Raw genomic sequence first — 72089 nt, forward strand, 5'->3', positions numbered from 1 at the left:
CAGGTGCAAAATCATCTATAGTTGGAATTTGAGCATTTTCCTCTGGATCCATGATCATAGGAGGTTCATACAACTTCAATTTTTCAACATTTACAATTGAATATATGTGCATGTATGAAGGAAAATTCAATCGGAATGTATTGTGCCCAATATTTTCAACAATTTTAAAAGGACCATACCTTATAGGTTTCAAATTTTTACCTTCACCTTTCATCCTTTCTTTGCTGATGTATAACCATACTTGATCACCAACCTGGAAGTGATGATCCACCTGATGCTTATCATTGCACATTTTGTACTTGGCCTTACTTTTCTCCAATTAGTCCTGCATTGCTTCATGAATATTTTTTATTCTTTGAATGAACTTGATTGCTTTGTTGGCATCTCCATGTCCATCCTCCTTAGCTTCCTCACCAAACATGAAGTCCATTGGTGATTTTGGTAGGTACCCAAAACATGTCTCAAAAGGATATCTACCTGTAGAAGAATGCAAGGCCTAGTTGTAAGCATGCTAGAAATAATGTAAAGATTCATCCCACAACTTAGGATGTTTGCTACAATAACCTCTAAGAAGATGTACCACTATTCTGTTCACCACATCTATTTTCCCATCGGTTTTTGGATGAAAACCTATGGTATTTTTCAACTTAGTGTCCATGAGTCCCCACAAAGTGGACCAAAACTCCCCCATGAAACGAGAGTCCTAATCTGAAATGATAGAAGTAGGCAACCCAAAATGAACCCATACATTTTGAAAGAACAACTGTGCAGTCAGTTCAATAGTCACTTTCTTTCTACATGGAACAAGAATACACATCTTGCTAAACCTATCAACCGCAACATACAAATAATCATGTCCTTTTCTAGACATTGGAAGTCCTCCTACAAAATCCATAGATATGCTATCCCATGGACAAAACAGAACTGGAAGTGGCATATACACACCTAACATTTTGTTGCTTGGTTTGCTTGTTGAACACATGACATAACCTTTTATGTACTTAGAAACCATTTAATTCATTTGGGGCCAGTAGTAATACCTTTATAATTCTGCCACTATCTTACCTACACCAAAATTCCTTGAAACATGAGAATAATGTGCTTCCCTGATCACATGCACTCTTTCTCTCAGTGTTATGCACAACTTGACAAGATGTTACAATAACCTGTCATGAACATGATAATTCACTTCTTCCACCTGAGCACCGTGAGTTAGTGATTCATAAGCATCTTTGAAATCAATATCTTTAGCATATTTTTCAATGTAACTTTCATGTGCTAAAGAACTATGTTTTAGAAGAAATGAAGCATTTAAAGAAGGTCTTGATAACAGATTAGCTACTTTATTGGTCGTACCTTTCTTATATTTGATTACTAAGTGGAATTGCTGCAAAGAAACCCATCCATCTATAATGTCGATACTACTGAAACTTAGTTTGAGATTGAAGGTACTGAAGTGGTTGACGATCAATATGAATCAATGTTTCTTTGCCCATTAAACAATGTTTTCATTTTTTAACACTTTCCACTAATGCATATAATTCTTTATCATAAGTTGGATAGTTAGCAACTGATATAGAAAATGTTTCTGAATGAAAACAAATAGGATTTCCTTTTTGCAATAACACCACACCCGTTGCATACCCACTAGCATCAATTTCTATTTCAAATAGCTGTTGAAGGTCTGGTAAAGCCAAGATTGGAGTTGTAACAATTTTCTACTTTAAAGTATTGATTTTTTTTTTGTTTTCCTCCCCACTGGAAGGAGACTTTAGAACTTGTTAAAGCATGAAGCGGTGATGCAATAAAGATAAATGAGAAATAAACTTCCTCCAATACTAAAATGTACCCAAGAAACTTCTAACTTACGTCACATTTTGAGGTCTTGGCCACTTAAGAATTACATCAATTTTAGCTAGATCTATTTTAAGTTGACCTCCTCCAACTATGTAACCAAGATATACAAAGGAAGCTTTCACAAATTCACACTTACAAAGTTTGAGATACAATTTCATTCTTTATAACACATCAAAAACCCGTTTAACATGCTTGACATGTTCTTCCAAACTTGAACTGAAAATAAGAATATCATCCAGATAGACTATGAAGAAAAGGATGAAAAACATCATTCATCACTCTCATAAAAGTTGTTGGAGCATTGCATAAACCAAACGACATAACCAACTATTCATAAATCCCATGTATAGTCTTAAATGCAGTTTTCCATATATCATTCTCTACAATACGAAACTGATGATAACCACTTCTTAAATCCAATTTTGTAAAATAAACAACATTCTTTAACTGATCAAGAAAATCATCTATTCTCAAAAGAGGATACATGTTCTTAATGATGATTTTATTTAAGGCTCTAAAATCAACACACATTCTCTAAGTTCTGCCTTTCCTAGGGACTAATATGATCGATGATCCACATGGAGAAGAACTAGGTCAAATGAAGCCTTTATCAACCAATTCCTGAATTTGTTTCTTAATTTCTTCGTTTTCTATGACCGACATTCGGTACATGCCAATATTTGGAAGAGGGGCATCAGATTGTAATTGAATCTCATGTTGTATTTCTCGTTTTGGAGGTAGAAATTTTGGTTCTTTAAACAATTCTTTATAACAATCTACTATTTCAACCAATTTGTCATTAAACTAAGAATCACACCCTTGAAAAGCATCATACTTATCTTTAGGTTGTTCTTTAACAAACATGAGAACATAATTTTTACTTGAATTTATGAGTCTTTTCATTTGACTAACATTGATTAAATCCAAGCTTGTCTTAATTTTGTGTGCCTTGACAATGTATCCAATTTCATCCTTAAATAGATGATACTTATTCTCCTTTATATGAAATATGGCATCTCGATCATAAAGATAAGCACTACTCAACACAACTCCACATATATCCAAAGGAATCACATCTAGATCAACCTCATCAACAAAATTAGCTGTAGTTGCAAACCTTAAATGACACTATTTTGTGACTTGCATCTGTTTGTTTTATTTCAACCATCCTAAAGGGTATGTTTTTGGATGATTTTTAGTTTCCAATCCCAATTTCCTTACTAGTTCCTCAGATATTATATTTTCTTGTGATCCAATATAGAATAATGTATATATCTTAGTGTGCTTGGATATGATCCTTATGTGAAACAATTCAACTCTCTTCTTTTCTTCAATCACATCATTAGATTTTGAAGAAGATGCAGAACAAGTAGAACTATAGCTAGATTAATAAGGATTACCTGTCAGACCCATAGCGGTTATCTTCTTTTCATCACCAGAGTCGAATCCCAAATCTTGTTGGACTACAACATTATCTTTCATCTCACCCTTCTTCTTAAGGAACTTCTTTGGCTTAAGTTCTGGATGAAGCTTCCAACACTTGGAGTCATCATGTCCAACCCTCTGACAATGAGTACAAGTAGGCCTTTCTCCTTCTTTCTTAGTTGTTGTCGATTTCTTCCCTTTGCCTTCTTTGGAATATTTGTTCTATGAATGATTGAGTGGTTTCTTTGAAAAGTTCGACTGAAAAGGTCTGCCACCTGATTCAATATGAATGGCTTGTACACACACCATCAAAGTTAGTTAGATTAAACATAATAAATGTATGTTGCAAATAATAATGAAATCTTCCAATATACTTCAACAAAGTATCCCGTGTGCCTAATGGGACATTAAGTGCTAATGCATTTTTCCTAAATTCCTGTGTAAACTCTTGCACACTTTTTCCTTTACCTTGCCTTAATTGTTGCCAATCCATTACAGCTTGTTGCAAATATCATAAATTATATAATTTCTTTCTAAGAGCTTTAATAAACTTAGACCATGAAGAGATAATTTTACCTTTATGCTTCAAATCTGATTGAGTTTTAATTTCCCACCAAATCAAAGTTGTTTCCCCCATTCTAAGTGTAGCTAACTGAATTTTTTCAGATTCATCTGAATTCTACAATACACCTTAAGTTTCTTTACCCAATTATCTAACTTTTCAGGATTCATTTCACCATCATATATTGGCAACTCAAACTTAACATCAATATTAAAAAATGAGATTTTTTTCTTATTTTGTGAGTCTGAATCTGAACTAGAATGATAAGAGAATAAGGAAGAAGAAGAAGATGAATATGGAGGAGAAGGAGATTCATTACCATCATCTTTTTCCTTTCCCTTTTTCACTTTCGTTCCTTTAGAAGAAGAAGCTGCATCTCTAGTGTTCTTGTCTTCATAAATTTTTGCAATCATCCTTTGCATATTAAGGAACATTAGCTGAAATTTCTCCTCGCTATTTGTCTTAGGAGCTTCTCCTTCATTTGAACTTGCCAACTTTTGTGAGACTTTCTGTTAGGGTCCAACCCTAACCCCCTTATTTATGTAGTACGATCGATTCATAGTTATAGTTAAGTAAAGAGTCAATAAAGCCCATATTAATAATTGTATGTGGTTGACCCACATTTAAAGAAGGGACCACAGTTAGTTGCAAATGGGCCATGGTATTAGATAGATGGTATTATTAAGAACCATGGTATTGCATGTATGAATCCTATATAAAGGATAGAGACTCCCCTCGAGGAGCATCGTGTCTTATTTTGTAATTGAGCCCAGCTCTATTGGAGGTTGCCCCCTCGAAGAGGAAAGTGAACATTGCTTTCCTTTCTGAATAATAAAATACTTGCTGTTACTTCTTATTGTTCTGTGTTCTAGGTATATTTCTTCACATATTTGGTATCCTGGTATCTTCTTGCAGGTCAAGAGCCTAACAAGTGGTATCAGAGCACTTTCTAGGGCTAGTGGGATCTCCATTTTTAGCCAAAAAAATTTGGCTAGAGACGTGTTCCAGTGTCTTTAAACCACGGGATCTGTCATTGGGCACATAAACTTGCGGATTTGGGGAGGCATGCACGTAGGAAATACAAAAAAAGGAGTTTTAATCCGAAAGGAGTTTTACTGTGATGCTTATAGGAGACTTAGCCCATAAGAATCAGGTCGACGAGCTGAGCAAGGTGGTACCATTCACTTGTTAGCATCAAAAAATTCGAGTGGTCCCAAATTTGAAGTGCACCGGATCGGTGCATGGTACAAACTAGAGCTCAAGCTATGGCCAATGAGAAGATCGAAACCCTTGAAACAAAGTTGGACTCAGTACTGACGTCGCTCAAGACCTTAGCTGACACACTCACAAAGGGAAAGTCGGAGGAACACTCGGAGGCATATGCTTTCAATGAAAACATTGAGGGCAAGTCTAGCCATTCTCTTCACCTCTTTGGCAACCACCAACAGTCCCAGATGCGACCACCCAAGCTAGACATGTAAAAATTTGATGGCTCTCATCCAACCACATGGCTAGCACAAATGGAGCAATATTTCACACTGAATCACATCAGAGATGATGCGACTCAGCTTAGTGTGGGTAGCATGTACTTGGAAAATGAAAGATGGAAATGGTGGCAGTGGCATCAACGTTCCTATGGAAGGCCCGTGACTTGGTAGACATTCGCAAAATTTCTTACGGATTGCTTTGACCTTGAATCTAGCTTTTTGGGTCGTCTCACTAAGCTTCGACAGATAAGAACAGTGAATGAATATATTACAACCTTTGAAGCCTTAGCCTTCCGCACAGGAGGTCTACACAATCAGTTCTACTTGGAATGTTTTATCAGTGGTCTCAAAGAAGCCATACAAGCCCACGTCCGACGACAACACCCAACCTCATGGATGGATGCTTGCAAGATAGCTCGTGAAGTAGAACGTGCATTAGCGTCCAGTCCAATCGCCTAAATTTCATAGCCAAGGGTTGCCCCACCTAGGCTCAAAGCACTACCCAAACACTCAAGGTTCAAAAGGTGTAACCAGTGGAAATGGCGGAAAGAAGAAAGTTAGGATTGTGTTACTACTGTGATGAGAAATACTCCCCTAGGCATAAATGCAAGGATCCCAAATTCTTTCAAATTGATGCCACTGATCACAATTCATCGGAGGAAGCCCCACCACTTGAGGAACCAGAGGAGGAAGATCAAGACAACCAGCCGGACAATGTACCTGAAGAACCAGTTATCTCGCTTCATGCTTTGGCAGGGATTTCTCCTCCCCAAACTCTCAAAGTCAGAGGTTTTATTAAGCATCGCCCTGTAGTAGTCTTGATTGATAGTGGCAGTACACATAACTTTATCCATCAAAGAGTCGCGGAAGCAGTGCATTGTTTTGTCAGAGGAGTCTCTAACTTCCAAGTCCAAATTGCTGATGGGGGGACAAGGAAATGTGAAGGCCGCTGTGAAAATGTCAAACTTCAAATGGGGGATTATCAGTTAAAGACCCACATGTTTGCCATACACATGGGAGGGTGTGACATTGTCTTGGGTGCTAAATGGCTCCACACACTCGGCCCAATCACAATGGATTTTCATGAGTTATATATGAGCTTTAAGCAGAACAAACACACACATACCCTCCACGGACTCTAAGCGGGTGATCCCTCTATCATCAGCTCACATAGGATGGAAAAATTGTTAAAAAAGGGCCACCATGGAGTTATAGCCCAATTTAATGCCATCCAGGCCTTCGAACCCACTTCTCTTCATATTCATCCTGAGATGCAACAGATCTTAAACAATCATCTGCCAGTCTTTGACAAGCCTCATGAGCTCCCACCCTCTTGAGGGGAACATGATCATAGCATTACTTTGGTCCCAGGAGCCTAACCACCAAATGTTCGTCCATATAGATATCCGTTCACCCAAAAGAATGAAATTGAAAAAATCATTAAGGAACTCTTGGAAGTAGGCATCATTCGTCCTAGCATTAGTCCTCATTCATCGCCTGTGGTCATGGTGCTCAAGAAAGATGGGGAGTGGCATATGTGTATGGAATTTAGGGCCCTCAACAAGTTGATGGTCAAAGATAAATTACCCATCCCGGTTGTCGATGATTTGCTGGATGAACTAAATGGGGCTCAATTCTTTACTAAGCTCAACAAAATAAATGGCTCACCAAAATGATGGGATATGATTATGAGATAATTTACAAGAAAGGGCACGAAAATGTCGTAGCAAATGCGTTATCATGCAAATTTGAGGAGGAAAGCACGCTGCTCACAATCTCCCTTCCCATTCTAGAATGGATTGAAGAGGCTCACAAGGAATGGTTTTCACATCCTTTGTTCTCCCAACTCATTAATAAATTGTAGGCGGATCCAAATTCCACAGCGGGCTACTCTTGGAAAGATGAGATTCTTTGCTACAAGGACAGAGTCGTGATATCACCAACATCCACCCTCAAAAGTCGCATTTTGGCAGGGTTGCACTCATCTCCCACTGTAGGCCATTTAGGCTTTCAGAAGACTTATGCTCACACTCGACGTTCATTCTTTTGGACATGCATGAAAAAGGAAATTCCTACTTTTGTAGCTGAGTGCAACGTATGTCAGCACCAAAAAGGAGAAATAGTCAAATCCCCAGGCACATTACAGCCATTGCCCATCCCGGCCTCAATCTGGACGAAGGTTTCTATGGACTTCATTAAGAGTCTTCCGAAGTCAGGCAACAAGTCAGTCATCATGGTGGTTGTGGATGGCCTTTCTAAGTATGCTCATTTTTGCGCCCTACCCCACCCTTTTACACCGACTTTGTTAGCTCAATCTTTCATGGACCAGATCTTCAAATTGCATGGCATGCCCACTCCCATTGTGTTTGATCGTGACATGATCTTCCCCAGTAACTTTTGGTAGGAACTCTTCAGGCTACAAGGTACCCAACTACAACTCAGTACTTCCTATCATCCCCAAACTGATGGTCAAACTGAAGCAGTTAAAAAATGTCTGGAGAACTACCTTAGGTGTTTCACTTCAAAAAAGGAACATCTATGGGTACAGTGGTTACCTCTACCCGAATGGTGCTATAACACCAACTATCATGCCACCACCAAAATGACTCCATATGAAGCAGTTTATGGTCAACTCCCTCCTTCACCTACTTCTTATATCAAGGGATGCTCGAAGGTACAAGCAGTGGATCAACTCCTACAGAACTGCACAACCATGCTGGCCCACCTCAGAGAGAATCTCCATCAAGCTCAAAATCGCATGAAGCAACAGGCAGATCAACATCGTTCAGAACGCTAATTTCAAGAAGGGGATCAGGTATTTTTGAGGTTGCAACCATATAAGAAAACATCACTCAAAGACAAGGGTTTTCAGAAATTATCTCCAAAATTCTACAAACAGTGTCAAGTACTTCAGCGCATTGGAGAAGTCACCTACAAGCTAGCTTTTCCACCCACTGCAAAAATCCATCCAGTCTTCCATGTCTCATGCCTCAAGAAAGTGATTGGGAACCATTGCCGAATTCAAACCAGTCTACCTGAATTGGATGAAGAAGGGTCAATCTAGCTCCAACTTGAGCAAGTTCTTGGCACATGAGAATGGCACCTACGCGGCCGCACGATCAAGGAAGTCCTCGTCAAGTGGAAAGACACCTCTCCGGAAGATGCGACCTAGGAACCATCCACTGTCCTCCGGCAGTTTCCACGGCTTCAACCTTGAGGACAAGGCTATTCTTATGGGGGAGGGCATGTTATGGTCCAAACCTAACCCCCTTATTTATGTAATAGGATCGAGTCATAGTTATAGTTAAGTAAAGAGTCAATAAAGCCCATATTAATAATTGTAAGTGGTTGACCTGCATTTAAAGAAGGGACCACAGTTAGTTGCAAATGGGCCATCGTATTAGATAGATGGTATTAATAAGAACCATGGTATTGACCCATGGTATTGCATGTATGAATCCTATATAAAGGATAGAGACTCCCCTCGAGTAGCATCGTGTCTTATTTCGTAATTGAGCCCAGCTCTATTGGAGGTTTCCCCCTCGAAGAGGCAAGTGAACATTGCTTTCCTTTCTGAATAATAAAATACTTGCTGTTACTTCTTATTGTTCTGTGTTCTGGGTATATTTCTTCGTGTATTTGGTATTCTGGTATCTTCTTGCAGGTCAAGAGTATAACACTTTCCTCTTTCCAATCTCTGGATTTATCTCTTCAAGTTTCCCTTTTCCACATCGCAACCTGGATCTAGTCAACATTCACATTGGAAAATATCCTGTTTATACATTGTAGAAATTTTTAATAATAAACACTTATTCACAGAGATTATCGCGTTTATACACTATTGCGGAATACATGCACAATACATAATCTCCTCTACGTTGATCATCAATTTATCAACATTAAAAACAATGAAACATCAATCACATGCGCACATTAACACAGTTTCTAACCCGGGGAAAGCATACAAATGAAAACCCCACACTATCTGTATATTATAATGATTGAGAACATGTAACAATACATAGTATAATACTCCTCACAAGTATCCAACACTATCTCCACCTGTTACACACAAAACTAGCTTAGATCCGAACAAGTCACAGGTTCAAATCTCCTCTGCTGCTTTGCCTGCCTCCACTGCACAATCTGCAAGAGAATGAATGATGAATGGCTGATCCAAACTCCTATTTACCTTGGCTGATCCAAAATCACGTGAGCACAAGCTATAATTTCCTTGGTATTGGCCCACACTGCACAGTCCTCATTGGCATAACTCAATCCATGCATGTGCAAAATCTCATGCACAACTGATAGTCACAACTCACCCTTTCACTTACCTCTAACACCTGTCTCTGTTGAACTGTCCATGCACTGAGTTAACTGATGTATTCTTTAGTTTCTTTATGAGTTAATAATTAGTGAATTAATTAATAATCAATTCACACAACTCATCACTAAATACAACTAGTTCAACTAAGTCAAACTAAGCACAACTCCATCAACTCCACATCCAACTCCACATAAATCACATGCATGAGTTCTAACTGAAGTCCTCCATGCAATAGCTCAAATAACACATAAGAAACCACATGATTCCTTGTCAGCTGCATGTGCCACATCCATAGCTCGAACTGAAGTGCTCCAAGAGAATAAGATAATGTTTAGAGTCCAAATATTACTAAGGGCTAATAATATTTGACTGTTTCTATTTTTAGCCTGGCAGTCTAAAAATAGACTCTGATCACTCCGCTGTGAACCAAAAATAGAAGTCCATCTATTTTTCCCAACATGACCAATCATCCATAAACAACATCCTGCAACTCATAGATCATGATCCATATGTCTAAAAATAGACTTTGCTCCAAAAATACCCTGCGGGCCCAGTTAGTGAAGGTGACTCCTTTCCACTAAGCTCCATCATCTTGTTGCATTTTCAACATACATGATCAGCCTCGCTCTGATACCAAAATATGATCTGAAAACAAAGAATTGACTATTTTCTCAATTTCACCAAATGTTAACTAAAGTTTCTTTTATGTGAATGAATGAGAGAAATTGATTTTTAAGTTCCTTTAAACTTTAAACTTGAAATCTAAACATAAGCATAAAAAACATAGAAAATGAGAAGAAAACTCAATATATTTGATGACGGAGTTCATCCCTCCTAGACTACATTTCCAGGTTCACTTCCAAGTGGGTGTCCGTTGCATTAAAATGCTCATAAAAGTCTATATACATCAAATTATCCATTATGGACTGTGCACGCATGCATCAATGGCTACTGTCAGAAGTTAGGCCTTGGCCTCATCTCTCTAACACAACTAACGGATCTCAAAATGGCCCAATATTGGCCAAGTTATGCCTCAAAAGGCATTTACAGGCACATAATAACATAAATTCGAAGGCTTCACCTCACAACTCAATAGGCACTGGCGCATTGGTAATACCTTTTATAAGGCCGTGGGCAGGTCTCGGGATCAAACCCGCGGACCTCCCGGGCTTTTGAATGGCAAGACTAACATATTTGTGCAACAACATTTCAAATATGGTAATGTGTTACAACCACATTACATATATGTCTTTACTGTTACAACCCCCATGCCATATTTAATATAGAATGTATAAACTATAGAATATCAATGCACCACATATCAATTATTGTTTTAACAAAATGTTAATATAGCATATGGTTAAAACCTTGGAATGACGAAACTTGTATCAACCTGTGGCAATATATATATATCATATAGTTTATAACCAATGTTTGACAGTCGACTGACGATGATACCCATGGCAGGTGGTTATAACAAATGTTTAACATTGGACTTAAAATCCCGTGCCATTTCCGTGACCTGGAATAGTTTTGGCATATGGTTTAATATCATATAGTTTGAACGCGCCAAGTTTAGAGTTAGTGCTGGAGCACTGATAACACAAGATAAGGGTTTGGCAGGGCTGCTAGGTTGGTGGGCTCTGCAAATCCTTACCCCAAAATACCATTTAAGAAAACTTTAAATATATCCATGTGCCATTGTAATATAAAACTAAGCCCGTGGGATAATGATAAAGTTTTTTAATGTTGTATGGGAGGTCGCGGGTTCGACCTTGACCCTACCAATTCAACCTATAACCTGTTGCGTTGACTTTGAATGGCACATGCATTGACTTCGACTTGCCACATGTCATGATGTGAGATTGTTGACATTATGATGCATGTGTTGTCCTTGATGGCAACTCACTTGTAACAAAATTCATAGGTCAGTTCAGAGGCGACAGAATGAACAGAACAAAATACCAGAATGAATACGAATGTGACAGAATGCATGACAGTTCAGAAGATTCAGTTCAAAAGAATGATAAATTTGTAAGTTCAAGAACTATACGTGGGTTCTGTTAAGCCAATTTATGTATGCACACAAGTTTAGTGAAGAAAAGTAGCGTATGGTTTTTGCACCATGGTATTCTAAATACCAAGGGTCCTTACCATGGTATTGGACCATAGTAATGAGCATAACAATGAATATTAATCCCTTCAAAGATTACCACTGACACTAATGTAGTTTTGACCCATGGTATTGGATAAGGGATACAATATATAAAGAGGTGAAGATTAAAGTTCTTAGTGTGCAAGTGAAAGGGTTTTTGATGAATACTTAAATCTGAAGTATGTTTGGATTGTAAGGGAAATAATTGTCACATTGATATGAAATAACTATGCACCGATGAATACAATGATGGATCAAGATCATGAGACCTGAAATGAATTTTTGTTGTATGATTTGTTCAAGGATTTACTGGATCTATGTACTGATGCATGTTTTTATCTCTAATTATTATGATCTAGGTATATCTGAATTTCTGAAGAGTTGCACAATTTTAGGTCAAAATTTGTAGATCTATATGTTGGTTGGTTTCAGGAAAAGTGCGTATACACGTTGGTTCACTTCTAAAAAGTTGTATATTTAAAGTAACGGGTTTCATTTATAAATTACTGATCAACCTAATCAGTGTTTCTACTTCTCTTCTGTCTGTCAATGATGTCCTCATGATTGTTCTGGGTTAAATGATAATGTTTGAAGTAGAAATCATTGAATTATGAAGTTGAATGTGGTTATGGATTGATTGAAGAATGTTAAGATTACTTGTTAATTGTGATTGAATATCAGAGATAGTTATGTTCAGAGTGTTGCAGTAGATCTGAGTATGAATCGATATTCTTTTCAGAATTGCAATAGTCAAGTTTTCAGTATTTTAAGATCACTACGCATATTTCTCTACAGAAAAGCACGTATGCACATGGGTTGCCTTAATTAAAGTAGGGTATACATTTTGAAAAATGAATGATCAAGGTTGCAATTGATTTTGTGTATTGATGCAGTACTCTGAGTCCAGTTCTGTATACCGGTTACAATGATCTAACTGTTCTTGTTGATTGGTTGAGTTTTGATTAAGTGTCAGTTGTTTGGGTTTTAGTGCCTGGTTGATTCGGTGTCTCAGAGATTGATGATTGTATTTCAGTGATGATTGAGCTTAAGTGTTGATATTGGATCCAGTTTGAAAATTTGATGAAATATGGTCCATGGATGTTGCTGAGGGTTGGAGCCTTTAGTGAGGAAGTCAAAGCTTCCTGCCAGTAGTAGCTGGTGATCAGATCATAGGGTTGGAGCTCCCTTCCAGTAGCAGCCGTATAATGATTGAAGGTTGTAGCCTTCAATAGGTGGGTGCATGTGTACTGATATGAGTCTGCACCAGTACAAGAATGTAAGAATTTTTTTATAATAATAAGTTTTGAAGATTGAGATGAAAAAAACGATGGTTTTCTCCCTCATTGGGTTTCTACCTTAAATCCTGATGTTCATGTTTGTTTACTTATGTGTGATACTTTATTTTGTTCTTACTGCACCTATTTACTGCTTATCAAATGTCTCATAAATCTCCTACATTCTAGTTCAAAGTTTAACAGATAAAGAATTAGTTGTTTTACAAGTTTACTGAGCATACGCTAGGTTCTTTTAGAACAGTCACGTATGTACACTAGTTGGGTTCAATCAAGTCACGTATACATGTAAGAAAAGAAAATTATTATTGTGAGTTTTTAAAATACTGATTCACCCCCCCTCTCAGTATTTTTCCCAACAATTGATATCATAGCAAGTCCTTCAAAAGAAGCTTGATCGCTTGAAGGAAGATCTCCAAAGATGAGCAATAAAGATGGATCAACATCTATCAGACCACCACTCTTTAAAGGAAATAATTTTATATATTGGAGGACAAGAAATAGATCCTATCTTCAGTCTCTTGGATCAGAGGTTTGAGCAATTTTGGAAGGAGGTTACCACTATCCACTTGTAGTTCCCACAAATGCAACAAAAAAGAAGACGTATCAAGCCAATGCCAAAGTTGTCAATGCTTTATTGGGAAGTCTGTCAGAATCATAATTTGTCAAAGTTATGCAACTAAAAACAAAAAAAAAAATATGGGATAGAATCATTAAATGTTATGCAGGTGATACCAAGGTAAAAAGTGTTAAACTCCAAACTCTTAGAATTCAATATGAAACTCTCAACTTAATGATGAAAGTATTGCCAATCTTTCCACGTATAGATGAGATTGTAAATTGGATGAAAAATCTGGGTGAAGAAATAAAGGAAACTACTTTAGTAGAAAATCTTAAGATCTCTAACTCCTAAATTTGAGTCAAAAGTGTCTGCCATTGTAGAGAAGTAGGATCTGCAGACTCTTCTTGTTTTTCAACTTCATGGGATCGTGACTGCTTTTCAAATGAGGAAAGGAGGTCCCTCAGAAGTTAGAGAAGCCACACTAAAGCATCTGCAAAAGGAAAATAAAAGGAGGAACACAAGGAATCATGATACATATCAGAAGAAGATGAGGTGAACTTTATAAAGAAACTTCAACTGGGCACTGGAAGGTTCAGAGGTAAGATTCCCTTCAAATGTTTTTTTTTTGTGTGGTAGAGTTGGTAATTTTGCTACTAAATGTCCTCATAAAGACAACCATGACAAAGGGAAGGATTCTGCAAAAGGTAATAGGAGATGGTTTGACAGTAGAAGAAGTTATTATACTCATGAAGATAGTGATGGCTTGTCAAATAGTGAAGAAGGTGAATCTGATCAAGATCTTAAATTACTCATGGCTTTTGAGAAAAATACTAATGAGTCTAATGATAAATTTTTGGATGCATTAGAAGAAAAAGATTTCTTTGAAGAAATTACTCAACTCAGAATTTTCTTGGAAGAAAAAAAAGTAACCATAGATACTTTGAAGCATCAACTCATAGAAAAAGAAAAGCATAATGAGAAGCTAGTATGTGAAGTAGTAAGTCTAAGAAAGGAACTTCATAAAATAAAAACTTTGAATATTAGATTTGATAAAGGATCTAAAACCTTAGATGAAATTATCAAGGTACAATGCTCTCCTCTTCTGAAGACAAGTCTTGGATACACTGGAGAAACATCTCAACCAAAAAATTCTTCAGCCACCACTTGGAGCTATCTAAATGCAACAAAAACTAGTCAACAAAGCTTTAATAATGCAACAAAAACCAATCAGAAAAGCTGCAGTAATGCAGCAAAAAATAGTTAGCAAAGTTTCAGTAATGCAGAAAAACCCAGTCAGCAAAGCTTCAGTCCTCAACAAAAGAATAAAGGCATTCCACATGTAAATCATGTTCACTCCAATCCAAGGATGAACAACAATAGAACCAGTCAAAAGGTAAATAACACCATAATATTCTATGGTTATTTATTCTTTAATGGACTATGTTTCTCATGTCATAATTTTGGTCATAAGGCTGCTCATTGTGTTGCATACAAGACTATCATGACTAGAGAAGCAATAAAACAAAGGAATGAGACAGGAGTCAAGAATAACTCTTATAATATCTTCTCACCTCTTATAGATGAAATTGAATATTCAGTTTGCAATTATTTTGGACATGGAGATTCTGAATGCAGGAGAAAATTACAACCAACATCTCAAAAGGAGCAACTATCAACAATTTCCAAGGTATGGAAAAGGAAGGAGTGACAGTCTGAAAGATGTGGCATAACATTGTTTGCAGAAGAATAAGAAAATCAATGGTACATTGATAGGGGATGCTCAAAACACATGACAGGTGATAAAGATAAAACTATTTCATACAATGCTTTAGAGAAAGAAAAGAATGTCACTTTTGGAAATGACTCACCTACTGTCATTAAGGGTAAAGGTTTCGTTTTTCTGAAAGAAAAAGTTAAAGATGGTAATGTTATGTATGTTGATGGATTAAATCATAAATTGTTGAGTGTTCTCCAAATGTGTGATCAAGGAAATGAGGTGGTATTCTGATCACAAGAATGTGTGGTTTGTGAAATTGAAACAAGAAAGACCATAATAAAAGGAACAAGAACCCCAAGTAATCTGTATATATTGAAAGGTGGCCAAGAACAATGTTACCTAGTCAAGGTATAAGAAAACTGGTTATGGCACAGAAGGTTGGGACATCTAAGCTTCTCTTAAATAAGTGAATCAAGCATGCTCAAAGATGTTCGTGATCTACCCTACATCACCATACCAGAAAGTACCATATGTAAGTCATGCCAATTTGGTAAGAAAACCAGAGTTCGATTGAATGCCAAAGAAGGATCAACAAGTAAGCCTCTTGAACTTATACATACTTATTTGTGTGGACCAGTAAGGAAAAAGTCACCTTGTGGAGAACAATACTATATCTTATTTATTGATGACTTTTCTAGAATGTGTTGGATCCGTCTTTTGAAACACAAAGCTGAAGCATTTGATAAATTTAAAGTATTCAAGGAATTAGTTGAAAATGAATTAGATATAAAAATCAAATGTCTTAGATCTGACCGAGGAGGAGAGTACATATCATATGAGTTCTTTGATTTATGTGAATAACATGGCATAAAAATACAATTTTCTGTAGCTAAAACTCCTCAACAAAATGGCGTGGAAGAAAGAATGAATAGAACTGTTCAAAAAATGGCTCGTGCTATGATTGATGAGTCTGGAACTCTTGACATATTCTGGGGTGAGGTTTCACATACTGTAGTAAATATGCTCAACAAGGCTTATGTTCGTGTGAATAGTGATAAATCTCCATATGAACTTTGGTATGGTAAGCCTCCCACTGTAAAGCATTTTAGAGTTTTGGAAGAAAACGTTTCATAAAAAAAAATGATGAAAAACTTGGTAAGTTTGAAGCTAGAGCAGATGAAGGAATATTTCTTGGTTACTCATCTAGAAGTAAAGGATACAAATGTTATAATAAGAGACTTCGGAAATTTGTTGAGTGCATTGATTTTCTGATTGATGAAGCATGCACAGGACTTAAAAATGTACTATAAAAAACAAAGGATGATGATGATGAATGCTTTCCCACATCAAATAGCAATGATATATAAGAAGAAACTAATGAAGTAGCAAAATAAGATACATCAGACAAGGAAAAGGCTTCATCTAGGTATCTTCAAAAGAATCATCCAGAAATTCAAATTCTAGGAGAAAAGGAATATGGGGTACAAACAAGAAGAACACTTGTAGGATCTTCTAGTTATCTAGCTTTATTATCCTCCATTGAACCATAAAATGTAAATCAAGCTAGTAAAGATGAATGTTGGTTTAAGGCCATGAATGAAGAAATTGATCAAATTGAAAAGAATGGTACTTATGAATTGGTTCAAGGCCTCATGATAAAAATGTTATTGGGACAAAGTGGATATTCAAAAATAAGTTGAATGAAAATGGAGAGGTCATTAGGAACAAAGCTAGACTTGTTTGTAAAGGTTATGCTCAACAAGAAGGTATAGAGTTCAAAGAAAAATTTGCACCAGTAACCAGACTTGAAGCTTAAGAATGTTTATTACATTTTCAAGTTTTCAAAATTTTAAAGTTTATCAAATGGATGTAAAATCTGCTTTCCTTAATGGAGATCTAGAAGAAGAAGTATATATTGAACAACCATAAGGATTCATTTTGAAGAATGATGAAAACCTTGTATGCAAACTCAAAAAGGCTTTATATGGGCTAAAACAAGCTCCACGAGCATGGTATTATCATCTTGACAAATATATTCAACAACAAGGTTTCACAAAAGGATCCGCAGACAACAAATTATACATAAAATTTGAGGGCGATAAACTGCTAATTGTTATTGTTTATGATGATGATATCATCTTTGGCAGTAATGAAGAATCTACGAGTCAAAACTTTGCTTCTATTATGCAAAAAGAATTTGAAATGTCTTTACTTGGGGAACTAACCTATTTTCTTGGTCTACAAGTGCAACAAGCAAAAGATGGCATCTTTCTCTCACAAACAAAATATCTCAAGCAGATTCTGAAGAAGTATGGGATGGAAGATTGCAAACCGTTATGTACTCCCATGATGATAGGATGTAGCCTAAGTTATAATGACAATTCTCTCGTAGTAAACCAACCAAAGTACAAGTCTATGATTGTAAGTCTACTTTATCTAAAAGGTATCAGACCAGATATCATGCATGTAGTTGGGATTGTTGGATGTTTCCAAGTCAATCCAAAGGAATCACATCTTTAGGCCGTAAAGAGAATATTAACATATTTCCAAGGAACCCAATACTTTGGTCTATGGTATCCTAAATATGCATATCTTACCCTTCATGCATACACAAATGTGGATTGGGTTGGAAATATTGATGATCGGAAAAACACTAGTGGAGGTGGATTTTACATGGGGCCCCGATTGGTATCTTGGTTCAACAAGAAACAAAGTTCCATTTCCTTATCTACAGCAAAAGCAGAATATGTAGTTGTTGCATCTTATTGCATATAACTTCTCTGGATGATGCAAACATTACAGGATATACAAATCAAATGTTCTCCACCCATATCCATCTTATGTGATAAGACAAGTGCTATTAGTATTTCAAAAAAAATTGTTATGCACTCCAAGACCAAGCACATTCCTATTAAGTATCATTTTCTACAAGAACAAGTGATTGAGAAAAAGGTTAAATTGGAGTATGTTCCCTCCAAAGAAAAAGTTGTTGATATATTTACTAAACCCCTTCCTAGAGAAGCATTTGAATATCTCAAATAGAAACTAGGAGTTGTCTCTACCTCATTTTGTTGTTAAATTAGTATGCTTAGTATACAGGTGAAAATTCATATGGTCACTGGCTATACGTGAGTTTCATGAAGTGTAGTTGCATATATACATGATTTTATTTGAAAACAGTCACATATGTTTTTCTCTGATAGAAAAAAAGTAGGCCAAACTGAAGATCAACCTCTGACATGCTTATGGTAGCTATAATTTGATTTCTCTTGGTATGGTGTTGATGGGTACAGTCCGTTGATATGGTATTGAGTTATGTTTTTTCATTGATATTTATCTGATTGATGAAGATGCTTTGATGAATGAGTTGTTGAAAATGAACATGTAGCACAAGTTTAGGGGGAGCATTAGCCTTGCAGAATATAATGCATTTTTGGCATTCTGGTTGCTGAATTATGCTACTTTTAAGATCTTTTTGTCTTTGTTATAAATATCATGTATATAATTTTATGTAAAGATCTATGATGTAATAACTGTCATATTCAGTCATGTATGGACTTTTGAGATCATGTCAAATATGTAATCCCACTTGGTTGGCTGGTTGGGTTTAAATGTAATCCCACTTGTTTGGGTGGTTGTGTTTAAATGTATTCCCACTTGGTTGGGTGATTGATGTAAGTATGGGTCCTTGGTGATAGGAAGTCATATTCAGTTGAGTCATAGAGTCATGTACTTCATTTTACATCTGTCAAATATTTCAGCATATGTTGAGTGGGAGCATAATCAGAGAATTCAACATTTGCTCAAGGGGAGCATGGTCAATATTCATATTCAGCAGTTCAGATATGGAAGTCTTCATTTAACATTGTTCAACCCTTTTCCATTTATGTCAAAGTGGGAGAGTATCTTGGTGTTTGGATAGTAGCTTGATATTTTGAAAAGTTTGGTGCTTGACTTGATGTTATTTACAGGTTGTGGCGACAAAACACCAAAGTGGTTTCCATCAATTCCAAAGGGGGATATTGTTGGCATTATGATGCATGTGTTGTACTTGATGGAAACTCAATTGTAACATAATTCACAAGTTAGTTCCAAGGTGACATAATGAATACAACAGAATACCAGAATGAATACAAATGTGACAGAATGCATGAAAGTTCAGAAGAATGATAAAGTTGGAATTTCAAGAACAATACACGAGTTCTGTTAAGCCAAGTCGTGTATGCATGCGAGTTTAGTGAAGAAAATTAGTGTATGGTTTTTACACCATGGTATTGTAAATAACATGGGTCCTTGCCATGGTATTGGCCCATAGTAATGAGCATGAAAATGAATATTGATCTTGTCAAAGATTACCACCAACACTAATGTAGTTTTTGACCCGTGGAATTGGATAAGGGCTAAACTATATAAACAGGTGAAGATAAAAGTGCTTAGTGTGCAAATGAAAGGGTTTTTGATGAATAATTCAATCTGAAGTATATTTGCATTGTAAGGGCCATAATTGTCACATTGATCTGAAATAATTATGCACAGATGAATACAATATTGGCATTATGATACAGGTGTTGTCCTTGATGGAAACCCAGTCACAGGTCAGTACAGATTGGATAAAGGGAAAGTCACATTGTAATAGGTCCATTCATAGGTAACACGGTAATGGCATAGAAGATCATGATGATGGGACAAAGGACTTCAGATCAGAATCAAGCCAGTGAAGAAAAAGAATGTTTTAAGTTGCATTAAGTGGTATATGTTGGTTCACCTAGTCCAAGTAGCGTATACAAGCGGGTTCACAAGACAAAAGTAGCGTATACATATGCACACACTTTCACAAGCAGAAAAACGCGTATGGGATGAAAAATTAATATTAATGAATACCAAGGGTCCATACCATGGTATTAGCCCACAATATTGAGTGGAGTAATAGTTATTTGATCCCGTCCAAGAATACCATAGGTTCTAAGTGTTGTTTTGGTCCGAGGCATTGAGAAAGGCTAAAACTATATAAGGAGGAGAAGATGAAAGAGCTAAGTGTGCAAATAAAAGGGTTTTTCATGAATACTTCTATATGAAGTATATTTTCAGGCGATTGCGGATGATATCACCAGTAAATATGTTCCTCCTCATGTCAATATATTTTATTGTCTAGGGGGGATCACACTTACTTGTTTTTTAGTACAAGTAGCTACTGGTTTTGCTATGACTTTTTACTATCGTCTGACCGTTACAGAAGCTTTTGCCTCTGCTCAATACCTAATGACCGAAGTTAACTTTGGTTGGTTAATCCGATCAATTCATCGATGGTCGGCAAGTATGATGGTTCTAATGATGATCCTGCACGTATTTCGTGTTTATCTCACAGGTGGATTCAAAAAACCCCGTGAATTAACTTGGGTCACAGGTGTAATTTTGGCTGTGTTGACCTTATCCTTCGGTGTAATTGGTTATTCTTTGCCATGGGATCAAATTGGTTATTGGGCAGTGAAAATTGTGACTGGTGTGCCTGAGGCTATTCCTGTAATAGGATCTCCTCTGGTAGAATTATTACGCGGAAGTGTTAGTGTGGGTCAATCTACCTTGGCTCGTTTTTATAGTTTACACACTTTCATATTACCCCTTCTTACTGCTGTATTTATGCCAATGCACTTTCTAATGATCCGTAAGCAGGGTATTCCAAGTCCTTTATAGAGAGGAAAGATAGATAGAAAATAACTATTCATAACTTATTGTTCCGAATAACGACAGTAATATATCATCGCCAGGAATATTTATTATTCAAAAATGGAAATATCCATAGAAAATATGGTCCTCGGATTTCTCCTTTCGATTTTGGAGTATTATTCATCTAATACAAACAAATAATTGCAGTAGATTCTCAGACGGAGAAGATGGATTATGGGAGTGTGTGACTTGAACTATTGATTAGGCCATGCAGATACTTTCTCCGATCTACCACATAAATATTTCTGATAAAATGTGTCTCTGTCCCAATTTCCTTATCAGAAATAGGAAGTTTAGCACCTGGGTGGAAAGGCATTGGTCAGTTTGTTCCGTTCCAAGAGAATTCTTTCTATGATCGAATCCGAATCAGGAAGGGCTCCGTGAGATCCGGACAATGGGACAATATTTTCATATATTCAATAATTGGACTATATGACTTTACTTCTCCTTTTCATAGTGTGAAAATGCATCCATTTCGATGGGAAAACTATTGGAGTGAAAGAAGGGATCTAAGGAAGGAGAGAGGCCGAATCAATAACAAGTCAATACCTTGTATGCTAAAAAACTTTTGAGGTCTATTCGTGGTGATAAACACAAATTACAAGGACTAAGATGGTCCAAAAGGCATATCGATCATGATCGAATTTGTGAGCTTACTTGGGTCATGAGCATTTAACTGGAATAATAAAATGACCAATGATGGATGATCATAGACATTATTAGTTCCTATTTTTCCAATTCGTCTTCCATCACGGGAAAAAATAAGTGATATATACTTCCTCCAGTTATTGTTCGAGCCGGATGATAAAAATTGGCATGTCCGGTTCTTTCGGGGGATAGATCCATAAAGATCTACTTATCCCAATAACAAAGAAACCTGACCTAAATGATCCTGTATTAAGGGCTAAATTAGCTAAAGGTATGGGACATAATTATTATGGAGAGCCCACTTGGCCCAATGATCTTTCATATATTTTTCCAGTAGTAATTTTAGGTACTATTGCATGTACAATAGGTTTAGCGGTTCTAGAACCATCAATGATTGGTGAACCAGCAAATCCATTTGCAACTCCTTTGGAGATATTGCCCGAATGGTATTTTTTCCCTGTATTCCAAATACTTCGTACAGTACCTAACAAATTATTAGGTGTCCTTTTAATGGGCTCAGTACCCGCGGGATCATTGACGGTGCCTTTTCTAGAGAATGTGAATCAATTTCAGAATCCATTTCGTCGTCCAGTAGCTACAACAGTATCCTTGATCGGTACTGCAGTAGCCCTTTGGTTAGGTATTGGGGCAGTGTTGCCTATTGATGAATCTTTAACTTTAGGTCTTTTCCAATCCAATTTGATCCAACTGTCGAATATAAAAATATTTCAATTTTTTTTTCATATATCTAGGGAGTAGTTGCTTTAAGACAAATTATATCTCCCTAGATATACCCATCTTGTCAGATATTTCTTTCGAATATTCCATGAAAGAGAGATATGTCAAAGATTCTCATGACTCTCCAAAAGAACTTGGATAAAGGAAATGAAGAGATGAAATGAAACCAACCATTTTATGAACCCGAAACTAATTCCTGGGTGGATCAATTGCAAAAAGTTTTTGTAGAACTTCCAATACCTGTTCGACAGATTCCTTCCCGAAGTGTTCAATTCTCATTAGATCTTATCGACTGTAATTTAAGAGGTCCAATAATGTATGTATATTGGCTCTTCTGAGGGAGTTATAGGTTTTTGGGGGTAACTCTAATTGGTCAATGAAAATAAGTTGAAATGCTATTTTTTCTTTCGTTTCCCCCGTATCAGTCAATACGTGTGAAAGGGGGAAGGGAAGCATATTAGACCCTTTTTTATTGTTCATTCCATCGATGTTCTGTTCCTCTCCATGCAGGAAGGGAATAAATAAGTCGATCAAATTTCGAGAAGCTTCGTAAAGTGCCTCCCTAGGAGTTAACCCCCCATTCTTCCATATTTCCAGGAAAATGACTTCTCGTATTTCATTTCCGCTCCCATAGGAATGAATACTATAATTCGCATCGCGAACAGGCATAAAAACAGCATCTATAGGAAAAATTCCGTCCTGATAATTATTTGGACTATGTATAATATATCCGCGATTTTTTTCAATTTGTAATCTGATATCAGAAGTAATTGATTTAGTAAGTCTAGCTATATGTTGTGTAGTATCAATTATTTTCACAGAAGGGGGTAATATGATATCTTGAGCAGTTACATTTCTGGGTCCAACAATATAAATAGAAGCTTCTCGGATTCCGTACGAGTCACTTCTAAATACAATTTCTTTTAGATTCATCAAAATGTCATGTACTGATTCTTCAATACCTATTATCGCGAAATATTCATGTTTTATGTTCTCTAATTTTACACGTGTGATACATGTTCCTTCTACTTCTCCAAGTAAAGCTCTTCGCATTGCGATGCCTATTGTATCGGCTCGACCTTTGCGGAGCGGGGATAGAGCAAAACGGCCATAATGAAGACGCTTACTGTATGCTCTGGATTCGATGCATTTCCATCGTAGTGTCTGAATAGAGACTGAGATTTCATCTCGAATCATACCAAGAATATTTGATCAGATCATTAAATCATTTCTTTCTCTTGAAATTCATTCAATTCTTACACACGTCTCTTTTTGGGAGGTCTACATCCATTATGTGGCATAGGGGTTACGTCACGTACAAAACTTAATAGTATGCCACTTCTACGAATGGTTCGTAATGCTGTATCTCTCCCTCGACCAGGGCCACTTATCATAACTTCTACTCGTTCCATACCCCGATCCATTAATGCACGAATAACATTTTCTGCTGCAGTCTGGGCAGCAAATGGTGTACCTCTCCTTGTACCTTTGAATCCACAGGCACCAGCAGAAGACCAAGAAAGAACTTGTCCCCGTACATCTGTAGCAGTCACTATGGTATTGTTAAAACTTGCTTGAACGTAAATAACTCCTTTGAGTACTCGATGTTCATTCCTACGTGAACCAATTCTTTTTATAGTTTTTGACATATTAATCATTATGAGTTCAGTTCGAAAAATGCATATCGAAATCTATTTTACCACTAGATCCATTAATTGATATAGAAGAGGATTACCCCTGTTTTTGCTTATGTCTCGGATTAGAACAAATTATCATAACTCGTTTCCATCTACGAATTGGTCGACATTTTCCACAAATTCTACGAATAGAAGCACGAATTTTCATATTTGTGACCCTCCAATTTGCTCATATTACATTTTGTTTCCTGAGACAGAGAGTCTGTTTCATCTGTGATTCTCGATCCCTATCAGATGTTCAAAAGGTGATTCAATCGTTTGAAGATTTGTTGCTAAGTCTATATATTATACGTCCTTTGGTTAAATCATAAGCACTTAATTCGACCTTGACCCTATCTCCTGGTAGTATTCGTACGGAATTACGTCGAATCCTACCCGAAATATGAGTCAGAATCTGACATCCATTATCTGTCAGAACTCGAAACATACCGTTGGGGAGTGATTCAGTAACCAAACCTTCCGCATGGATCAGATTCTGTTTCTTCATCGAATCTCCTCCTCTTTTGATTCAAAAACTTGACTAACGTGCTTGGATGAAGATGAATGGTGTCTCGACTTGCTACGACTTTTCATACTATGGGGATATCTTACAGAATAAATATTTTTGGACAACATTTGGATTAATTACCATACATAACATAAAATTTCTCCTCCAATTTTTTTCTGTCGAGCTTCTCGATCCATCAAAATTCCTTGGGAAGTAGAAAGAATTACGATCCCCATTCCACCTAGAACTTTTGGAATTTCTCGATAATTAGAATAAATTCTCAAACCAGGTTTGCTGGTACGCTTTGACGTGGTCATATATGTCCTTTTCTTCCTTCTCCGATATTTTGAAGTCGATATCAAAAAATATTTTTGGCCTTCCTGATGTTCCCTAACATCTTCTATAAAACCTTCTCGTAAAAGGATCCTTCCAATGTTCTTGGTAATATTAGTAGCTGTTACTCGAACCGTTCCTTTTTCTACCATGTCAGCGTTTCTTATAGAAGTAATTAGATAGGTAATAGTATCATTACCCATGACGAACGAATTCTTAGGAATTCCTGGTCTCGATATAAAAGGCATGTTCGATCTTCTTTGAGGAATATGCTTGAGGTACAACTAGTGCACTCCAAAGTAATTGTTACTCTTATATCTCCGCTCTTGGCCATAAACTTACTCTGAATATTGGTTTTGCTTTTCGACCTCAAAAATAAAAAGGGATAGAAGTTGATAGCCGAAGATCCTACGGTGAAACATTTGAAAGTAAAAAAATGATTGATGAGGAGTGAGTTTTCAGTTTTACTTACAAAATTGAATGTGGAAAGAATCTTTAGATCGATATTTCTACTTGAATTCTACCCCCTTCCAGTCCTAAACTTAGATCCTTTTTGGGGCTGAATGCACTAATTTCTCCAAGAGGTAGGAGAAGTCAATCTAGCACAATCTTTTTTCCCTTGGCTTTAAGAAAAAAATTAAAAAGGGAAGGAAAGAAAAAGAGCATCTGGAAAAAAACGATTGATTTCTATCAATAGGGCGGCTAAAAAACTGACGCATAAAATAGCTAACACAGGTGCTGTGGAAAGATAGGTCTTTAGATCTTGCATTGTAAATTCTCCTTATTGATCATAATGTGTAAGTGATTCAACCGTATCAATAGTTATGAATCCTAGAGCAAACTCGGAACTGATGAATATATATATAATGTGATCCGGGTTGTGGTCCTATTTATAGAAAAGGAAAAAGATGTTTCATCACCATAATTAATAGTGATATTCTAGATAATAGACCTTACATGTATAAAGTCTTTTCACTCACGAGACCGAAGAGAAATGAAGGTGGAAAAATGTGGGAAACATATTTCGAATTCTATAAAATAAAATTAAAATAACATTGTCTAATGATTAGAAGGGATGTAGTGCAGCTTGGTAGCGTGTTTGTTTTGGGTACAAAATGTCGCAGGTTCAAATCCTGTCATCCCTACCTTTCCCTTCTTTTCTATGGAAAGAAAGGAATGAAAGATCATTTGATATCGATTCGACGGGAACATCAAATAATTGAATCGTATCAGATGCGAAAGTGTTTTGCTCTAAGAGTATCAACAAAAGGTATTTTTCCTTCATCTCCAAATATTAAAGAAAGCGCTCTTAGTTCAGTTCGGTAGAATGTAGGTCTCCAAAACCTGATGCCGCAGGTTCAAATCCTATAGAGCGTGATTTTGTTCCTATCAAATCCAACCCTCAAAATTATCGATAATTCATTCCAACTAGAACGAGCAATGGAATCTGACCTCCCAGGAAAAGTAGGAGGCCAATGAAATTGGAGGATATTCCAGGATCAAATATCCAATTGATCACCACGTCGGTATTGTGAATATGCAGTTACGAATAATCCGGCCAAAGTTATAGGAATTAGACCTAACACAATTCCGGATGGCAAATCCTCAATCATTTCTATTCAACGGAATAAGTAGGGATAATAGCTATACTGGATAGTACCCTTAATTTGCTAAGAATCTCAATGATCAGAAATTTATATAGAGGGAATAAACAAAATTATTGAAATTGAAATAGTGAACTGAGAGGGTTTCCCCTTCCTTCATTTTGAATAAGTTGTATCTTGCTCGAACTAATGAATAGGACTAGGGTGAAAATGATAGAAGCCAATAAGAAACCGAAATAACTAATTATAGTTATAGTAGGCGTGGAAGGACTGAATGAAATATGGTTTATACATATCTTCATGAGACAATTACCTAAATTTTTCTTTTCGTAACCTTGAGATCAGAATACAAAAGATCAATTGTCCCAATTCGTACCAATTCTCCTATATCTACTATAGGATATGTATGAATGAACATGGATGAGAGGAGATCTATAGTAGAAATCTCTTCATTATCCTAGAAATCATTCATCGAGCAACTAATGAATAGCACCGGCAAACCCCTTCACAAATTGTCGAATGTAATCTTCTTACAGGGTGAATGAATTCTCAATCAGTACGATTGGATCACCTGGCATTATCTTTTTACCAGCAGCTATCGGTCCAGAGACTGGACCGGAAGAAAACTCTCCACAGACATAGCCAAAGTTTTGTGAATTTCACGTTTAGGTGTAAGAAAGAATATGAATATCCAGTTTGTCCTTTCATTTCTCGATCTTATTGATCCAATCATTCGACCCTCTAGACGGATTAGGTTTTTTCAATATTAATTATTATAGCGAGTAGAGCCCGATATTACAGAAATTCCACCTATTGAAAAGAGTAACTTGTAATTTCACATACCTAAAATTGACTAGGTTCTATTGCACTATCCACTTGGTTTTATCTAATAAGTAACACCTACTCGTTAATACAAGGTACTATATAATAAGTCTGTGGCATAACTCCATCTGTGCCGGATACTATTGGAAAAGCAACATACATCTGCGTAGCACCAATGATCCCCGTGCAATTTGAATTACTGGGTTAATCTACACGGGCATAATGTCATGTCGGAATGAAAAAGGAATAATATAAAAGAATAATATTCTGGATGAGTTTTATTGATAGTGATTGATATCCTTTGCAAGCGGCACTCATCCTCTTTTTCGGTTCTAAAGTCACCCGTATGCAGAAGCTAATTCCAATCGAAAATTTCCACTATGCTATTGTTACAACATCGATTGAGGGAGTTGGGGTTCCTTACGCCCGGACGGACCTCGGAACATGCAATATTCTCTTCTTTCTGTTGGGATTTAGTCGACCAAACAGAGATAGAATAACTGCTGGCAGGAACAGAATCATTCTATCCCGTTCCTTCTCGATACTCATCAAAATTGTATTGCTGTGTCAGAAGAAAGCTAGCTATACTGGTCCAGTAGACTTTAAAGATACCCTTGGTATAACATTGACAATCGAACAAGGATTGGAGAAGATATCAGTAGTTTTCTATTTCCTGATCTCTATCTTTCATGGGATCAATTCCCCCTTGACTGACTTTACAATAATATATGGAGCTGAGCATGTCTGGGAATACGGGAGAACGCTCCTTTGCTGACATTATTACTAGTATTAGATACTGGGTTATCCATAGCATTACCATACCTTCTCTATTCATTGCAGGTTGGTTATTTGTAAGCACGGGTTTGGCTTATGATGTGTTCGGGAGCCCCCGGCCAAATGAGTATTTCACAGAAAGTCGACAAGAGGTTCCATTAGTAACTGGCCGTTTCGATCCGTTAGAGCAACTCGATGAATTTACTAGATCTTTTTAGGAGGCACTAATGACTATAGATAGAACTTATCCAATTTTTACAGTTAGATGGTTGGCCGTTCACGGGCTAGCTATCCCTACAGTTTTTTTCTTGGGATCAATATCGGCAATGCAGTTCATCCAACGATAAACTCTATACTAAAGGAAGAGGAAGTATGTAGATATGACACGACCGAACCCGAACGACCAAAATGTTGAATTGAATCGTACCAGTCTCTACTGGGGGTTGCTACTAATTTTTGTACTTGCTGTTCCATTCTCCAATTATTTTTTCAATTAGGAACAATGATAATATTCTCACTCCATTCGAAGAGATCCAATACGCATAATTATCTATGCTATGACTGTTTATGTCTCGAGTATGACCACTTAAGAAAATTTGAAAGGGAGTAAGAGAAATGGCCGATACCACTGGAAGGATCCCTCTTTGGTTGATAGGTACTGTAACTGGTATTATCGTGATTGGTCTACTGGGTGTCTTTTTCTATGGTTCATATTCCGGATTAGGGTCATCCCTATAGTAGGGGAAATGCACTTACTGTCTGTGGGAAATAGTATACATGCGAAAGTTAAAAATCGATAAGGCCTTACCCTTCAAAGAAGGGTAAGGCCTTATCGATTTTTCACTTTTTGAGATTCTTTCTATATTAATCTGAATTAGAAGAGAAGATTCGTACAAATAAAATGACTCTGTCATTTACTTCATTCAATGCCTTTCAGTCAAGTGATGAGCCAATCTATTCTTCCGCTATATGATCGGAAAAAATTTGGATCGATCAAATTTAAATATCTGTCGAAGGAACAACAGAAAAACGGATAATATTAAGTACTAAATATTTGCTCATTTATCTGATGGAAGATTATGCGAAGTTTTTGTAAAAACCCGAACTATGAGAATCTAAATGTGCATATAGAATATTTTCTTCTATTTTTTTGGCTTACAAAATAAAAGAGGAGGAAAAACACCTTTTATTCATTTTCTCTCATTAGGAACAAACCCTATCAAAAGTTTTATAGGTTTTTTTTTTTATGAGTGATATTGCCCCTTACTTGTCTGCTCTTCCTTCTTTAGGAATTTTCAGTATAACGTACAAAATAATCTTCAAATTACGAAGGAATTGACGAATAGGACAAGATCGGAAACCCAATTAGTTCTTCGAATAATGAAATAGGAGAATGGGATCAGAGAAAATAGGAATCTTCTCCAAGATTGCTTAGTTATTCTCCTCATCTCTCCTCCCTACGATCTATCTCTATTTTCCGGCCGGATCGTTTGGACAAGGAAAGGAGGGAATGGCATGTATATAGTACACGATATAGCATATCGGGGATCGTTCAACAAGTTGATCTGTTCCAGTGCTTATGGAGTCACTCCCTATTTCAATTTTATTCCAATTTAGATCTAAATGAACATTTTTAGATCTAAATGAACATTTTATCAAGAATATATAAGGGAGAAGAAGGATAAAAGGCTCCGAAGGGGTATTAATTTTTGAATCAATAAGTAAAATTCATGTTCAAAAATCTATGGACCTAAAGATTCATCTCGGCCAATTGAACTTTCTCAAATTGTTTCTTCTTAAGGACCAAAAATATCTGTGCCAGAATGACAGATGCTAAGAATAATAAAAGACCTTTAACACGTAATGGATCTTGAGGTACTATCTCTGCATCTCCTTGACCAAATCCACCCAAATTAGGGTTATTCGTTAATGGCTGATCGACCTTGATCAATTCGCCTTCTAAAATAAGAAGCTCCGGTCCTGGAGGTACAATGTCAACCACTTGCCCACCATCTGATGTATTATCGATAGTTATCTCATATCCACCCTTTTCTTTACGTAAAATTTTGCTCACTCTTCCTGTTGCTGAAGCACTATAGACCGTATTGTTGCTCTTACTCCCGTCGGGATAAATTTGTCCTCTTCCTCTATTACCACCCACATATATGGGATATTTCAGGAAGTGAGCTTCTTTATCAGTAGAAGGATCTGGTGAAAGGATGGGGAACACAAGTTCACTATATTTTTGACCGGGAACAGGACCTATTACAATAATGTTTTTTTTATTGGGACGATAGTTCTGAAAATAAAGATTACCCGTCTTTTGTCTAATCTCAGGGGAAATACGATCCGGAGGGGCTAATTCAAAGCCCTCGGGTAAAATTAGAACAGCTCCTACATTTAAAGCCCCTTTCTTGCCATTAGCAAGAACTTGTTTCATCTGCATATCATAGGGGATCTTAACAACTGCTTCAAATACGGTATTGGGAAGCACGGATTGTGGAACCTCAATATCCACAGGTTTTTTTGCCAAGTGACAATTGGCACATACAATACGTCCAGTGGCTTCTCGGGGATTTTCATAACCCTGCTGTGCAAAAATGGGATATGCATTCGAAATGGATGTCCGAGTTATGATATGTATCATGACCAGGACGGAAATTAACCGAGTCATCTTTTTCGCCCATTCATAAGTATTTCTATTTTGCATGGTTCAATTATTGGTTCCAAATCATTTTTGGGGTGAGAGTAGGTAGCTATCATAGTTACCTGTCAAAAATTATGCTACTATATTGATTCAACCAAACCTAAAAATAAGAAATCGGAAGTCTCGCACCAGGAGAAGAATGAAGGGGAGGAATAGCTAATTCCTGAACACGGAAAACACTTTATTATTCTATTTAAATTGTTTCGGTCGGAGAAAACAACCTACCTATTCTTTATTTGCTGGTTTGCCTTGGTGAAGGCGCGTATACATGCTAGTTCGACATTTCAAAGTAGCGTATGCAGAAGAAAATCCTGTTTTTCAGAGATGACTGATCTATCTGATCAGTGTTGTTGTTTTTCTGTTGTCTTCCAATGATGTATTCATTAGATCTGAAAGTAGAACTAACTGTATGAGGAGATTGAATCTGATTGATTGATTAAGTGAGAGGGGTGATCTTTGTTGTTGTCTATTTAGAACTCTGTAATTTGATAGTAGATCTTCAAAATGTTACTGGTTTGTACAGTTTTTGGTTCAGAAGTTTTATGATTTAGTATTTTTAGATGTATATGCAAGTTGGGTTAAAGGAAGTATCATATACATGAAGTTTGGCTTCACCAAAGTAGCGTATACATTCTGACATATGAATTTTGAGGTTGCAGGTGGTTCTAGTTGTTGATGTAGCGTTCTGGGTTCAGCTCTCAGTTCTGGTGATAGTGATATGACTGACTTTTGGTAGATGCAATTATTGCAGTGGTGATTGATTTTGATCTTCAATGTTTCTGATGGGTCCAGTATGAAAATTTGATGAAACGTGGCCTTCATATTGGGTTGATGTGTACCAGGAGCATCCAATTTGAAAATTTATGAAATGTGGTCCCTGGAGGAAAAGTGAAGGTAGTAGCCTTTAGTAGACCGATGCCTACGCACTAGTAAACATATCAACCAGTACAAGAGCTAGGGTGTTGGAGCTCCCTTCCAGTAGAAGTTGGAAAAAAAGTGAAGGTTGTAGCCTTCAGCAGGTAGATACCTATGTACTAGAAAAGTCTGCACCAATACAAAACTTGTAAACACTTTTATTATAAGAAGATTGAAGACTAAGACGACAACAATGGTGATTTTTTCCCACATTGGGTTTCCACCTGAAAAATCATGGTGTTCATGTGTGTTGCTTATGTGTGTTGATTTATTCTATTTTTACTATATATGTTTTACTTCTTAATGCATCACACTCTGATTTAAGACAAATAATTAGATGTCTATCAAAGTTTATTATCTATACACTTGTTTCATTCTTTAAAGGTGCTAACATACGCTGATTGGCTTCTATAAAATAGCATATACAGTTTGAAAAGAAAATCATTACTATGAAAGTGTAAACACTGATTCACCCCCCCTCTCAGTATTTTTCCCAACAATTAGTATCGGAGCAGGTCCTTCAGAAGAAGCTTGATCGCTTGAAGGGATATCTTACAAGATGATAAATCATGAAGGAATGGGATTGATTAGATGTCCAATCTTCAATGGGAATAACTTAACATATTGGAAGATAAGAAGCAGAGCCTATCTTCAGTCAGTTGGAGCTGATGTTTGGGAAATAGTGGAAGGAGGATACCAATATCTAGCATTAGTCCCCATAGATCCTGTAGAAAAGAAAGCATATGAAAACAATGCCAAAGCCGTCAATGCATTATTGGGAAGTCTATCAGAATCAGAATTCGTCAAAATCATGCGGCTCAACACAACCAAAGCCATATGGGACAAATAATTCAAAGCTACAAAGGAGACTCCTAGGTAAAATGTGCTAAGCTCCAAACTCTCAAAATTTGATATGAAACTCTCAAGATGCATAGTGATGAAAGTATTGCTAATTAATTTTTACGAGTGGATGATATTGTTAATTGTATGAAGAATCTGAGTGAAGAAATAAAGGAGGCTACTTTAGTAGAGAAAATTTTGAGATCTCTATCTTCTAAATTTGAGTCAAAAGTATCTGCCATTGAAGAGAAGCAGGATATACAATGTATTATTGTTGTTCAACTTCATGGAATTTTAACTGTCTTTGAAATGAGGAAAGGAGGTCCATCAGATATCACAGAAGTCGCTTTCAAAGCCTCAGAAAAGGGAAAATAAAAGGAAGATCTCAAGGAATCAATATATATATATATATATATATATATATAGATATATATCAGAAGAAGATGAGGTAAACTTTGTGAAGAAACTTCAATGGGGTTTCGGAAGATTCAGAGGTAATCTTCCCTTCAAATGTTTTGCTTGTGGTAGATTTGGTCACTATGCTGCTAAATGTCCTCATAAGGATAATCATGACAAAGGAAAGGATTCTACATAAGGTAATAGGAAATATTTTATTAATAGAAGAAGTTACTATACTCATGAAGATAGTGATGGCTTGTGTAATAGTGATGAAGATGAATCTGAGCAAGATATTAAACTACTTATGGATTATGAAAATAACAATTTTATGGATGCCTTAGAAGAACAAGATTTTCTTGAAGAAATCACTAAACTTAAAATATGTCTGGAAGAAAATAATATGGTCATAAACACTTTGACACATCAACTCACTGAAAGGGAAAATCACAATGAAAAATTAGAATGTGAAGTAGTGTGTTTAAGAAAAGAACTTGAAAAGACAAAATATTTGAATCTTAGATTTTCTAAAGGATCAGAAACCTTAGATGAAATCATCATAGTTCAACGTTCCCCTCTTTTAAAGACTAGTCTTGGATATACTGGAGAAACATCCCAACTAGAAAATCCTTCAACCTTCACTAGAAGCTATCTCGATGCAACAAAAACCAATGAACAATGCTTCAATCCACAACAAAAGCCTAAAGGTACTCCCCAGGTAAATTGTGCTCATTTTACTCCAAGGTTGAACATCAATAGAAGCACCAACCAAAAGGTGAACAATACCAAAAGATTTTATGATCACAAAAACTTCTTCTTTAATGGAATTTTTTTTTCATGCCATAACTTTGGTCATAAGGTTGCTCAATGTGTTACTTACAAAACTATTATGACTAGAGAAGCAAGAAAACAAAGGAGCATGACATGAGTCAAGAAAATATCTTAAAATAAATTTTCTCCTCTTGAAGATGAAATTGAAGGTTCATTTTCAATAACTTTGGTCATGAATATCTAAATGCAGGAGCAAATTTCGGCCAACAGTTCAAAAGGAGCAAACATCATCAGATTCCAAGGTATGGAAAAAGAATGAATTTTAGTCAGAAATATATGGCATAGATCTATTTGTAGAAGGACAAGAAAATCAGTGGTACCTTGATATTGTATGCTCAAAACACATGACAGGTGATAAAGATAAACTTATTTCATACAAATATTTAGAAAAGGAAAATAATGTCTCTTTTGGAAATGATACACCAACTTCCATTAAGGGTAAAGGTTTTGTTTTTCTAAAATAAAAGGTTAAAGATGGAAATGTTATGTATGTTGATGGTTTAAAACAAAACTTGTTGAGTGTTAATCAAATGTGTGATCAAGGAAATGAAGTTGTGTTTCGATCAAAAGAATGTGTGGTTCGTGAGCTTGACACAGGAAATACCATAATCAAAGGTACAAGAACTCCAAGCAATCTATATATACTAAAATGAGGTCAGGAACACTTTTTTCTAAGCAAAACGTAAGAGAATTGGTTATGGCATAGAAGATTGGGGCATCTAAGCTTTTCTCAAATAAGAAAAACATGCCGGTTCAAGGCAGTTTGTGATCTTCTAGATATATTCATCCCAGAAAATACCATCTGAAAACCATGTCAATTTGGTAAGAAAACTAGAGTTCAATTCAATGCCAAAGAAGGATCAACAAGTAAGCCTCTTGAACTCATTCATACTGATTTGTGTCAGCCAACAAGGAAAAAGTCACCTCATGGAGAAGAATACTACATTTTATTCATTGATGATTTTTCTAGGATGTGCTGGATTGGTTTACTAAAGCGTAAATATGAATCATTTGAAAAGTTTAAAGTCTTAAAAGCTTTAGTTGAAAATAAATTAGATCTAAAAATCAAATGTCTCAGATCTTTTTAGGGAGGAGAACTTATATCAGATGATTTTTTTGAATTTTGTGAACAACATGGAACAAAGTGACAGTTCTCTATTGCCAGAACTCCTCAACAAACTGGCATGGTGGAAAGAATGAATAGAACAATTCAACAAATGTCTCGAGCTATGCTTGATGAGTCTGGAACTCCTGACACCTTTTGGGGTGAAGCTGCACATACTACAGTAAATATTCTCAACAAAGCTCATGTACGTGTAAATAGTGATCAAACTCCATATGAACTTTGGTATGGTAAGCCTCCTATTGTAAAACACTTCAGAGTTTTTGGAAGCAAATGTTTCATCAAAAAGACTGATGAAAAACTTGGTAAGTTTGAACCCAGAGCAAACGAAGGAATATTTCTTGGTTATTCATCTAGAAGTAAAGGATACAAATGTTATAATAAGAGACTTTGAAAAATTATTGAATGCATTGATGTTGTAATCGATGAAGCGTGCAAAAATCTGAAACATGTGACGTCAACAAAGGAATATGATAATGATGAAGACAATGAATGCTTTCCCGTATCAAATCAAAATGATATTGAGGAAGAAACCAATGAAGCATCAGAAGAAGATACATCTGATAGGGAAAAGGCTCCATCCAGGTATGTTCAAAAGAATCATCCAGAATCTCAAATTCTAGGAGAAAAGGGTTTGTAGTATAGAAAATAAGAACTCTTGTAGGAGCTTCTAGTTATCTAGCATTATTATCCTCCATAGAGCCACAAAATGTAAATGAAGCTAGTAGAGATGAATGTTGGGTTAAGGCCATGGATGAAGAACTTGACCAAATTGAAAAGAATGATACTTGGGAATTAGTTCCTAAACCTCATGATAAAAATTTTATAGGAACAAAATGGATATTCAAGAATAAGTTGAATGAAAATGGAGAGGTAATTAGGAATAAAGCAAGGCTTGTTTGTAAAGGGTATGCTCAACAAGAAGGTATAGACTTTGAAGAAACTTTTGCACCTATTGCTAGACTTGAAGCCATAAGAATGTTTCTTGCTCTTTCAAGTTTTTGAAAATTCAAAGTTTATCAAATGGATGTAAAATCTTCATTTCTTAATGGAGATTTAGAAGAAGAAGTATATGTTGAACAACCAGAAGGATTCATTCTGGGAAATGATGCAAAGCTTGTATGCAAACTCAAAAAGGATTTATATGGACTGAAACAAGCTCTGAGGGCATGGTATTATCGTCTTGACAAATATTCTCAACAACAATGTTTCACAAAAGGATCTACAGAAAACAAATTATATACAAAAGTTGAGAATGATACACTGCTAATTATTGTTGTTTATGTTGATGATATCATCTTTGGCAGTAATGAAGAAACTATGAGTCAAAATTTTACTTCTATTATGCAGCAAGAATTTGAAATGTCTTTACTTGGATAACTAACTTATTTTCTTGGTCTACAAGTACAACAAACAAAATATGGCATCTTTCTCTCACAAACTAAATATCTCAAGCTGATTCTGAAGAAGTACAGAATGGAAGATTCTAAACCAGTATGTACTCCAATGGTAACAAGATGTAGTCTCAATTCTAATGATGAATCTCCTACAGTGAATCAACCAACATACAGATCTATGATTGGAAGTCTACTTTATCTAACAGGTACCATACCAGATATAATGCATGCGGTAGGAATTGTTGAAAGATTCCAAGCCAATCCAAAGGAATCACATCTTCAGGTAGTAAAAAGAATATTCAAATATCTCCAAGGAACTCAAGACTTCGGTCTATGGTATCCTACCAATACAAATCTCACTCTTCATGCATATACAGATGCGGATTGGGCTGGAAATGTTGATGATCGAAAAAGCACTAGTGGAGGTGCATTCTATATGGGATCATGATTAGTATCTTGGTTCAGCAAGAAACAAAGTTTGATTGCCTTATTTACAACTGAAGCAGAATATGTAGCTTCTGCATCTTGCTGCACACAACATCTCTGGATGATGAAAACATTACAAGATATTCAAATCACACGTTCTCCATGCATCTCCATTCTATGTGATAATACAAGTGCTATTAGTATTTCGAAAAATCTGGTTATGCACTCCAAGACCAAGCACATACCCATTAAGTACCACTTTCTATGAGAAAAAGTTCTTGAACAAAAGGTTAAATTCGAGTATATTCCGCCAAAGAACATGTTGCTGATATATTTACCAAACCTCTTCCCAGAGAAGCATTTGAATATCTTAGACAAAATTTGGGAGTTGTTTCTGCCTTATCCTGCTGTTAAAACCAGTTTCAGAGGAATGTTTCCTATACATAGGTTTCATGAAGCAGAGTCGCGTATATACATGAGTTTCTGTGGCTGCAGTAGTGTATGCGTTTTTCTGATAGAAAAACATGTGTCAGGCTCAAAATTAGTTTCTGACGTGGGTGTTCAGTGTGATATAGATGGTTACAGTCTACTGATATGCTTTGTTCATTACTATTTATTTTATTGATAAAGATTCCTTGATGAATGAATTGTTGAAAATGCACAAGTAGCAAAGGTTCAGGGGGAGCATTAGCCTTCAAAAACATTTTGCATTGTTGGCATCATGGTTGTTGAATTCAACTATGGTCTAAGATATCCGTATTATTTGTTGTAAAGGTCATGCAAAGATCTATGGTGTAATAATGTGTCTCCTTCTATCATAGTCTATTATGAATGAGTCCTTTTGGAAATATGATGTAATTTGTACCCCCACTATGCATAGGAAGGATGATGTAATAATTTTATTTTTTCAGACATGTATGAACATTTGGTATATCCCCACTTGTTTGAGTGATTGATGTAGTATTGAGTCTTTGGTGATAGGAAGGTCATAGTCACATAGTTGAGTTATAGAGTCATGTTATTCTTTCAAAAATATTTCTATAGACTCTGCATATTCTCAGGGGGAGCATGGTCGGTATAGTGCATCTCAGCATGTACTTAGGGAGAGAATATCTTGGTCTGTCCTTTGCCCTTGATGTCAAATGGGAAGAGTATCTTGGTGTTTCTTGATATATCTAATAGGTTCTATAGCTTGAAGTGATCAACACCAACATGGTTGCCATCAAGTCCAAAGGGGGATATTGTTGGAATTATGATACAGGTGTTGTCCTTGATGGAAACCAACTCACAGGTCAAGTCATATTTGATAAAGGGAAGCTCACATTGTAATAGGTCAATTCAAAGGTAATAGGGTAACGAAACAAAAGAACATGATGATGGGACAAAGGATTTCAGATCAGAATCAAGCTAGTAAAGGTAAAGAATGATTTAAGTTGCATTAAGTGGTATACGTTGATTCACCTAGTCCAATTAGTGTATACAAGCAAGTTCACAGAACAAAAGTAGCATATACGTATGCATGCACTTTCACAAGCAAAAAAGCGCATATGGGATGAAAAATTAATATTAATGAATGCCAAGGGTCCATACCATGGTATTAGCCCACAATATTGATTGGAGTAACAGTTATTTGATCCTGTCCAAGAATACCATAGGTTCTAAGCATTGTTTTGGTATGAGGTATTGAGAAAGACTAAAACTATATAAGGAGGAGAAGATCAAAGGGCTAAGTGTGCAAATAAAAGGGCTTTTCATGAATACTTCTATCTGAAATATATTTTATGTTGTAAGGGCTATGGTCATGATATAGATTTGAAATATCTTGTGCACTCTTGGATACAATGTTGGATCAGAATCATGAGACCTGAAATGACTCGTCATTATATGCTCTGATGATGAATGGGCTAGATCTGAATGCTAACGCATGTTTTATCATTTATATGCAATGATATTGGTATGTATGAAGTTTGGAATAGTTGCGAAGTTATAAGTTATTATTTGTAGATCTATACGTTGGTTCGCCTTGGTGAAGGTGCATATACACCTTGGTTCAGCATTTCCAGGTAGTGTATGCAGAAGAAAAAACTACTGTTCAGAGATGATTGATCTATCTCATCAGTGCTATTGTTTTACTGATGTCTTTCAATGATGTATTCATTAAATCTAAAAGTAGAACTGACTATATAAGGAGATTGATTCTGATTGATTGATTGATTAAGTGAGAAGGGTGATCTTTGTTGTTGTTTGTTTAGAACTCTATACTTTGACATTAGATCTTCAAAATGTTACTGGTTGGTACAGTTTTTGGTTTAGAAGTTTTATGATTCAATATTTTTACATGTATAAAGGAAGTAGCGTATACATGCAAGTTGGCTTCACTGAAGTAGTGTATACATTATGACATATGAATTTTGAGGTTGCAGTTGGTTTTGGTTGTTGATGTAGTGTTCTGGGTTCAGCTCTGAGTTTTGATGACAGTGATCTAACTGTTCAGATTGACTTATTGTTGGTAGATGTAGTTATTGCAGTGGTGATTAATTTTGAGCTTCAATGTTTCTAATGGGTCCAGTATGAATATTTGATGAAACATGACCTTCATATTGGGTAGATGTGTACCAGGAGCATCCAGTATGAAAATTTATGAAACGTGGTCCCTGGAGGAAAAGTGAAGGTAGTAGCCTTCAGTAGGTCGGTGCCTAAGTACTAGTAAACATATCAACTAGTACAAGAGCTAGGGGGTTGGAGCTCCCTTCTAGTAGAAGTTGGAAAATGAGTGAAGGTTGTAGCCTTCAACAGGTAGATACCTGTGTACTGGAAAAGTCTGCACCAGTACAAAACTTGTAAACACTTTTATTATAATAAGATTGAAGACTGAGACGAAAACAACGGTGGTTTTTTCCCACATTGGGTTTCCACCTGAAAAATCTTGGTGTTCATGTGTTTTTCTTATGTGTGTTGATTTATTCTATTTTTACTGCATCTGTTTTACTTCTTAATGCATCCCACTCCGATTTAAGACAAGGAATTAGTTATTTATCAAAATTTATTATCTATACGCTAGTTTCATTCTTTAAAGGTGCGGACATATGCTAATTGGCTTATGTAAAATAACATATATAGTTTGGAAAGAAAATCATTATTCTAAAAGTGTAAATACTGATTCACCCCCCCTCTCAGTTTTTTTCCCAACATACAATGATGGATCAGGATCATGAGACCTAAAATGACTTTCATTATATGATATGTTCAAGGATTGACTGGATCTAAGTATTGATGCATTCTTTTCATCTCTGGTTATTATGATTTGGGTCTATGTGAAGTTCTAAAGAGCTGCACAATTTTAGGTCAAAATTTGCAGATCTATACGCTGGTTGGTTTAAGGAAAAGCACATATACATGCGAGTTCACTTATGAAAACTTGCATATATAAAGTAAGGGGTTTATGTTTATAAATGACTAATCAACCTGATCAGCGTTGATGTTTCTCTTCTATCTGTCAATGATGTCCTCATGATTGATCTGGGTTAAATGATAATGTTAGAAGTAGAAATGATTGAATGATTAAGTTGTATGTGGTTATGGATTGATTGAAGAATGTTAAGATTACTTGCTGATTGTGATTGAAAACCAGAGATAGTTTTGTTCAGAGTGTTGTAGTAGATATGAGTATGAATCAATATTCTTTTCAGAATTGCAGTAGTCGAGTTTTTAGTTTTCAGTATTTTAAGATCTGTATGCGAGTTTCTCTACAGAAAATTGCATATGCACGTGGGTTTCCTTAAGTAAAGTAGAGTATACATTTTGGCAAATGAATGATCAAGGTTGCATTTAATTCTATGTATTGATGCGGTACTCTAAGTTTAGTTCTATGTACTAATTACAGTGATCTAACTATTCCAATTTATTGGTTGAGTTTTGATTAAGTGTGAGTTTTTTGGGTTTTAGTGATTGGTTGATTTTGTGTGTCAAAGATTGATGATTCTATTTCAGTGATGATTGAGCATAAGTGTTGATATTGGATCTAGTCTAAAAATTTGATGAAACGTGGTTCATGTATGTTGTTGAGGGTTGGAGCCTTTAGCGAGGAAGTCAAAGCTTCCTGCTAGTAGTAGATGGTGATCAGATCATGGGGTTGGAGCTCCCTTCCGGTAGGAGCTAGAGAACGAGTGAATGTTGTAGCCTTCAGTAGGTGGGTGCTTGCGAACTGGTATGAGTCTGCACTAGTAAAATTGATCCAAACTTAAACAAGAACGCAAGAAATTACATATATAATCATAAACACAAAGATGCAGCATAAAAACACTTCATTTCATTAATAAAAAATATTGAACTATGCTTACAAATAGAATGAAAATAAGATAGCTCGGGCGATGGTAGCTTATCTTTGAGAAGAGATGTGGCAACTACATGCCTCTGAACTGAGTTATAATGAGGCTCAAAGGCCTTTTTATTATTGAAAAATAAGGGAAAACCCTAAAAAACTAAAACCCTAACCGGAGGAGATGTAACACCAAGAGTTTATGGGCTCCATTGGGGTTAGTTGGGCTACCAACTTCCCATGGTCGTAACTTGTTCATATTATCTCTGTTTGATGCATATGATACCTCATTGGAAAAATCTCTCAGAGGACTACAACTATTAATGCAATTGCCATAGCAATCGTAGGAGGAATTGTGCCCAAAAAAATGTTGTTTAGGGCCTCAAAACGGCATCAAAATGGCTCTAGAAATTCAAGGCCCTGAAAACTACAGAAAATAGTAAACTATGCTAAAATTAAGGAAACAAAAAAACTTAAAGAAAAAATGGTGACAGTCCAAGTGGAATAGGCGGGTGGCCACCAATATCCACCTGAATCAACAAGAATGTAAGAATTTTTTTATATTAATATTTTTTGAAGATTGAGATGACAACAACTGTGGTTTTATCCCTCATTAGGTTTCCACCTTAAATCTTGGTGTTCATGTGTGTTTAATTATGTGTGATACTTTATTCTATTCTTACTACACCTATTTACTACTTATCAAATGCTTGATAAATCTCCTAGATTCTGGTTCAAAGTTTAACATATAAAGAATTATTTGTTTTACAAGTTTACTGAGCATACACTAGTTTCTTTTACAACAGTCGCGTATATACGCTAGTTGGGTTCAGTCAAGTCGTGTATACATTTCAGAAAAGAAAATTATTATTTTGAGTTTTTAAAATACTAATTCACCCCCCCCCCCCCAAATCAATATTTTTCCCAACACTAATAGATCTCAAAAAGGCCCAATATTGGCCAAGTTATGCCTCAAAAGGAATTTACAGGCACAAAATAACATAAGTTTGAAGGCTTCACCTCGCAACTCCATAGGCACTAGTGCATTGGTAATACCTTTTATAAGGTTGTGGGCAGGTCCCGGGGTCAAACGCATGGACCTCCCGGGCTTTGGAATGGCAACAATAGCATATTGGCGCAACAACATTTCAAATAAAGTAATGCGTTACATCCACATTACATATATGTCTTTGCTATTATAAGCCCCGCGCCATATTTAATATACAATGTATAAATTATAGAATATGAATGCGACACATATCAATTATTGTTTTCACAAAATTTTAATATAACATATGGTTAAAGCCTTGGAACAACGAAACTTGTATCAAACCGTGGCAGTATATATGTCATATAGTTTATAGCCAACGTTTGACGGTCGACCGATGATGACACCCGTGGAAAGCATTTATAACAAATGTTTAACATTGGACTTAAACTCCTGCACCATTTCTGTGAACTGGAATAGTTTAGGCATATGGTTTCATATCATATAGTTTGAATGTGCCAAGTTTGGAGTTAGTGATGGAGCACCAGTAACACAATCTGAGGGTTTGGTGGGGTTGCCAGGTTGGCGGGCGCTGCCAACCATTACCCCCAAATACCATTTAACAAAACTTTAAATATATCCAAGTGTCATTGTAATATAAATACAAGCCCGTGGGCTATCGTAATGTTTTGTAATGTTGTGTGGGAGGTCGTGGGTTCAATCTCGACCCTGGAAATTTGACCTATGACTTGTTTCATTGACTTTGAATGCTACATGCATTGAATTTGATATGCGACGTTTCATGATGTGAGACTGCCACTTGGCCTGCAAAGGCCCATTTTTTTTCCTGCTTGGGAAAAAATTCAAAACATGTTTTCTCCCTCATACAAAGGCCATTTTGTAAACTGAATAGACCACCAAAATCAGCACGACGAGCTCTTTGAGTTGGCACTGGTTTCATGAGCATCTAATACTATAAATTTTTTAGCATCTTGAGGATCCTCCTAGATCAACAACTTATCTTTAAGATTAACAATATTTTTCAAAGCAAGATCAAGTTTTATTCTAAGATATTCCATCTGTCATTTTGGACACATTGTTAGATATAGAATTACCCAATGAATCTTCCTTTGGGACTTCTTCATGTATTACTTCTAGCTTATCCCACACTTGCTTTGCAATAGTATAACACATAACCTTATTCAATATTGAATTAAATATGATACAAAAGATGTCACTCAAAGCCTTTATGTTATTTTTCACTTCCTTGTCTGATGGAGGAAACTTGGTGTAACCATTGCACACTATATGCCAGACATTGATATTCATTAGATTATACTTCATCTTTTCTTTCCATTGTTGATAATTATCTTTTCTCAACAAACGCACATATGTATTGTCCATTGATTCTAACTTGCCCTGATTTGTTGCTTCTAGATGCATCATTTTTTAATATTTTTTCTATTTAGAGTGCTTACTTTCACTTTTACCCATTGTCTTGATGGATCTCCTTTAAGAAATCAAGCTTCTTTGAAGGACCTGCTCTAATACTAATTGGGAAAAATAACCGGGGGCGGGGGGGAGGTGGCGGGGCGGGCAGAATCAGTATTTTCAAATCACTAAACTTTGCAATTTCATATCCAAATTTATATAGGTGACTTTATTGAAGGCAACCCACTATGTACATGACTACTACTCAGACAACTAGCGTACACCTAGTAAACTTACTTTTTCAATTAATTCATCTTCTGTTTATCTTAAGCCAGTGAATCAATACTTCATTAAATATTAAAAAAATAGCAACCATGTGCAGTAAAAAATAAATAAATCATCACACATAAGAAACACACATTAACACCAGGATTTAAGGTGGAAACCCAATGTGGGAAAAAATCATCGCTGTTATCATCTCTATCTTCTTTTTAATATAAATAAAAACTTCTTAAAATCTTGTACTGGCATAAACTTATACCAGCACGCAGGAACCCACCTGCAGAAGGCTACAATCTTCACTCGTTCTCCAACACCCACTGGAAGGGAGCTCAAACCACCTGAGCTTGTTTACCAGCACCCACAGAAAGAGAGCTCCAACCCCCTGATCTGATTTACCAGCTACCACTGGAAGGAAGCCTCAACTCCCTCATTGAAGCCTCCAACCCTTAACATCTCTAGGGACCATGTTTCATAACTTTTCATACTAGATGCAATTGCTACAACACATCACAACTTGTAGGCCACGTTTCATCAAATTTTCAAACTGGACCCACTACCAACATTTAAGCCCAAAAACAAATATCAAAATTGAAACTTATCACTGCAACAAATCACTCAATCATCATCTACAATAATCAATATCTGACCCAACTAAATCAACTATCAACTGAAACCCAATCACTGAATAAACCGAATCAACCAAAACTAAACCAATGAACTGAAACCCAAACTTAAACAACCAGAATAGTGAGATCACTGTTACCAGAATACCAATCAACATATTGCACATCACATAAACCAGATTCTGTTACTGCAAACCTTGATTAACCATATATGAAAATATATACACTACTTTACAGTAGCAAACCTGCGTGTGTACGCGCTTTCCATGAATCATACCTGTGTACAGATCTTATACCACTGAATCCTGAAAGTGAACCACTTTCATCGTGAACTAAACACTGTGTCATACACATAACCACTGCATCATTATGAAATAATCACAAAACCTTCTCTGAACTTCAATCACAAACAACACGTATCTTCAACATTCTTCAATCAATCAATTCATATTTTAAACATTATTGTTACAGACAATAGAAACACAACAAAGCTGATTAAACAGATTAGACATCCTTTTCATAAGAAAACCTAGTTTATGTATGTTCTTTCCTCAAAGCATATCTACGTGTATACACACATTTTAGGAAACAAACCCACGTATAGATTAGGAAATATACGAAACTTACCAGTATCACACCTGCACGTGTACACGCCTTTCGGGTTATGAAACCCGCATATAGATCTGCAATTTCTGACTCAAATCGTCTCTGCAACACAAAACTTCAGACATACCTAGATCTTGACATACATAGAAATATCACACGTCAAGACACTATCAACACAGATCAAATCACCTCATAAAAAATATTGTCATCTTAGATCTATTGAATCTTATCCATCATCAAATTCCCAGGTGCATACTTAGTTTTAGATCCAACAAAACATCAACAACCCATTACATTCATATTTTCTTCAGATCTAATTCTTCACAAAATATTCATCACTTGCACACCCTATCACTTTGATCTTCATCTCCTTATATAGCTTATCCCTTATCCAATACCATAGGTCAAAGCCATACTAATGCCGATGATATTTTTATATGGGATCAAATATTTATTGTTGGGCTCAATACCATAGGGAAATACCATGGTAAGTACCCATTGTATTTATAATACCATGGTGTGGACACTTTACGCACCTTTTCTTCTTCATACTCACGTTTGTATGCGGCTTTGCTTAACAAAATTTGCGTATACCTCTTGAAATTTATTTGTTGTCCTTCCCCTACCTTTGAACTATTATCCCTTTGTCAAAATGCTCTGTCTCATCTGTAGACACATCCTTTTGACATCTGTATCAAGTTTGTTTGTATCAAAGGCCAACTAATCAAGTAGGTTTCCATCAAGGAAAACACATTAGTCATAATGCCAACGTTCAACTCTCTAGAAACAACATTTCTAACCCATTTTCAGCTACTAATTCATTATGATACTAGTACCAAAGTATTGAATTCATTAAAAGAATCAAAATCGACTCACATTTCTGAGCATATCCATGAATGGAGACATAAATGTCGGTTAGTCAAAGTTTTTATTCCAGATCAGATTTTAGCTGAATGGTTTACGAATTCATTACTTCCCATTATTACCTAGGATGTTGCTAAGGGAGGTGTCATGACTGAAGAGAAGGCAATTTCCCATGCCCAATATTTATATTTAGTCTATACTCAATCCGGCACATTGTATGAAAAAAATCTTGAATTTACCACACCAAAAAATTGATCAGATAGGATCTAATGCCATTGATGGTATAATAGGTTATGTTAGGAAACATTCTAAGGGGAAAAGGAAAAATTCTAAAAGTACTTAGAATTTAGTGTTGGCTTAGTCAGCCCCGTCACAGGTTCAGTGTTAATTTAGCCAAACAAATCCCTACACTACTGGCCCTTTCGGCATCAATCCACGGAGTGCGGACTGAAGTCTCACCCGAAGTAGTGTGGGGGGGTGCTGGAACCAAGTTTCCACACCAAGAGATTGTAGTGATGTCCTTTTATGCCCTAACTCTACCTTCACGTAGATCGATAAGCCTTTTAGGGCTTATCGATATAATTCTCTTAATTTGCCTCTAGACCTTCGTGAAGGTCTACGACTGTCGTTCGCGGACCCTAACTAGGTGAATTAACCACTTACGCGCTTCTGTAATTACTCTTATGTCTGTATTTACCCAGATCGGCTTAAGTGTCTGATAACTTCAATATGCATTAATATGTTCTTCGCGTAAACATATGTTATTACTTGCGTACAGATAACAATGTAAAACATATAAATTCACGCATCAATATACAATTAAATCATGAAACTATTATTCAGCATAACATAACCACATTCATTCATAACAAAGGTAATTAGATCAAACACATATATTTCCAGCGTAATCTTCTTTATTAGTACTTCAAAAATTCCTACAGACTCTAACTACCATGCACACTCAGTTTCTGGGGTCTGCACACTCAGATGCGGACTTCTACCCTAGGCATCTGCGCACACAGCTATAGTGCCTTTCTTCTACTTCTAAAACTCTTTTCTCTTTTCACTAATGACCCATTACATTCATCATTATCCAAACTCAAAAACTGCCTTAGACTCTTCTAAGACTCCTTTTTTTATACAATTCTAAAGCCGACACAACTTACATAAAAGAAGGGTAGAAACCCTTTATGATAATTTACATCTATGCACTATGCAACCACAAATTGTGGAGACTTGACACTTTACATACAAAACTTGGGCTTTCTGCCCCAAAATTTGGGCTTTTAACCCCAAAATCAACCCTAGGGGACCCTATCCCAATAAGCCCCCAACACAAATATGGTGACTCACCCCCGAGTCACTCTGTTGGCACGGAGATCTTGCTACGAAGACCTCCCAGCTCCACTTGTACTACTACAACTTCAGTAGTACATTGCGTAGCCGCCTACTTGACCTACTCCACCAGCTACTCCGTTGTTGGTCCTACGCTATCTGCCTGGATCTTTTGTTGTGTTGTCTATAGCCTGGCCAACTTCTCCCTAATGGTGGTGGAGAGTAAATAGGCCTCATCCCTCCAAGGCTCCAATCTGGCCTTAAGGACTGCCTCTTTCCGTTGCGCTACTTCTGCCTGCTCTTTTAGTTCCTTTGCCTCTTGCAACTTGGCTAATCTCTGTGTGATGGCGACAGTGCACGTCGTCACTCTGGCTTTGTCATACTACTGCTGTAATTCCCTTGCCTCGGTATTCAACCTATGCAGGGTGGGATCATCCTATAGACTTGTGAGGATGTACATCGATTTATCGAAGAGAGCAGTGCATTCTGCCACCACATCATCTACTGCAGTGAATGCATTCTTAACAGCTGCCTCGCGCTGTTCTCTGACCTCTGGTGGAGTTGAAGGCTGTGCCCTCAGCTTGAGCTTTGTAATCTTGAGGTTCACCTCAAACTAAAACTTGTTCATGTCGGTCCAAGCATCATGCACACTTGCAGCCAACTTCTAAATCTTGGCCTCCATAGGTGCCTCTTTGGGGATGTGCAGTTCTAGAATGGTTCTGCACACTTCTACTACCACTGCTGCGATACGCTCATTCTTCTCTTGGACCTTCTTCTAGGTGTTTATTGATGATTTTTTCTCAACGAACTATTGTTCGTTGTTAACCTTCTTCTCGTTGATCATGCTGAGCGCTCGCTACTCTCAAGCCCTAAGTTTTGCGATCACACCTACTGGCAGCATGTGAAGGAATTTACTTGGGAGTGCAGCCAAGTTGAGACCAATGTTCCTTAAAGTAGCCTTGTCAACATCTATCTCTGCGTTGAGGGCTCCCTCAGGTAGCGTGACGGCCCAAGGATCCAAAGAGAAAACTATCTCCGCTGCTCCAGTGGTCCCCGACGCCAAACTAGTCAACGTTGCGCTACTCTGTCCTACACCTGCCTGCAGTTGAGTAGATGGATCTGTAGCTCGCGTAGACCCATATGAATGGAAACCAAATCTTGCTTTTTTTGCTTCTCAAACTACTACAACTGTTCAGCTGTCTTGTCCCTTAATTTATCCCTGATGTCATCCAAGTCGCATTGTGTCAAGGTGATCGGGTCTAGTGACGACTTGGTGGCCTTGGACTTTTTGCGTGACCCTTCCTTCTCCTGCTCCCTATTCCACTTCACCCGAAAGGGAGTGCTTTCCAGATATGTGCCACCCTGCTCTGATCATTCTTCTTCTTCTGTCTGTGGTGAAGGGGATTTTTGACTTTTGTCAGAATTGTGTTCTTCCTCTTGTTCCTTGGTAGCATGCTTTGTTTCCTTGCGTTCCTTCTCCACAACCTCCTTCTTTCTCTTTTCAGCCAACTGATAAATTTTTGACCGAGCCTCTTCCTTCTTCTACTTTCCCGCTGACTTACTAGACCCAACGGACAAATCTGAGGTCATGCGCCACTTAGCTGGCCAATGATTGAGGACCACTGCTATGGCATCATCTGTCGCAAGGTATGGGATATCATACCACTTATGTTCTGGGTCCTTGCGCACCCGGATGGAGATACATTGGAAGTTCACTTTAAACTCCGCGTATCTTGACAACTGCTCAAAAACAGTTGGTGATAGCCTTGGCTTGCAGTTGATCACCATATTGATGCTCATCTCCATCAATACCCATAATACCTTTCTCTTGCAAACCCGCTCAATGTCCTTCGTGGCCCATAGCGAAGCAAAATTCGCTGCTTCTAGAAAATCTTTCGCGATCGGAGGAAACTGACTATCCTGCAGTAATTACCACGCAACCAACATAATCGAAAGCACCAACCATGAGTAGTGGAATGTTTTGTTGTGGTCATGTGCCTCCCTGCAATTCATGAGGAACTCACTGCACAGATATCGTGCCCAATTGAATTGTATGCCCTCCGCGCACTGGGCCGCTAATGAAACAACTAGTGTTAGCACCTCATGTGCACAACACTTCCTCATTACCTTCCCAACCAAGATCTGGGTGGCCACCTTCACCACGGGGTCCATAATACTCGAAATTGAGTATCTGCGCAACTTCTTGACAAGCTTACTCTTGTCCTCCATTCGTTCGGCAAGGTCACACTCGCTCGTCTTTCCACCAAATGCCTTGGCTAGATTCAGCCCTGAATGGGGTAGTAGGGTGATCCTATGGATCAACATATCAGTTATAGGGATTGGCTCCTCCAACCAAAGGCACCCATCATGCACCAGGCACAACAACTGTTTGATAACTATCAAATTTATGGGAGTGCGGTGGTAATGCGACACCCATAGCAGATTCAACAATCCTTCCTTTTCCACCCTATGAATCCACTTCACCGGTTCCAGCGTAGTGACACCCAAGTCCTTTTAGAATATACTATCCATGAAGTTATCAGTAGCCAAGTGGGGGAACCGCTTCGTGTCTGCCAAGTCCCAATCTTAAAGCTTTACATGGGGGATGCGCTCGAGGCGCAGTCCTTCAAATGTGATATTCTCTGGCAGCAGGGGTGTATGAAGGTGAAACTTTCCCTCGTCAGGGTCCTTTGGGACCTTCACCTTACCCTGGCGTAGAGTGATGTATTCTGGCAACTTTGAGATAGGGTCTATTCCCTCAATGTCAATGTCCTCTGCACCCATACTAGTTTCTTTGGCGCCCTCATCGGATTCTAGGTTTACCACCTTGCCTTTCTCTTGCGCGTTGGGATTATCTTTCTTATGGTGCTTCCTTAGTGACTTGTGCATCATTTGCGTCACTTTATATTTGCCCTTCTTTGTCTTGGAAGCCTCTCCTACTGGCGTAGGCTTCGGCCTAGGTGACCTTGGTGATTTTGGTACCGCGACATGCACTTCCACACTTACGACCTCAAGGGTAGCTCCCTGAGAGGCCATAGATCCTCCAACACTTGCAATTTCTATGGGCGCCAACATGAGGCTATTAAATAGCTCCTGGGTTTCCTTAGGTAACTTGTCAAACACTAAACTAGCCAGAAAATATTCAAAAACCGCAGGATTCATGCACAACCGATAGCATGACACAAAATCTCTCAAAATGAAAAGTGTTTTTCGTTGGGCAACCATCTGTAATTTATAGGAAAATTCGAATTCAAATCCGACCATTCCCCCCAAAATCCACTCATAAATGTTATATTGGTGGCAAATTTTCAAAGATCTCGCTCTTAATTTCAGCCTTAAATTTCGCTGCCCCGCTCCTCTTACCCATTTTCTCACCGTCAAATCATGAATAGTGACCATAACGGTCACTTTCTGGATGCCCTGCGCAGTCTATCCTTCTATAGTGCAGCTCCCGTCACACTTCTACCGATTTTGTGACATTCTTCCATCCCGCGCAGTCCCCCAGTCGCACAGCTCTACAACCCGGGCAGTGTAGTTTATAGTCCCGCACCTCCTTGCAGTTGCCTGGAGAGTTAAGATTGTGCTTCCATCATATAGTCATATGGCTGGATCCCTGGTGTATGGCTTCAATCAGCTGCCATTTACCTTTCCGAGAAATGGATCTCCATTCAATTTCACTAGTTGAACTGTCCCACCATCAGTAATATCTTTGATGACATATGGCCCCAGCCAATGCATCTGAAATTTTCTTGGAAATTTATCAAAATTGTTGTCATATAATAAAACCAAATTGTTTACCTTAAAGGTGTGCAGTTTTATGTGCCAATCGTGCCATGCCTTTTTGCACTCCTTCTGAACTTGTTGATGGAATCTAGCCAAAAACCTATCTTCTTCAAGCTCTGTCAGCTGCGCGAGCCTCTCTTCCAGGGCTCCACGATCCACCATTCCTGTGAACGCTGCTATGTGTAGACTAGGTACAATATACTCCATTGGCATCACAACTTCTACGCCATAGACCAACCTAAAGGGTGTCTGTCCAGTCATCTTCTTACAAGTAGTTCTATAAGCCCATAGCATCGTGGGTACGTGCATGTCCCAATCATTCCTTTGTGCATTGCAAACCTTCATCAGCACGTTCTCCAATATCTTATTAAATGCTTCGACCATCCCATTAGCCTATGGGTGATATGGCATGCTCTTTTGATGATAAACTTGGAATTCCTTCGTCAGCGCGCTGATCGTTTCATTAAGGAAATGTGTACCGCGATCGCTCATCAAAATCTTCGGGCAACCAAACCTATTCAACACATATTCAAAGAGGAACTTCGCTATTGTTGCCCCTGTAAAATCCTTTATAGGTTGCGCCTCTGTCCATCTCATCAAATACTTCGTCGCAGTGATGATATATCGCGCACCCATCTTCTTTCCTGGAGGCTGAATCGGGGCTACAAAATCAATTCCCCATTTCTTGAATGGCTGTAACAATACTTTCGGATTTAGAGGAAGCTCATCCCTTCATGATGGCATGCCCATCCTCTGACATGCATCACATGCCTTACAATAAGCCTTGGAATCCTTATGCTGTGTCAGCCACCACAACCCAGCGCGTAAAATCTTCTGTGTTGTTGCTTTTTCCTGCATAATTTCCTCTTGCAGCTCCTCCATGAGCTTCAATGAGGATCATGTTCCATTAAAACTCAAGTACATAACATTGCAAAATTTCATCCAAGCCCATTTTATACAAATTTCATGCAATGACAGAAAAGTCTGCTGCGCGCACCACTAGCTCCTTCTTTTGTTGACTAGTATACCCTTATGGAGTCGTTCCCATCGTCAGGAAGTGTATGATATCTGCAAAGTGATTGTCAGCTACGTGCACCACAAAGAGATGCACATTAGGCAGTCCTTCCTCCAAATTACTAGGCTCCTCTCCTGTTTCAATGCGCGACAGATGATATGTTCCTGCATTCAATTGTCCTAGCTTCACAATGACTTCGAAATCATATTCCTGAAACAACGACAACCGTCTTCATATCTTCATCCCCAACACAGGCTTGTTAACCAGGTACTTTAATGCAAAATGGTTTGTATACATCTTAAATTGTCTACCTAGCAAGTAGTGTCTGAACTTCTGGAGCGCGTACACCATAGCCAAACCTTCGCGCTCTGTCGTTGAATAGTTCTTCCTAGCTTTAGACAACTTCTAACTTGAAAACGTTATAGGGTGATCCAAATCTCCCTCACCGGCCTATGTCAATACTACTCCGAGTGCAATACATGACGCATCCACATGCACATGAAATTCCTTCTTCCAATATCGGAAGTCTACGATCGGCGCGGTAACCATATTTTCCTTTAACACATCCAGGCTCTACTGACATTCTTCCTTCCAACAGAATGTAGCATCCTTCTTTAGCAGCTTCTCCATCGGCGCGGTAATTTGGGCACAACTCTTGATGAACTTTTAATAGTATCCTGTATGCCCCAACATTGCACGCAAATTTTTTGCACTTCTTAGCACCTCCAAATTAATTATAACTACTATCTCAGCTGGGTCCACCATTAATCCTTGTCTACATACCACATGGCCCAGCAAGATTCCGAAAGGAAAACAGAACAAAAATTTCTTCAAATTGAGCGCGATCTAATACCTTTAGCATGTATCCAACATCAAGCATAGGCTAGCTACATGGCACTTCACCAACCCAAACACCATCCAATCATCAAAATATACCTCCAGAAACTTGTGAATGAAGTCCTTGAATGTCGCGATGACTACACGTGAAAAGATCATCGGCATGTTCTTCAGTCCAAAAGGCATTACAATATACTAAAAGCATCCCCATTCGGTTGCGAAGGTCATCTTACTTCTATCCTTTGGCGCAATCTTGATCTGATGGTACCTCGAGAACCCATCAGTGAAAAAATATGTTTCCTGTCCTCCTACATTATCCAACACTTGATCAGTGAACGGAGTCGAAAAACGATCATGCACGCAATTGTCATTTAGCTTTATGAGAGCTATGCATATCCTTATCTCATCCTTCTACTTCTTTTCCTGAACTACTATTGGGATCACCCAATCAGATTCTTCCACCGGTTCAATAATACCTACTGCAAGCATTTTATCCAACTCTAAGCAGACCTTTTCTTTATACTTTGGATTGAGGCAGTAAGGCCTTTGCTTGATCGGCTTCGCATCTAGTTTCAATGTAATTTTCATAACTCCTAGGTACCCTATTATCCCTTTTATGTCTGAGAACTTTGTAGAGAACAAGTCCTGGTATTCGCAGAGAAAATCAGCAACCTTATCCACCGTAGCATCATCCTAGTAGTTCCGTATCTTCGCAAACTTCAGCTCTACCTTTGTCCCAATGTTCACTTGTCTTGTTTTCAGTAGCACAGTGATATCTAGGTTTTCTATCTGTGGCCCCTCAACTTCGCGGTGTCCTTCTATTTCTGGGATATTAATGTTCCTTGGATCCTCATCTTCCTCTTCAGCGGTCACATTGTAGCACTCCAGCACGTGGCGTAGCTGGGTGGTCCAATCTGGTTGAATCAAATCCAAGGGATCCTGCGGTATTCTGAAGATCACTGCTTTGACCTCCTGCAACGCTTCATCAATGCACTCAAATCCATCTTCAAAGCTGAATGTCATCAAGAATCCCTATCTCAAAATATCCCATTCATCCGTGCCATGGTGGAGCTCTGTCTCCAAGTACCAATTCATAGGTATTACATCCAAGGTGTGACAGAACAGATGCACCCACTTCGGTTGCGGTTCTGCTCCATAAGCATTGGTCCATTTGGCTAAGTGATCATGTGGATCACTCCTTCCATCGTATTTCTCTATCAATCGTACCTTTGGGTGACCAAACCGCACCCTCATCATTCTTTTATATTCGTGCCATCCATCGAAGTTGTCTTTATGCGTACCCCACCATCTTGTAGGCGTAGCACACAACGCCAAGTCCAAGGCTTGGAAGCGATGCTTCTCTAGCACTTCCATTTCAAATGCATCCAAAAATTTATGAACGTCAGTTAAACCATCATATTAAGGCATACTTCTTACATCCGATGATACGTAGAGAAGCGATTTGGTCATGATGTTAAATCATAGCATAGACACTCTGTGTAATCTATTCTTCCAGTGTTCCAATTCCTCGTCTGAATATGATGTGCAGGAGCTTTCATGGTCCCATGCAAGACGTCCATCATCTTTCGAATTCACCCATTCTTGATCTCGCACTGTTATCTTATAAATCAGGTCCAAATCGTCATCACTTTCATAATTGCGAACTGGTTCAGTGTAGCGCGGTCCTTCTGCAGGGTCCAATGGTACTACTACGTGGAGCGATTTTTTTTCAAATGACATCGTCTGCTTCTTCAAATTGATCACCCCGTTCATGTCGATAGCCCAGTCGATCCCAAGGAGTGCAAGGTAGGGATTACTGTCATCCACAATCTCTATCACTTCAAAATCGGCCAACGCGCTCACGCCGTCAATATCGATTGTACTCCCTATAACCTTCCCATGGGGATAATATTTGTGTATTCGCCATCCTCAATTGAATAGGAGACCACTGCAGCGCAGGTCTCCCCATTCTCTCCCATGTCTATTTAGGCAAAAAATTCATGTCAAAACCTAGATCTAGAATAACTTGGTCCATTTCATATTCTCCTATTTGCGGTGAGGCTCATCTCATGCCCTGTTCTTTCCTTATGCTTACCAATTTTCTTGACCACGCGTGATCCATCAAGAGTATTACTAGCACATTTATTGATCAACTCCTATAATCCCTTTACGGCCTTTCTATCTCGAAGCAACTTCATACAGGTCTCCAAAAATGTAGTAAGCATGGATGGGTCCATTTCGTCAGACTACTTATCTTGAATTCTTGAGGTAGAAGCTTCAGCGAAGCTTTTCTTTGTTTCTGTTGGAAATAATACTGAGAGGGGGGGTGAATCAGTATTATCAGATCAGTAAAACCTTTCCAATTTCATACTCAGAAACATATACGCTACTTCAATTAAGTGAACCCGCGTGTACACGCTACTGTGTCTAATGAAACTAGCGTATATCCAGAGATCTTATAATCCAGTTAGCTTAATCTTCAGTAAATGCATCAGAACATTATTAAGCATATTAACAGTAAACAGGTGCAGTATAACAGAACAGAATATCACACAAGAGCCACACACATGAACACCATGATATAAGGTGGAAACCCAATGTGGGTGAAAACCACCTGCTGCAATTCGTCTCTTTCTTCTTTAATAAGAAACTTCTTTTACAATGTATTGGTGCAGTCCTTTACTAGTACGCAGGCTACAACCTGCAGAGGGCTACAACCCTCTCTCGTTTTCCAACTACTTCTGGAAGGGAGCTACAACCCCCTCAGCTCTTGTACTAGCCGATCCATTTACTAGTACGTAGGTGCTGACCCTACAACCTTCTTTCCTTCAGGGACCACGTTTCATCAATTTTCAGACTGGATCCAAGAGTACAAAACAAACATTACCGCAATACAATCATCAACTTATACTTGCATCATAATTCATTAAACAACCCAATACTGAATCACTGAAACCCTGTTATCAAGAACACAGAACCCAAACCAGAGCCCAGAACTCTGCAACAACCACCAGAATCAGCAGCAACCTGAAATATCAAATCTTATTATGCATACGCTACTTCACTGTACCAAAACCGCGTGTATACACGCTTTCTCCAAAGGCAACCCGCGTGCAGATCTAGAAATAATTACTTATGCCTCCGCTGTCAGATTCGACCCTTGACAAGCGTCCCGAACAGATAAACAGCAATACCAGATCTTCTCACTTCGTCAGACACACGTTACTTGTCTCTTTGCCTAATGATCTTCTCCTTATATAGCCTTAGGCCCTTCACAATGCCATGGGCCAAAACCATAGCAACACAATACCATCAACTTCAAAACTAGGGATCAACACGTCCGTCGAGACACCATGGTCCAAAACCATAGGCACAACTTCCAAGGAATAACCGCCACGGACCAAAGATAAGTTTTCCACATACACGCTCTTTTACTGAAGCCAACCTGCGTGTACACGCGACTTGGTATATAGTGAACCTGCGTATACGCAACTTGGTATATAGTGAACCTGCTTGTATACGCGACTTGGGCTTAACGAACCTGCGTGTATGAACTTTCTTGGCATGCTGTACTAAGATTTGTCCTCTGATTAAGTTGCCATCACCTGTACCAACCTCTGAGTGAGTTGCCATCAAGGACAACACTTGAATCATAATGCCAACAATCTCCCCCTTTGGACTTGATGGCAACCACCACACCAAGTCACTCTCCCCCTTTGACATCAAGGGCAAAGGGCGGACCAAGATATTTTCTTCTTTGGTATACCTTCTGCTGTCCATACTGCTGTCCATACTCTCCCTGAGTACATGCTGAAGTTTCTGATTTGGCTCCCCCTTTGTTTATGCCAAAGTGTACCAATCTATCCATGCTCCCCCTGAGCAGATGCAGGTTCTAAGACCAGCCATTCAGATCTGTACCATAAGCATCAGTCTGCAATACTATTCCTTTGATCAAACAACAAGATGTATCATTTAGTTTCATCAGCAACTTCTAACCATAATGCCAACAATGAATTATTTGAAGTATATGCTCCCCCTGAGTGTGAGCCAACCATTTCTTGAGTCTATTCTGCTCCCCCTGAGCCTGAGCCAACCATGACTGAACCTGGGTCTGTTCTGCTGCCCTTTCTTCATATACGTGACTTTGCAGCCTGTAACTCGCGTATATACGCGTCTTGTCTTCATTATATCAGCGTATGCAAGATGGCATACTGAATTTCATCACTTTCAGATTCCCATGTGTCTGTTATGTCAGTTGTCTGAATTATGCCACACCTTTCTGTCTCTGTCTTCTTCAGTTCCTGGAACTGTGATGATGTACGGTCCTCTTGTTTTGAATTTTGAAATCTGCTCCTGCATTCCCTTGCTTTATGCCCATAGTTGTTGCATGTATAACACCTTACATTTTTCATGTTCCTTCTATCACAATAAATTGCTTTGTGTCCATATTCATTGCAGGCAAAGCAATATCCTCTGAAATACCTGGGATGCGATGATCTTTCTTGAACCATTCTACTTCTACATCTGGCTGCAACATGTCCAAGATTATGACATACATAACATTCAACATTATTGAGTGGAGGAAATAATCATCTATCACGTCCATAGTTAGGAGTAAAGGATCTTCCTTGAGGAACTTCTTTCCTTGGTTGTTCCTTGTTGAGCATTTCAGATTTCTCATTAGAGTTTCTTGCCTCACCTTGTGAACTAGATTCACCTTCAACATATTCATGAAAACCAAGACCAGTCTTGATAGCAAGAGACCTTTGACTATTAAGAATATCATCCAAGATTTTAGTACTATCTTGAAATCGTAAAAGCTTACCCTTTTCTTCTATTTTACCTTTCAAGATATTTATCTCAACTTGATGTTGTTCTTCCTTTTTCAGATATTGATTCCTTAGGTCTTCTTCAGCTTTTCTTCCTTCTTCCACTTATCGCTTTAGTTTGGTCACTTCATGTTCTTGATCTTCAAGATCTTCTCTGTTATGTTCTCTTCATTTTTTAAGATCTTCCTTTAGAGAGAGGATCTTTGATTCAAGTCTCTGAATAGTTGTACTCTGATCCTTTACTATATCCTACAATTGCTCCCTTACCCTGGTTTCTGTCTCCAATTGTTCTTTTAATTTGGCAACTTCTTCAGTTTCTGCATTCTTCTTTTCATGTGCCATGAGACTTTTAATATCTTCGCTATTATTGGATGAAGCATTCTTCTTTTCATGTGCCATGAGACTTCTAATATCTTCATTATCATTGAATGAACTTTTAATATGGGTATAATAGCTTCTACCATCTTCTTCAGATACCCTTCCTTTGTTATGAGGGCATCTAGCAGCATAGTGACCAACTCTACCACATAGAAAACATTTGAAAGGTAGCTTACCTTTGAACCGTCCAGTTCCCCGTTCAAGATTCTTGACAAAATTTACCTCATCTTCTTCCTCTGACACCTCGAATGCGGCTTCTGGTGGTACCTCTTGTCGCATTTCAAAAGCAGTTAAGATCCCGTGAAGCTGTGACATGGTGATTTTCTGCACATTCTCCTTTTCTTCTATAGCAGATACTTTAGAATCAAATTTAGCAGACAGAGATCTCAAAACCTTTTCAACTAAGAAAACTTCCTCAAATTCTTCACCCAGATCCCTCATACAATTCACAATCTCATCCATACGCAGGAAATAATTAGCTATGCTTTCATTACTATCCATCTTAAGAGTTTCATACCGGATTCTGAGAGTTTGAAGCTTTGCTCTTTTTACCTGATCATCTCCTTCGTAGCTTGTGACGATTTTGTCCCATATTTCCTTAGCTGATTTGAAATGCATGATCTTCATAAATTCTGATTGTGTCAAACTACTCAATAGGACAGTAACAACTTTGGCATTGAGCTCATATTGCTTTTTCTCTGCTGGATCTGTAGGAGTTGCTGATGGGAATTTGTATCCTCCTTCTACGATTCCCCAAATTTATGCTCCAAGTGATTGTAGATATGCAGTGGTTCTTATCTTCCAATGAGTAAAATTGTTCCCGTCAAAGACTGGTGGCCTGATGTGTGCCTCTCTTTCTAGATTAGCCATTCTGATGGATCTTTTCCTTCAAGCGATCAAGCTTCCTCTGAAGGACCTGCTCTAATACCAATTGTTGGAAATAATACCGAGAGGGGGGGGTGAATCAGTATTATCAGATCAGTAAAACCTTTCCAATTTCATACTCAGAAACATATACGCTACTTCAATTAAGTGAACCTGCGTGTACACGCTACTGTGTCTAATGAAACTAGCGTATATCCAGAGATCTTATAATCCAGTTAGCTTAATCTTCAGTAAATGCATCAGAACATTATTAAGCATATTAATAGTAAACAGGTGCAGTATAACAGAACAGAATATCACACAAGAGCCACACACATGAACACCATGATATAAGGTGGAAACCCAATGTGGGTGAAAACCACCTGCTGCAATTCGTCTCTTTCTTCTTTAATAAGAAACTTCTTTTACAATGTACTGGTGCAGTCCTTTACCAGTACGCAGGCTACAACCTGCAGAGGGCTACAACCCTCTCTCGTTTTCCAACTACTTCTGGAAGGGAGCTACAACCCCCTCAGCTCTTGTACTAGCCGATCCATTTACTAGTACGTAGGTGCTGACCCTACAACCTTCTTTCCTTCAGGGACCACGTTTCATCAATTTTCAGAATGGATCCAAGAGTACAAAATAAACATTACCGCAATACAATCATCAACTTATACTTGCATCATAATTCATTAAACAACCCAATACTGAATCACTGAAACCCTGTTATCAAGAACACAGAACCCAAACCAGAGCCCAGAACTCTGCAACAACCACCAGAATCAGCAGCAACCTGAAATATCAAATCTTATTATGCATACGCTACTTCACTGTACCAAAATCGCGTGTATACGCGCTTTCTCCAAAGGCAACCCGTGTGCAGATCTAGAAATAATTACTTATGCCTCCGCTGTCAGATCCGACCCTTGCCAAGCGTCCCGAATAGATAAACAACAATACCAGATCTTCTCACTTCGTCAGACACACGTTACTTGTCTCTTTGCCTAATGATCTTCTCCTTATATAGCCTTAGGCCCTTCACAATACCATGGGCCAAAACCATAGCAACACAATACCATCAACTTCAAAACTAGGGATCAACACGTCCGTCGAGACACCATGGTCCAAAACCATAGGCACAACTTCCAAGGAATAACCGCCACAGACCAAAGATAAGTTTTCCACATACACGCTCTTTTACTGAAGCCAACCTGCGTGTACACGCGACTTGGTATATAGTGAACCTGCGTATACGCGACTTGGTATATAGTGAACCTGCTTGTATACGCGACTTGGGCTTAACGAACCTGCGCGTATGAACTTTCTTGGCATGATGTACTAAGATCTGTCCTCTGATTAAGTTGCCATCACCTGTACCAACCTCTGAGCACCTGTACCAACCTCTGAGTGAGTTGCCATCAAGGACAACACTTGAATCATAATGCCAACAGTTTCCATAAATGTTTCCCTCATATGCTCCAGATCAAACCTGACCTCCTTTTCTAGAGCTTTTCGAACCCATTCACCTTCTTCAGGTTGCTTTCCCTTGTCTTCGCTTGTCACCATTCCACTTCGCAGCACGATGTTCACATTAAGATCCTCTTCCCGAGTTTCAGCCCTCATCATCTGCAAATTTTGGGTAGGTTGCTGAGGTTGCACCGCTTTTTCGCATATCTTAGCTAGTAATACAGGGAAATCTTCAGTCACATGGTAAAACTGAGTGCAATATCTGAATGATAGGCATGTCGGATTCGTGCATTCTCATGTGTAGTGTCATGGTCCCCCACAGTTGTAGCAAATCACCTATCCTCATCCTCTACTAGGTCCTCCTCCACCTCGGCCTCACCTGCGCCCTTGAAATCCTCCTCGCGCTCCCCCAACCCCTTGATCCGAAGGGCGATTTTTTCCTACACTCTATATGCGGGCATTCTATCCATCATTAGCTCATAGCTACAATAGTTATGCTCATCATGACCCACCGATTGGCAGAAGTTGTAGAAGATCTGTTGCGGTGTCTGTACAAATTTCTACAGGAGGTGACAATTGTCTGTCACATGTTTTCCAGTTACCTGACAGATAGCACACCATAGCGCGAGCCTTGTGCTTGGCCCTACTTGAGCTTCTAGACTTAGAGGCATTGGCCCTCCTATTGTAAGATAATTTGCAAAGACTAGACAGTGATCTTTGTCACGCCCCTGACTTTTGCATTTCAGGCACCAAAATTCTTCACGCACCTTTGGCTGAAACGCTCTATCCTTTTTTAGACTTTGAAACTCTAGGAGAAGGTTCTGCAACTGTGCATGAATCTGTTGGAATCCAAAATTAGCATCTTCCTTCAGTGTCTCATGCAATCTCATCGCAATCTCCAGGGATTCCACTTGGGTCCCAATCTTTTGCTATGATAAAGGAACTCTCAGATGAGGCAAGAGCGAAGCCACAAACCATTTGTGGTGCTACCCATCTATAAGATTCATGTTAGCTTCGCAAATCATGCACTTCAATCTCTGATCCAGATCCCAAGGTGTCTTGCCAGGCTTCATCATGATCGCCTTTAATCCCACAATCATTTGTGCTTCAGACTTAGGTCTACTGAATCCCTTTGTTAGTGCGGTCTGAATATATGCTAATGAAGCCATTGGGTTATCAGTGCAATACTTAATGTACCATGTCAACACGCACTCTTGTAAGGTAGCAACCAATGTTTCTTTCTTCATCTGATCATCTATTATAACCTAAGCTCCCATATGGCCTTCGCAACGAACCAAAACTGGTCCAGGTCGTCATTTCTCGAACGCTTGAAATTGGGCAACTTTACTACATTCGCCATATTGAACGGTGGTGGCGATGTGGGTGAAGGTGTATGTTGTCTAGGTGAATGTGGAGGTGGGGTGGGTGGATGGGGTATTCATGGGAACCCTCATCTTATTAACTAAATGATTCTCTACGGTGAAGCCTATGTTGTTTCCTCGTCATCACTGAGAGGAGTTTTTATCAGCAGGATATATTCAGGGCATGTTCTTCCTCTGTCCTTGAAGATATTTCCACTTCGTGTAGCTCCAAACCTCAAGGTAACTGTATAACCCACTTTTCACACAAGAGCATCTTAATCCAAGTATTTAAAGACATTAAATACTTACCTCGCGGTCCCTTGAAGAAGCGGTACTCTCCTTCGCTGTAACTGACCAAAGTATCGACCGCGAACTCTGTCACGAACCCTCCTATGATACGATCAAGCCAGTGATCAACAGCGTGTCCGATCTTATCTTCTGAGGCTTCCAATCTCCGCACTAACTCTGTCGTCCACACTATCGGACTGTCAATCCTCCACCTTCCTTGGTTGTCTGCCAATTTAGCGATCCACTCATATAATTCAACCAAGAAGGAACATAAGAAGATATAATGTATTTTTGTGTACAAGCATCTGTCCAACCACTGTGCTTTCGTCAATCGTGGATTTCTGTTTTCTGGCACCGTGAATTTGTGGATCTTCCTATCAAACCATTCTTCAATTTCCTTCTTGATCGGATTCCAGTGATGCGACATCACACATCTCTTTATGCAAATCCTGGTCCTGGCAATGGAACCATTTGTTGGCTTAGTGGGCCCTGACCTAGGTTCAACGTTAATTTAGCCAAACAAATCCCTACACTACTTGCCCTTGCGGCATCAATCTACAAAGCGCAGACTAAAGTCTCATGTGAAGCAGTATGGGGGGGTGCTAGAACCAAATTTTTGTAGTGATGCAGTTTTATGCCCTAACTTTGCCTTCATGCAGATCGATAAGAATTTTAGGGCTTATCGATATACTTCTTGATCCAAAATGGATCTAACACAGACTTCTAAGTCTATGAATTTTCCTCACAGAGGAAAAATGAAAATCATTGGATGATCTTCGAAATATTCTCATTGCAGAGATCTCTTCATTCCGAATCTAACGCAATTTGAATGGGCTAAAATGGACTTCGGATGAAGAAGTTATAGCAAAAATAAGATTTCCCATTATCCTTAGAAAAGGAGGCAAATCCTTATGAAAATGGGCTTAAGGCTTTATATGCGTTCCTTAAGGAAATTGCATTGGAAACATCCAAATGGAAGGAATTATCCAAAGGCATGAGGCTTTGGTGATAAGCAATGAACGCTTTATCACATTGCACATAACCAAAGGTGATGGACCATGGCCCATGGCATTGCGAAGGGCCGAAGAGCGATATGCGATAAGCACCAATCAGTGATCGACGATTGGAGGAACAGAGCACCCAGACCCCTGCACCAATGCATTTGTGATATGCGATGATCAGCGTCGATGATTAGCGATTGGATCACACGATAAAAAGGGCCAATGCACAATGCGATACATCGATATGATAGCGCCAATAGAGCGATCAACGATAAGCGAATCCCCGATACAAGGGCCATTGCAACTAGTGACATGCGATTGTGATATGTAATCAACACAAAGGAGCCATGCCAATGCACATGTGATTACGATATGTGATCAAGGAGTGGACCTGATAGGTTTATGGACGCAATTTCATAAATTTTGAAATCTAGATCTGTGGATTTTCTTTGTATTTTCCGTGTATTGGGTTTTTTGGCCATACGCCTGTGCGATCGGGATTTGCGATGGATGGACCCGAAATGTTATATATGTGGATCTATATCCATTTAAGATCCGACTTAAGTCTTTTCACTCATGTTTTCAGTGTAATTTTGAGTATTCTCTGTGTATTGGACTTATGTTCTATTTTCGGGAATTGGTTCCAAAGAAAGGCCGCTGGTCCTTTTCTTTATAAAACGGCTCCTATCATTTGTGCCACGCTATAAGTGAGCATTGTAACAAGAATGCATTATACGCAGAGATCCACAGATCCACAGAGCCACAGAGCCAGAGAGCCAGAGGGCCAGACGTAGAGCCACAGAGTTAGTGAGCCAGAGGGCCAGTCGAAGAGATGTAGAGCCACCAGGAATGATTCCTCATGATCGAAGGGATAGAGGAACAACTGGGGAAGTCAGAGAGCCAGAAGGATGCCTCACAAAAGTGAGAGACTATGACTAACACAAGGGGGAGCTCACAAAAATGTAGCAGCAGAGAAGTGAGTTCTCTCTCGAGGTAGTTCACAGCTAGGGGTAGAGACAGAATAGTACTCTCTCCCCTTTTGCAGAGTTGACAGAGCCGAAAGCCACAAGGCTGTAGAGCCAGAGAGCTAAAGAAAGCCAGAGAAGCCACCAGAGGTTGGGGGCGATGGAAAACGGGTGATTCCTCAGAGAACTGAACGTAGCAAAGTTGCAAAGCCTGAGAGCCAAGAGCCAGAGCCAGAGCCAGAGCCAAGAGCCAGAGCTAGAGCTGAGAGCCAGAGCTAGAGCTCAGAGCCAGAGCCAGAGCTAGAGCTAGAGCTGAGAGCCAGAGCCAGAGCCGAGAGCCAGAGCCAAGAGCCGAGAGCCAAACATCCAAACAACCAGGGATAAAAATGGTATTCTAAGCCCAATGGTTCAGTCGTAACCTATTGGAGTTGAGTGTGGAACTTGTAAAAGAATTCAGCCATAATCCCAAAGAGTCTAATCGAGTTGATTAGAGCTCAAGGAGATGTAGCCCAAGAGGTTTGGGTGAAGTCCATATTATATTGTTTTCTCATGTGTTTGCTTATTTGTTTCATTGTATTTACTTTTATGTGTGTTTTACATCAGCATAAGCAAATATACATAAGCAATTGAATAGCCTAAAAACAAACACAAGCATACACCTCTTTCAAGCACTTTTAATTCTGCAAATTATCAATCATAAGCTAGATCTTGGGAATATATAAGCTTTGGAGTGGGAGAGGTTCTTGTAAGTTGACAAGAAGCCTTTAGTGCCCCATTTCAAATCAGGTGGTATCAAAGCCTCAGGTTGATTAACCCCACCTTTAAAGAAGGTTATACCAGAGCAGGTGTTGCATCATGATGCAAGTAGTATCAGGTCAGAATGCTTGATTGACAGAGCAATCTATATGCTCGTTTGACTTGAAAGGTGTTCAAACAACAGAAAGAAGTTAGCTGCTTGATTGTTTGTAAACTGACTATTGTTTGAGTTTGCAGAGGTGAAAGGAAAGCTACTGATAGCTAATTCCAGGAGAGGAAAAGAAGGAAGAAGGGCTGCATGAATTCTTCTTATCCCAAAGGACCTCAAAGCAATCCTTGAAGCATAAGAGGTTTATTTTAAAAGGTTGCTTGAATAAGCTCTTTTTTAATCTTGTTTGAAGTTCTTTTGTTCATTCTGATAATGACAACTTCTACAAGTGAGTCCTCAAATTCTTCTTTCTTCACAAGATTCTTTGATGAAGATATGAAGCAAGACTTGTTCATCATGATGGATATGGTGAGAGAAATGTATGAGGATGGAAGGAAGAGCACCGAACTTCGAGAGCAGTTGAATTCCATGAAGGAAGAGAAGCAATTGCTTTTTGAAAAATTGCAGGAAATGGAGAGACAACTTCATATTGCAAATATGAACCTGGAAAGGATGCATGAGTTGGAGACACAATTCTTTGTTGCAAAGGAAGCCTTAGTCAAGTATCAGCTTGAAGAAGAGGTAAATAATTCCAGTTTGTCTTCAATTTCCTCTAAGAATGTTTATATTGGTTCTTTTGAAAAACATACTAGAGGCATAGGTTCCAAGTTAATGTCGAAGATGGGCTATGAAGGAAAAGGCTTGGGAAAACATGCACAGTGTATTTTTGAGCCAATAATAGTTGAGGAAAGGCTTAAGTATTTGGGTCTTGGCTATGGACAATATTATGGAGAAAGTTCCAAAGCTACCATGAAAACAATTGAAATAGTTCCAAGAAGGAGTTTCATTGCAGGTCTTCTACCTCAAGAGTGTAAAGATTGTATTCTTGGGGAATGCAATAGTGTGAAGCATACTTTGCAGGAAGAAGGTGTTCATAAGCATACACTTGAACCAGAGAGTTGTGGAAACTTTGAAACCATTGAAGAGGTTGATGGTGTTCCGAAGGGAGCTATTTCTTCATTCAATTCACCTCCTCGTGAAGGTAATAAAGGTGAAAGAGAAAGGTATAAATCTGATTCTAATCATATTCGTTTTGATTATGTAAAGCATCGTAAATTTCCACATAAGCATTGGAAAAGAATTGCATGTTCCTTTTGTGGTTGGGATAACCATAATGTTTCTAGATGTTGGAAGAGAATGGCCACATACAAGAAACTTTTGAAGGAAAGGAAGCAAGAAGCCAAAGGTCCATTGGACAAGGCAAATCATGCTGTCAAGAAGATGCACATGTGTTGCACTTAATGCCATAAGCAAGGACATATTGCTACAAAATGTTGGACTCTGAATCCAACAATGCTTCCACGAAACTTGAAGAAGGTGGAAAGAGAAAATGGCAAGAATGGAAAGAAAGATTCCATGATTGATGTGTTTTAGGATGATTCACATGTTGATGCTGATGTGTAGACAAAGGAAGGACCTTTGAAATGGATTTTTAAGAAATGGTTAGAATTCTTATCCAATTAAGATTGCATGTCTATTGATATAACACATCTATTTGCATTTCTTTGTTAAAGGAATGCAAGTTGCAGGATTCTACCAAGAAGGAGAATGGAAAGGTTGAGTAGGAGACTCACTTTATTGTTGCAACATTATGTTCATTTCAGCTTCGAAAGTACAGTGTACTCAAGCAAAAGTTGATGGATGAAACATTATATTTCATTTCAGCTTCGAAAGTACAGTGTGCTTAAGCAAAAGTTGAAGGATGAAATGCATGCATGAGAATGATGTGCATGAACACATGGATGTTGATGATTTCCTTGTATTTGAACATGTATGTGTAATTAACTTGAAGGGTTGATTGCTTTGTTTTAAACATGCATGTAATGCAATATTGACTTGGGAAAAGTTGATTTGGTCTCCAAGATGGAGATGATGATGAAGTGTTTCATCTTTGAAGAAGAACTGCAGAATTCTTTTTCTACATGCTTGACTTGAAGGGTCAATTGTTTTAAAGGCATGTTTTGTTGGCTTGTTATCTAGTCAATCATATGTATGCAAATGTAAAGACATGGAGGTAATTCACAAGATGTGAAATCTGTTTCTTTTGTTGAAGCAGGAGTTTAGGCCATCCAGTTGTTGTCTGTAATCATGTTGTTGTTAACAATTGTTGCTGACAATATGTCAAACTGGTACAAATGAAATTTTTTTGAAGCAGATGTAACTTCACATTTGTTTGAGCCACCTTGGATCAATGATCAAGGCAAAGAAGTTCAAACTACCTTTTCTGACCTTCTCAGCAAGAGTTCTGCAGGAAGTCAAGGAGGAAGACAATTCTTCCCAGGAGGACAAGCACATCGAGGAAGGAAGTGCTCAAAGGCTTTGGTTCAGAGGCACTATGCAAGGCAAGTGTATGGAGGCTAAAAGAAGAGGGTGACATACTCTCATTTACTATTCAGATCAGTGTATCAGTCTTTTGGAGTCCAAAATATTTTTAGTGGGAAGGCGTGATCCAAAATGGATCTAACATAGACTTATAAGTCTATGAATTTTCCTCACAGAGGAAAAATGAAAGTCATTGTATGATCTTGGAAATAGTCTCATTGCAGAGATCTCTTCATTCTGAATCTAACGCAATTTGAATGGGATAAAATGGACTTCAGATGAAGAAGTTATAGCAAAAAGAAGATTGCCCATTATCCTTAGAAAAGGAGGCAAATCCTTATGAAAATGGGCTTAAGGCTTTATATGCGTTCCTTAAGGAAATCACATCAGAAACATCCAAAGGGAAGGACTTAGCAAAATGCATGAGGGTTTAGTGATAAGCAAAGGTGATGGACCATGGCCTGTGGCATTGCGAAGGGGCAATGAACGATATGTGATAAGCGTCGATAGGCGATCGACGATCGAAGGAACAGAGCACCTATACCCCTACACCAATGCATTTGTGATATGCAGTTGCGATCAGCGTCGGCGATCGGCGATCGGATCACATGATAAAAAGGGCCAATGCACAATGCGATACACCGATGCGATAATGCGGATAGAGCGATTGACGATCAGCAAATCCCCAATACAAGGGCCATTGCGACTAGCGATCGGCGATCGGTGATCGGCGATATGCGATCGGCGATCGGCGATCGGTGATCGACGATATGCGATCAGCGATCGGTGATCGGCACAAAGGAGCCATGCCAATTCACATGCCATTGTGATATGCGATCAAGGCACTTACCCGATAGGTTTATGGATGCCATTTCATAAATTTTGAAATCTAGATTTGCGGATTTTCTTTGTATTTTCCATGTATTGGGTTTTTTGGCCATACACTTGTGTGATCATGATTTGTGATGGATGGACCCAAAATGTTATATATGCGGATCTATATCCCTTTGAGATCTGGCTTAAGTCTTTTCACTCATGTTTTTCAATGTAATTCCGAGTATTCTCTGTGTATTGGAATTATGTTCTATTTTTGGGAATTTGTTCCGAAGAAAGGCCACTGCTCCTTTTCATTGTAAAATGGCTCCTGTCATTTGTGCCACACTATAAGCGGGTGTTGTAATAGGAATTCATTATATGCAGAGAGCCACAGAGCCACAGAGTTAGATGGCCAGACGCAGAGCCACAAAGCTAGAGAGCCAAAGGGCCAGACACAGAGCCATAATGCCAGTGAGCTAGAGGGCCAGTCGAAGAGACGCAGAGCCACCAGGAATGATTCCTCATGATCGAAGGGATAGAGGAATGGCTGGGGAAATCGCAGAGCCAGAAGGATGCCTCACAAAAGCGAGAGAGTATGACTCTCACAAGGGGGAGCTCACAAAGATGTAGCAGCAGAGAAGTGAGTTCTCTCTCGAGGGAGCTCACAGCTGAGGGTAGAGACAAAATAGTACTCTCTCCCCCATCGCAGAGTTGACAGAGCTGAGAGCCACAAGGCTGTAGAGCTAGAGAGCTCAAGAAAGCCAGAGAAGCCACGATAGGTTGGAGGTGATGGCAAAGGGGTGATTCCTCAAAGAACTGAACGCAGTTGAGTTGTAAAGCTTGAGAGCCGAGAGCCAAAACCAAAGCCAGAGCCAGAGCCAAGAGGCAGAGCTAGAGCCGAGAGCTATAGCCAGAGCGAGCTAGAGCCAGAGCCAGAGCCAGAGCCAAGAGCCAGAGCCAAGATCCGAGAGCCAAAGAGCCAAATGGCTAGGGATAAAAATGGTATTCTAAGCCTAATGGTTCAGTCGTAACCTATTGGAGTTGAGTGTGGAACTTGTAAAAGAATTCATACATAATCCCAAAGAGTCTAATCGAGTTGATTAAAGCTCAAGGAGACGTAGCCCAAGAGTTTTGGGTGAACTCCATATTAAATTTTTGTCTCATGTGTTTGCTTATTTGTTTCATTGTATTTATTGTTTCGTGTGTTTTACATCAGCATAAGCAAATGTACATAAGCACTTGAATAGTCTAAAAACAAACACAAGCATACACCTCTTTCAAGCACTTTTAATTCTGCAAATTATCAAGCATAAGCTAGATCTTGGGAATATATAAGCTTTGGAGTGGGAGAGGTTCTTGTAAGCTGACAAGAAGCATTTAGTGCCCCATTTCAGATCAATTCTCTTAATCAGCCTCTAGACCTTCACAAAGGTCTACAACTATCGTTCATGGACCCTAACTAGGCGAATTAACCACTTACGCACTTCTGTAATTATTCTTACGTCCATATTTACCTAGATCGGCTTAAGTGTCTGATAACTTCAATATCTATTAATATGTTCTTCACGTAAACATATATTATTACTTGCGTACAAATAACAATTTAAAACATATAGATTCACGCATCAATATAGCATTAAATCATGAAACCATTATTCATCATAACATAACCATATTCATTCATAACATAAGTAATTAGATCAAACACAGATATTTCCAGAGTAATATTCTTTATTAGTAGTCCAGATCTTCTTACAGACTCTATCTACCCTGCACACTCAGTTGCAGGGGTCTGTGCACTCAGTTTCAGACTTCTACCCTAGGCCTCTGTGCACACAGCTACAGAGCCTTTCTTCTACTTCTAAAACTCTTCACTCTTTTCGCTAATGACCCATTACATTCATCATTATCCAAATTCAAACACTGCCTTAGACTCTTCTAAGACTCTTATTTTTATACAATCCCATGGTCCGCAGACCATGGGTGGATCTTCTAAAGCCGACATAACTTACATAAAAGAAGGGTGGAAACCCTTTATGATACTTTACTTCTACGTGCTCCGCGATCACAAATTGCGGAGACTTGACACTTTACATACAAAACTTGGAATTTCTGCCCCAAAACTTGGGCTTTTAACCCCAAAATCGACCCTAGGGGACCCTGTTCCAACATTTAGCCATACAATATTCACCCACTGAAATCCTTTTTCCCGAAGCTATTTTCGAAATCAATGTCGTAGAATCATCTACCGGCAACACTAAATCGTTTGGAGGTAAAAAGAAGGGGAAGGGTAAGTCAAACCAAAATGCTTCTTCGAATGAGAAACCCATTAAAACTGAACCTGCTGACAAGAAACAAAAACCTAACTATCCTTTCCTTATTTGCAATGAGTATCATTATACGAGGGAATGCCCACATTGGGCAGGAGTTTCCAAATTCATTAAAGGTTCTATAACTCCTGCTGTTTTGAAGGATCCATTTCCTTTGGAAGACAACAAAATGGTTTCTCATAACACATCTTCATCTTCTTCATCACAGGATATCATGATTATGTCTTCATAGCAAGTTATGGTAGCTACCAGATCACAATATTACAAATCTAAGGGTCCTGTGGTCAATTAGAACGAGACTAGTTCATCTGGTGAACCTTCTAGTTCAATTCCTCCTCCTCCTTCTGAACCATTGCAGATCGAGAAACTGAATCCTAAAATGATGATTCAACCACCTCCAAAAGGTGTGCTTCGTAACTAAACTTTAAATCCACATGCTAGAGATGCAAAAAATTATAACATTGTTGAAGACCTGGCTATGTCTCCTTTCGCAATGTCAGCTCTTGAAGTGCTGCAAACATGTCCAACACAACGAAAGCTATTGTTATCATCCATTGGAGCTATTGATCCACGAGACTTTAATTTAATTATCTTTGATCTTGAGAGTCATATACATAGACTCCCACATCAAATGGCATTCCAGATGCTAGTTTTTTTGTCAAAACCAGACAAGTGTTTCGTACTATTATTAATGAAGGAGCTTCTACATGTATTATGTCGATTTCTTGTTGGAAAGATTTAGTCTCCTTTTGCAATGTCAGCTCTTGAAGTGTTGCAAACATGTCCAACACAACGAAATCTATTGTTGTCATCCATTGGAGCTATTGATCCACTAGACTTTAATTTAATTATCTTTGATCTTGAGAGTCATATACATAGACTCCCACATCAAATGGCATTCCAGATGCTAGTTTTTTTGTCAAAACCAGACAAGTGTTTCGTACTATTATTAATGAAGGAGATTCTACATGTATTATGTCGATTTCTTGTTGGAAAGCTTTAGGTTCTCCAACCATCAATCAGTCACCTACCACTCTGAAATCCTTTAATGGAAGAGGTTTTCATCCTTATGGAATACTAAATGATCTTACCATAGAATTAGAGGGTAAAACGGTTGCAATTGAAGTTGAAGTTGTTGATGCTCAACTTGATTACAACCCTTTGCTTGGTCAAATTTGGACCTACACTATGTCAATAGTGGTCTCTTTTCTTTTTTGAATGATACAATTCCCTCATAAAGGGAAAATTGTCAAAGTATACCAGTTGTCTTACTACACTTCAGAACCTAACTCTATTGGTAGCATACCTTTTGTCGGAAAAACAAATACTCTTTATGAGAATATTTGTGTTGGTTTGCTCAAAGACTCATCATTGATGGGGACCTTTACACTCCCTCTTCCTAACTTTCCTTCTAATTTTCTGAGGTTAAGATGATGTTATGAAACCAACAAACAAAACGATACAAAAGAAATATCAACGCCTTAGAAATCAGCCTCTTTGAGGGGGCAACCTCCTTTACATTGCACAGATGAACAATTCTTGGATGATGTTATCTCAAAATCAGATCCTG

This window comes from Pinus tabuliformis, chromosome 9, assembly GCF_031772625.1.
Source record: "Pinus tabuliformis cultivar Carrire ecotype Pingquan chromosome 9, CPIR1, whole genome shotgun sequence".
In the NCBI taxonomy this organism is placed as follows: domain Eukaryota; kingdom Viridiplantae; phylum Streptophyta; class Pinopsida; order Pinales; family Pinaceae; genus Pinus; species Pinus tabuliformis.